A 72,089-nucleotide genomic window follows, 5' to 3' on the forward strand; every position below is an offset into this window, starting at 1 on the left:
TGTTATTACTTTCCCTGTGAACAGACCATAGTTTAGTTTTTCCCTGTGAACAGACCATTGTGTAGTATTTCCCTGTGAACAGACCATTGTGTAGTATTTCCTTGTGAACAGAGAATAGTGTAGTATTTCCCTGTGAGTAACAGAGCATGGCTTCCTCTCCCTGTGAGTAACAGAGCATGGCTTCCTCACCCTTTGAGTAACAGAGCATGGCTTCCTCTCCCTGTGAGTAACAGAGCATGGCTTCCTCTCCCTGTGAGTAACAGAGCATGGCTTCCTCTCCCTGTGAGTAACAGAGCATGGCTGCCTCTCCCTGTGAGTAACAGAGCATGGCTTCCTCTCCCTGTGAGTAACAGAGCATGGCTTCCTCTCCCTGTGAGTAACAGAGCATGGCTTCCTCTCCCTGTGAGTAACAGAGCATGGCTTCCTCTCCCTGTGAGTAACAGAGCATGGCTTCCTCACCCTGTGAGTAACAGAGCATGGCTTCCTCTCCCTGTGAGTAACATAGCATGGCTTCCTCTCCCTGTGAGTAACAGAGCATGGCTTCCTCTCCCTGTGAGTAACAGAGCATGGCTTCCTCTCCCTGTGAGTAACAGAGCATGGCTTCCTCTCCCTGTGAGTAACAGAGCATGGCTTCCTCTCCCTGTGAGTAACAGAGCATGGCTTCCTCTCCCTGTGAGTAACAGAGCATGGCTTCCTCTCCCTGTGAGTAACAGAGCATGGCTTCCTCACCCTTTGAGTAACAGAGCATGGCTTCCTCTCCCTGTGAGTAACAGAGCATGGCTTCCTCTCCCTGTGAGTAACAGAGCATGGCTTCCTCTCCCTGTGAGTAACAGAGCATGGCTTCCTCTCCCTGTGAGTAACAGAGCATGGCTTCCTCTCCCTGTAGCGCTGCTCAAGGCCTAACTTTATTTTTTATTTTAACTAACTTCATCTGATTGTTCCTGCTCCTCTCTTTTTGCTGGCTGAGCACAGAGGGAGGGGTGAGGGGGAACAGAGTGGGAGGAGGGCGAGACCAGGAGGGAGGAGGGGGGCATCAAAGTGGGACTCCCGGCGCTGTGCCTCAGGTCTCCATCTGTCTGCATGGGGGGAGGTCCCCTCCAACCCTTCCCCTCCCCTCCCCCCTTCACCCGCTCCCCTCATCCCCTCCCCTCACCCCCTCACCCGCTCCCCTCATCCCCTCCCCTCACCCCCTCCAGCCCAGCTCTTTATAGAGGGATAAAGAGGGTTAAGAAGGTGGGAGGGAGGAGAGGGGTGACAAGCGGATGGGGAGATCCCGGGTGGGTTGGTGGGACAGGGGTCTAGTTTTTCCCTGTGAACAGACCATAGTTTAGTATTTCCCTGTGAACAGACCATAGTTTAGTTTTTCCCTGTGAACAGGTTTAGTTAAGACTGATCTGGAGCTAGGTTTAGTTAAGACTGATCTGGAGCCAGGTTTAGTTAAGGCTGATATGGAGCCAGGTTTAATTAAGACTGATCTGGAGCCAGGTTTAATTACAGTCTGATCTGGAGCCAGGTTTAATTACAGTCTGATGTGGAGCCAGGTTTAATCACAGTCTGATTATGGCAATAGATAGGGAAAGAGTAAGAGACAACAGATGCTAGGACAGTGTTTGAGTCACAAATGTCACTCCATTCCCTATGTAGTGCACTACTTTTGACCATGGGCCCATAGGGGTCTGAATAGGGTGCCATTCAGTAAGAACACTGTGTCTACAGGCAGGTTACTAGGCAGAGCCTTCATTCCCCAATGTCTACAACAGACTCACGTGTTCAACTGAATACAAGACAAAACCCCTCCGAGCTCTATCACAAAGAATACACCATGATCTGATCTGAAACCAGTCTAAAATAACAGTTGAGGAGGATGGGGCTGTTGCACATCATACGGAGCCCTTGTTGTTTCGTGACAGCAGTACACACACACACACACACTGACATGACACACACACACAGACGTAGACACACACACACCACACACCACACACACACACACACACACATATGTAGTGTTCAGTTACAGGATGGACGCAGGCAACAGTGTGTGTGTGTGTGTGTGTGTGTGTGTGTGTGTGTGTGTGTGTGTGTGTGTGTGTGTGTGTGTGTGTGTGTGTGTGTGTGTGTGTGTGTGTGTGTGTGTGTGTGTAATCCTGATACCAATCTGGGACAAAGGATTGAATGTATTGTATCATATCTGGGATCAAGGATTGAATTAAGATGACAATATTCAGGATAGAGATTCTGACAACACACTGATCACATTTCCAAATTTAGTTTATGCCTAAAATCAAGTTGATCCTCTGGACGGACTGATGTTCCTCTGTCCATCCTGTGCTGAAATAGGCCTATATTGCTTCATGTCATGATCAACTTGTGAATACCTTTTAGGCCAATTGCAGATGAGGGTCATATGTTGGTGGTTCCTGGAAAATGCACGGCAGTCTACAGACAGGTAAAAACAACTATAACAGACTCTACAAGTTTGAACTGTGATTTATTGTTGATGCTTGTTCCCATGCACAATGATGCAAAATCGCGCCGCCTGCTGGTGAAACCCGTGAACTACACAACCTACACAGTACAGCAGAGATGAACAGATCATAACCACTCTGGAACAAGCTGATTCTCTGAGTCCCCGACCCCATCACCATTTATTGTAGTGTAGAGTCACCTGCTGGTGAAACACGTGTCTGTTTGTCCATAAGAGTGTATTTTTAGAAACGACAAGGCTGTGGTCTAAAAGTGACATAAGGGCTCAGTTCTAGGCCCTCTCCCTCCTATTCTCCCTATTCTCCCTATACACCAAGTCACTTGGCTCTGTCATATCCTCACATGGCCTCTCCTATCATTGCTACGCTGACGATACACAACTAATCTTCTCCTTTCCCCCTTCTGATAACCAGGTGGCGAATCGCATCTCTGCATGTCTGGCTGACATATCAGTATGGATGACGGATCACCACCTCAAGCTGAACCCTGGCAAGACGGAGCTGCTCTTCCTCCCGGGGAAGGACTGCCCGTTCCATGATCTCGCCATCACGGTTGACAACTCCGTTGTGTCCTCCTCCCAGAGTGCGAAGAGCCTTGGCGTGACCCTGGACAACACCCTGTCGTTCTCCGCTAACATCAAGGCGGTGACCCGATCCTGCAGGTTCATGCTCTACAACATTCGGAGAGTACGACCCTGCCTTACACAGGAAGCGGCACAGGTCCTAATCCAGGCACTTGTCATCTCCCGTCTGGATTACTGCAACTCGCTGTTGGCTGGCCTCCCTGCCTGTGCCATTAAACCCCTACAACTCATCCAGAATGCCGCAGCCCGTCTGATGTTCAACCTTCCCAAGTTCTCTCACGTCACCCCCCTCCTCCGCACACTCCACTGGCTTCCAGTTGAAGCTCGCATCCGTTACAAGACCATGGTGCTTGCCTATGGAGCAGTGAGGGGAACGGCACCTCCGTACCTTCAGGCTCTGATCAGTCCCTACACCCAAACGAGGGCATTGCGTTCATCCACCTCTGGCCTGCTGGCTCCCCTTCCTCTGCGGAAGCATAGCTCCCGCTCAGCCCAGTCAAAACTGTTCGCTGCTCTGGCACCCCAATGGTGGAACAAGCTCCCTCACGACGCCAGGACAGCGGAGTCACTCACCACCTTCCGGAGACATTTGAAACCCCACCTCTTTAAGGAATACCTGGGATAGGATAAAGTAATCCTTCTACCCCCCTATGCAGACGCTCAAATGTAATTCGTTTTTGCTTTTCATTACAAATCAGACAAAAACTAAGCCACCTAAACATGGAAAGATATCTACGCCTCCCGTTTTCTGATCACAGCACTTTGTTGTTCTCTCTCTGAGTTCGATCACAGCAATGTAAAATGTAATCTACACCTAGATTAGGCTGATAAAAATCCTCATTATTTAGTTGAATGATTTTAAATTTGGTCGTCATAATTTCTATATAGCCTACACTTTCTCGTTCTGAACTTCTAACGCGAGTGGGATGGGAATGGCTTCGTGACAATGAACACAAGAGCAGCTTCTCCTGGATTTGACAGCTTCAACGCAGTTACACACTTCAGACACCACCAAAATATCAGCTATGCAGGTTAATGTTTTTGTATCAATTAAGGATTCTAGCTTTGAACGGGTTAGAGAGCTTTTATACTTCAGGCTTCAAATGATTTAATTATTGCCATCATTAGAAATGCAGAATATGCATTAGATATTTAAATCCATATTAGTCCCGTTTTAGGAATGTGCATAATGTCAACCACATAATGTCATTATCATAATGTCAACATCATAATGTCTTTATCATAATGTCTTTTATCATAATGCCTTTATCATAATATCAACATCATAATGCCTTTATCATAATATCAACATCATAATGTCTTTATCACAATGCCTTTATCATAATGTATTTATCACAATGCCTTTATCATAACGCCTATATTTAACAATGACATGTATTCATTAGTTACTCTCATTACAATAAACATATTATAGAAGGCTTTGTATAAAATAAATTGCATATGCAGTCTTTCCAAAAGATTCACAGATATTAAACTTTGTCAATTTGGAAACACCCATGTGTAATATCAGAACATACAACAAGAATGTGGTTCAGGCTTTTGTCTTGTAATAGTAACTTTATAGACGTCCTTACCTTTGCCTGTTGTGTTGGGTATCTAGACTCGTATGTCTACAAGTGGAGATGCAGCTGACGCTTTACATAGATTTATAGTGGGGTGTAGTTGCACTTCATGAAGTGATTGGTCATCCTCATCTTGCAGAACAAAACAAGATTTCACCTAATGGGACAAACACCCCATTGAAACCCTGCATTCAGATTTCTGTAAGATTCTCCTACATGTCCAGAGGAAAACTACAAACAATGCATGCAGGGCAGAATTAGGCCAATACCCACTAATAATAAAAACTCAAAAAATAGTAATTAAGTTTTGGAAACATCTAAAATACAGTGACTCCCTGTCATATCATTACCAAGCCCTGCAATGCCAAGAGCTGAGCAAAGAAAATAGTCCCCTCATCCAGCTGGTCCTGGGGCTGAGTTCACAAACATGTTCTACTAACACACAGAAGCCTCAGGACCAGAACATCCAATCAATCAGAATAAACCAAATTACAACACAGTCAAAACAAAACTACATTACCTATTGGGAAATACAAGCACAAAACAAAATGCAGTGCTATCTGGTCCTAAATCGACAGTACACCATGGACACTGATCAAAACCTTAGAAAAACATTGACAAAGTACAGACTCCAATGCTTCCCACAGTTGTGTGAAGTTGGCTGGATGTCCTTTGGGTGGTGTAACATTCTTGATACATACGGGAAACTGTTGAGCGTGAAAAACCCAGCAGCGTTGCAGTTCTTGACACATTCAAACCGGTGCGCCTGGCACCTACTACCATACCTCATTCAAAGGCACAATCCATGTCTCAATTGTCTCAAGGCTTAAAAATCCTTCTTTAACCTGTCTCCTCCCCTTCAACTACACTGATTGAAGTGGATTTGTTTTTACACCGCTGCTACTCACTATTTATTATATACGCAGTCACTTTACCCCTACCTACATGTACAAATTACCTCAACTAACCTGTACCCCTGCACATTGACTTGGTACTGGTACCCCCTGTATATAGCCTCGTTATTGTTAATTTATTGTATTATATTTTATTTTATTTTATTTAGTAAATCTATTTATTGAACTGCATTGTTGGTTAAGGGCTTGTAAGTAAGCATTTCACAGTAAGGTCTACACCTGTTGTATTCGGCGCATGTGACAAATTAAATTTGATTCGATTTAACAAGTGACATCAATAAGGGATCATAGCTTTAACCTGGTTTCACCATGTCAGTCTATGTCATGGAAAGAGCTGGTGTTCTTAATGTTTTGTACACTCAGTGTATATAAGTAGTGCCTTGTATAGGGCATTTAGTGGACTAGGATAAATGGTGTTAGTGGACGAGAACAAAAGAGAAAGTAAGAAGTTGTTTGTCAGGAGCATAAATCCTGCTTTTTAAATGTTTACCAAAAATAGTGGTGGGGATGACCGCACTTTGTTATTGTATGAATACCAGATTACCTCTTTAAACTCTGATTCTCCATATTGTTTACAGGTATATATTGGATGACAGAACAACCAAATAACATGCATGACAAGTGGGCTTATGTTGAGATCTCACAGACGGCATAAGACCCATTAAAGAGTTGGAAGGATGGACCATGTGTTAAACACTGGGTCTGTGAGAAAGTACAGTAATTATAATAGCTACTGTAAGCCTCCATCTCAGGGGTTCACTGTCTTTATTCACACAACCTCAAATTGACACTAGAAAATTATATTCCCTACAGTAGTTAATGCTTTGTGTTCATATTCACTCAATGTTAGGTACTGCAGGTTGTCCCAACACATAATAATGGCGTGAAAACATCTTATAGTGCAAAATGACCTTAGTTGACACTAAAAGGTTGCATTCTATACCCACAGATTCTCAGGGGACCCATTTCAATTTTAGGGGATCCCACATGGGGTCCCGACCCCAGGTTTTGGAACCACTGAACTATCTTATGGAGTTGCACTGGATGTGATGTCACTCCATGTGAGAGTTGAGCTGTTGTTGTTTCTATTTGTAACTAAATTCAAATATGTATTTGATGTATTTAAAGCAGGATTCGTCAACTAGTTTTGTCCTCGGGCCTTATTCTTTCTGAGCTAATAGTCGGCAGCCCAGAACATAATTAGTATATTATATTAGCACAATGAATTGGCCCACACTTCAAATTGAACAGTATTTTTAACACATCCGATTAGTACATAATACATTCAGTGACAATAACATAATAATTTCGATCTGATTAGGCTCATAAAATCACCATGTCTCTATTCAAATATATATTTCTCTGTAAGTTGATTGGTGGGGAGAAACAGGTCTACGTAGCCAACTGTTGGCTACACTACCTTTTTTAACGTCAACATTTGTTCAGAACAATTAGCTTGATAGCAAGAGAAGATGTCGCTCTCAAAAAGTATCAAAAGAAAGGTGGATAATGAAAATCGAAGTTTCAAGGAAGAATGTACAGAGCGATATGCGTTAATCTTACCATCTTTTCCCAATGCCAAGCCAGTGTGTCTTATTTGCAATGAAAATGTCGCTGTTTGCAAATAATTCAATCTCAGACGTCATTATGAATCCAAGCATGGAACTTTCGAAGTGGCCTTCCTGCCCCAGACAGAGGACAGACGCAGAAACGTTGAAGCGTTGACTGCAAGCTACACACAAGGCTTTTCTGACTGACATATTCTGTCACATAAACGGGTTAAATCTCCAGCTACAAGGAAGAGGGAAAAATGTCGTGGACATGGTGGAAAAACTTGAGGCCTTTACTAGGAAGCTTGAGTTGTTCGATTTGGACACTGAAGAAACGACAGGCAGAGGGACCAGGCTGCAGCATTGTCACAGAGGTGATGGAAGATTTCATCAAGCAGCTGAGGCACAACTTCTCCACCAGATTTGAAGACTACAGCATGTCCAAGGATATCATTGCGTTTGTACGTGATCCTCTCACAGTCAGCCCAGGTGGATAATTCTCCTCCCTTGCTAAGAAAACGATACCCTCGCAGGATTATGCCGCAATTCAAACTGAGCTGATTGAATTCCAGACATCGAGCCAAATCAGGAATGCGCTCAGGAGTGCTGAATCCTTTTGTGTGTTTTTGGTTACATGCTCAGAGGAATACGGCACAATAAAGAAATGTGCACTTTATGTGCTAACAATGTTTGGATCGACTTACACCTGCACGTCCTCATTTTCCTCTATGAACGCAATATAGACTCACGACAGCAACTGGCTTTCACATAAGTCAATCGAGGACTGCCTGCGCATCAAAATCACACCCACCTTAAGCGACATCCACCAGATCGTGTAAATCGTAGATCGTGGGAAATGCAACTTTTCCCATTGAGTAAGTCACTTAGTGGCCTATATGACTGTATTTAGTAAATACTAACATTATTGTGAGTGCTTATCCAGGGATCCGAGATTTTTTTATTATAATAGTTTTTTAAAATCAAATAAATATTCATAATTAATTTTGGGGGCTTTGGGGGGCCAAATAATATTGCTTGCGGGCCAAGCCAGTTGGGGAACCCTGCTTTAAGGAGACCAGAGCTATGTAGAGTTTGTCTACCGTTCATGAGGCCCAGGGGAGTGGAACTGTGGTCTACATTTACATTTTACATTTTAGTCATTTAGCAGACGCTCATATCCAGAGCGACTTACAGTTAGCACATACATTATTTTATCGAACCCACAACCCTGGCGTTGCAAACGCCATGCTCTACCAACTGAGCTACAATAGGCTCTAACTGTGGCCTAACTAGACTAACTGTGGTCTAACTGGGCTCTAACTGTGGTCTAACTAGGCTCTAACTGTGGTCTATATAGACTAACTGTGGTCTAACTAGGCTCTAACTGTGGTCTATATAGACTAACTGTGGTCTAACTAGGCTCTAACTGTGGTCTAAACAGACTAACTGTGGTCTAACTAGGCTCTAACTGTGGTCTAATAGGCTCTAACTGTGGTCTATCTGGGCTTTAACTGTGGTCTAACTAGGCTATAACTGTGGTCTAATAGGCTCTAACTGTGGTCTATCTAGGCTTTAACTGTGGTCTAACTAGGCTTTAACTGTGGTCTAACTAAACTAACTGTGGTCTAACAAGACTAACTGTGGTCTAACTAGACTCTAACTGTGGTTTAACTAGACTAACTGTGGTCTAACTAGGCTTTAACTGTGGTCTAACTAGACTAACTGTGGTCTATCTAGACTCTAACTGTGGACTTTTGTAAGTCGCTCTGGATAAGAGCGTCTGCTAAATGATGTAAATGTAAATGTAAATGTCTAACTAGACTCTAAATGTGGTCTAACTAGACTAACTGTGGTCTAACTAGACTAACTGTGGTCTATATTTGTTACATTATATTGTGCATATAAAGGTAAACAGTGATGTTAAACAGTTAAGTTTTTACAGCTATCAAGACATATTAAATGACAGCAGTTTTCTATTTTTGCTTCCATTCTGTTCCATATGTACCATGTGTTCATTCTACTGATTAAATACATCTATATACTGTGATCTAGGTATGTCATTTACTTGTCAGGTACACTGTATTACTAAGTGTTATAATGTACTAATAGTAACTCCACTGTTTTCCTTCTAAATGGTGTCAGTTATTAGTTGACATAGCACAGTAAAAAAAAAAAAAACTCTTTAGGTAATAGATAGAAAATAGTCCTTATCATTAAAGGTATAGCAGTACCAGAATTGACCACTAGATGGGTTACGTAATCTATGGAAAGTGGCCGATTCCGATTCAGGAATTTTTGCCTTTTCCTAAGACTTCTCATTATTTAGTATTCACACTGACCTTATTCAGTCGCCGAATGTGCTCTGCAGGTGTGGCTTCCTTGTGTGTTCTGAATGCATTTCATTCAACCACTGAAAATCCTCCCATTTGCTGGCTAACCGTTTTTCTCGTGGAGTTTTCATTCAATAGGGTTTTCAGCACATTTATCTTAAGACATCCCTTTAAATACGCTGTAACTTTTAGTTAGAAATTTGTCGAGACTCACTAGAATATATAGAGAGAACGGGTTCAGAATATTAGGGATCAATGAAAGAAAGCTGTCTAAATGTATGCATATTTGTCTCCGTTTCAGCACCAATTAATAGATTTAAAAATACTGATTTTGTAGATTATTTAGGTTTCGGAAAGTATTTAGGAATCATAAAAATAAAAATAAAACTGGTTTGAAGAGCCTTTACGCACGAAAGAAAGAAAACGGTGGTTTGAATCATTCTGAAAATTGTCACATTCAGTTCTTCAACCCATGGTAATGTTGGAAGATTAGTGTACATATAATTATAATAGGGAGAACAGTGTACAATAGTAGGCTATACCCTCATCTGTTGCCATATTAACCATGGAACTGTGTGATGACACGGCCAAGTATTGTGCCATGCGTCAGGTTCACACTGTTACAGCTTTGTCTGTTCTCCGCTCCATAACGAGTGACAGTTCATATAAGGAAATCAGTCAATTGAAATGAATTCATTAGGCCCTAATCTATGGATTTCACATGACTGGGCAGGGGCGCAGCCATGGGTGGGCATGGGAGGGCACAGGCCCGCCCACCTGGGAGCCTGGCCAACCCAGTGGGGAGCCAGGCCCAGCCAATCAGAATGAGTTTTTTCCCCACAAAACGGCTTTATTACAGATGTCTCCAGCGATCATAAAAGGTAAAATGGATCCAAAACAAATGTCATTTATATTTACAATTCTCAAACGGATTACTCATTTAGCTCTTATCAAGTTGTACAGTGCATGGAGAATGGTGTTATTTCTATCAGAAAATAATAAAGTAGATGCTTCTTCCACTTGGAACCGGTAGGTTTGCTAGACCTTATTCATGGTTTCCTTGGGCGTAAAGGTGGTGGAATTAAGTCAAGGTCAGAATATTGTGTATCTGTAGACACACCTCTGCCACACCTTCATTTATTCAAGCTCCACCGCAAAGGAATAGTGGGTGAATAGCATGCTATTCTCATGCTTAAGTTCAAGGTAAGAATACGCATAGAGAGAAGTGCATTAAAAGGGAATTACGTTCCATTAACAAGCTCTTAACTCAGGTCAGAATCATTAAACCTATGTAGATTAAAATACATCTCTGTTTTATACTTGATCTAATATTAACATGGAATCTAGAAGGACAAGACAAGTCTCTGTTTTATACTTGATCTAATATTAACATGGAATCTATGTCACGATCGTCGAATACAGAGGACCAAGGCGCAGCGTGGAATGTGAACATACTTTTATTTTTAATGATCACACGAACAAAACAACAAACGATACGAAACGTGAAGTCCTACGGTTACACAAACCAAACGGAACAAGATCCCACAAACACTGTGGAAAACAGGCTGCCTAAGTATGGTTCCCAATCAGAGACAACAAGCAACAGCTGATTCACGTTGCCTCTGAGAACCACACTGGCCAACATAGAAACAAATGAGCTAGATAAACAACCTAGAATACAAAACACATAGAAACAACACACCCTGGCTCAACATAACAGAGTCCCAGAGCCAGGGCATGACAGTACCCCCACCCCAAAGGCGCGGACTGCGACCGCTCCAAACATACACCGAACAGGGGAGGGCCGGGTGGGCATTCCTCCTCGGAAGCGGTTCCGGCTCCGGGCTTGACGCCCACCCTCCAACAAACCCCCCCATAGCGCCCCTGGTCCGCTCTGGCCCTGCTGGCTAGATCTGGACTGGACATCGGTGGAGCGGATCGCTCAGGCTCCGATGTGGAGCAGCTAACCGGTACCTGACCAGGCACCGGTGACCCAGGCACGGGCTGTGCCGGACTGACGATGCGCACCACAGGCTTGGTGCGGGGAGCAGGAACGGGCCGGACTGGGCTGACGATGCGCACCACAGGCTTGGTGCGGGGAGCAGGAACAGGCCGAGCCGGGCTTGCGACGCGCACCCTAGGCTTGGTGCGGGGAGCAGGAACAGGCCGGCCCAGGCTGACGACGCGCACCCCTGGCTTGGTGCGGGGAGCAGGAACGGGCCGGACCAGGCTGACGACGCGCACAACAGGCTTGGTGCGGGAAGCAGGAACGGGCCGGACTGGGCTGACGATGCGCACAACAGGCTTGGTGCGGGGAGCAGGAACAGGCCAAGCCTGGCTGGCGACGCGCATCACAGGCTTGGTGCGAGGGACAGGAACAGGCCGGACCGCACTGGGAACACACACCACTGGCCTTACATGGGGATCAGGAACGGGCCGGACCGGACTGGCTACACGCCTCAGTACCTCTCGCCGTGCCTCTACATCTTCCTTCCCTCTACTCGCCAATGGCTCCCGTAACTCGGTGGCCTTCTCACCTCGTCCACTGACTCGCCCCTTATCTGCCTCCAGCAGCCCCGTCGTCCACGGTGTGAGCCCCCCCCTAAAAATTTTCTGGCCGTCTCTCCTCCCCGTGGGCCAGGCCTCCATGGCTCTCGCCAGACTCTCGCTCCTCTGCTCCCAAGTCCAACTTCTCTCCTCCTCCCGCGGCTTGACCCAGTCGAGGTTGATATCCTTTAGAGCCCTCTCTGGCGTTGGCTTCTGGACACGCTGCTTGACCCAGTCGATGTTGATATCCTTTAGAGCCTTCTCTGGCGTTGGCTCCTGGACACGCTGCTTGGTCCAGTTATGGTGGGATCTTCTGTCACGATCGTCGAATACAGAGGACCAAGGCGCAGCGTGGAATGCGAACATACTTTTATTTTTAATGATCACACGAACAAAACAACAAACGATACGACACGTGAAGTCCTACGGTTACACAAACCAAACGGAACAAGATCCCACAAACACTGTGGAAAACAGGCTGCCTAAGTATGGTTCCCAATCAGAGACAACAAGCAACAGCTGATTCACGTTGCCTCTGATTGAGAACCACACTGGCCAACATAGAAACAAATGAGCTGGATAAACAACCTAGAATACAAAACACATAGAAACAACACACCCTGGCTCAACATAACAGAGTCCCAGAGCCAGGGCGTGACAATCTAGAAGGACAAGACAACTCTCTGTTTTATACTTGATCTAATATTAATATGGAATCTAGAAGGACAAGACACCTCTCTGTTTTATACTTGATCTAATATTAACATGGAATCTAGAAGGACAAGACACCTCTCTGGTGACAAAATCACAATGTATGAAAAGCAAAACAAAAAGACTTGCCAAACAAAAGGGATTCAAACAAACTGGTTGGGAGGCTACTTTCATATAGCTTCTCTGATCAATAATCACCTGTCAATCATCCACACATTACATTACATTTAAGTCATTTAGCAGACGCTCTTATCCAGAGCGACTTACAGTTAGCACATACATTATTTTATCGAACCCACAACCATGGCGTTGCAAACACCATGCTCTACCAACTGAGCTACATCCCCTGCCGGCCATTCCCTCCCCTACCCTGGACAACGCTGTGCCAATTGTGCGCCGCCCCATGGGTCTCCCGGTCGCGGCCGGCTATGACAGAGCCTGGATTCGAACCAGGATCTCTAGTGGCACAGCTAGCACTGCGATGCAGTGCCTTAGACCACTGCGCCACTCAGGAGACAACAGGGTTGGGGCAACAGGGTTGGGGCAACAGGGTTGGGGTCATTTCCATTTCAAAAAATAAACTGAAATTCCAACTCAACAATGTTGCTCTCAGGCTGTTTATCTGGCAGCTCAATTCTGATTTTTAGCCTAATGGCGAAGGTACACAAAGATGGAGGAATTCAGATATGACGTCATTGTTTGAGAACTATCCACAGACTACTGCGCGCGGCATGGTTCAATGTGCCTATAAAGCAGCACAATCTACTTTTTTGTTTTTCAAATTGCCGCTGTCTTGGACCTAGAAGTGGGATCATGTATACTGTGCTAATGCCAATACAAAAAAAGAGCAATGGAGAGCACTGTACAATACGGCAAACTTAGCAAGTTAGGCGTTTGTGGTAAGTACATGAGGGCTGCCATCTTCATGCACCTTCGCCATTATTGGCAAAAGAGCTGATCTGATTGGTCCAAAGACCAATTATGAAAAAAAAGAATTAGAATTGAGAAAAATTTGATTTTCAGTTTGTTCCCTGAATTGACTTCTAAATCTCTATTGCTTGCTGTTTGGGGTTTTAGGCTGGGTTTCTGTATAAGCACTTTGTGACATCTGCTGATGTAGAAAGGGCTTTATAAATAAATTTGATTTGATTTTGATTTGACATAATGGAATTGACCCCAACCCTGGTGAGAAATCACTCTTCCTTAAAGGCCCAGTCCTCCAAGAACCTGGCCCTGCCTGCTGCTGCCCCCTGGTGGTAGGATGTGGATACCTGGCCCTGCCTGCTGCTGCGCCCTGGTGGTAGGATGTAGATACCTGGCCCTGCCTGCTGCTGCCCCCTGGTGGTAGGATGTAGATACCTGGCCCTGCCTGCTGCTGCCCACTGGTGGTAGGATGTAGATACCTGTCCCTGCCTGCTGCTGCCCCCTGGTGGTAGGATGTAGATACCTGTCCCTGCCTGCTGCTGCCCCCTAGTGGTAGGATGTGGATACCTGTCCCTGCCTGCTGCTGCTCCCTAGTGGTAGGATGTGGATACCTGGCCCTGCCTGCTGCTGCCCCCTAGTGGTAGGTTGTGAGTAGTGGAAATAGACTGGTTTTGTCTCCATAATCTCTCCCTCCTGAAGTGTGGACTTCTTCACTACTCTCCTCAAATGTAAAAGCATTGGGTTGGTGTAGGCATGGAGGGAGTTTCTATATACCCGTCATTTCCTTTCAAATCCATGAAGGGAAGTGAACAAGTGCACATTACAGGAGAAAGGAGATATTATTTGGATGCAACCTGTTTCCCTGGCATAATCCACTTATCTACCTTCCTAACATCATATCACTGTATCCCAAAATGATTTGGATAGAACGTGATTGGATGTGGCAGGAAAAAATTGTTTGAAGGTAGTTCTGTTTTGAACGTTGTTCATTAAATGTGTGATATTTTCCTTGTCCCAAATGACAGGTATTTATCCATGGCTTGAGCAGGGAAGTCTGGATAGAACTTCATGACAGCCATACAAAGGAAGTTTGTTAGTGGGTTGATGGGACACCTTACTATTTCATGACAGATATACAGAGGGAGTTTGTGAGTGGGATGATGGGAGACCCCGTACTACTTCATGATAGATATACAGAGGGAGTTTCTGAGTGGGATGATGGGAGACCTCACTACTTCATGACAGATATACAGAGTGAGTTTCTGAGTGGGATGATGGGAGACCCCGTACTACTTCATGATAGATATACAGAGGGAGTTTGTTAGTGGCATGATGGGACACCTCACTACTTCATGATAGATATACAGAGGGAGTTTGTGAGTGGGTTGATGGGACACCTCACTACTTCATGATAGATATACAGAGGGAGTTTGGGAGTGGGTTGATGGGACACCTCACTACTTCATGATAGATATACAGAGGGAGTTTGTTAGTGGGTTGATGGGACACCTCACTACTTCATGATAGATATACAGAGGGAGTTTGGGAGTGGGTTGATGGGACACCTCACTACTTCATGATAGATATACAGAGGGAGTTTGTTAGTGGGTTGATGGGACACCTCACTACTTCATGATAGATATACAGAGGGAGTTTGGGAGTGGGTTGATGGGACACCCCTTACTACTCTATCTTATTGAGTTGTGTTGGATATCCATATAAAGTTTGAAGCAGTTTTAGTTTTTATTTGTAATTAAACTGACATTATATCAGACATTATTATGGAGTCCAGTGAACTAAATATACAGTAGAAGTTATCAGGTCTTATATTAGCAGTGAAGAATACATACCATTATGTAATGTATTGTAGTGAATTTGGGGGCTAACCCCTCATCCAGCGACTGTCAACCCAAGAGATATGAAACCTGCTAGGTTGCTAGGTGTTGGGTTAAGGTCACTACAGTATTACCTCAGTATAGACCAGGTTATGAGGTTGCTAGGTGTTGAGTTAAGGTCACTACAGTATTACCTCAGTATAGACCAGGGTATGGTGTTGCTAGGTGTTGGGTTAAGGTCACTACAGTATTACCTCAGTATAGACCAGGTTATGAGGTTTCTAGGTGTTGGGTTAAGGTCACTACAGTATAAACTCAGTATAGACCAGGTTATGATGTTGCTAGGTGTTGGGTTAAGGTCACTACAGTATAAACTCAGTATAGACCAGGTTATGATGTTGCTAGGTGTTGGGTTAAGGTCACTACAGTATTACCTCAGTATAGACCAGGTTATGATGTTGCTAGGTGTTGGGTTAAGGTCACTACAGTATAAACTCAGTATAGACCAGGTTATGAGGTTGCTAGGTGTTGGGTTAAGGTCACTACAGTATAAACTCAGTATAGACCAGGTTATGGTGTTGCTAGGTGTTGGGTTAAGGTCACTACAGTATAAACTCAGTATAGACCAGGTTATGCTGTTGCTAGGTGTTGGGTTAAGGTCACTACAGTATAAACTCAGTATAGACCAGGTTATGAGGTTGCTAGGTGTTGAGTTAAGGTCACTACAGTATAAACTCAGTATAGACCAGGTTATGAGGTTGCTAGGTGTTGGGTTAAGGTCACTACAGTATAAACTTAGTATAGACCAGGTTATGATGTTGCTAGGTGTTGGGTTAAGGTCACTACAGTATAAACTCAGTATAGACCAGGTTATGATGTTGCTAGGTGTTGGGTTAAGGTCACTACAGTATTAACTCAGTATAGACCAGGTTATGATGTTGCTAGGTGTTGGGTTAAGGTCACTACAGTATAAACTCAGTATAGACCAGGTTATGATGTTGCTAGGTGTTGGGTTAAGGTCACTACAGTATAAACTCAGTATAGACCAGGTTATGGTGTTGCTAGGTGTTGGGTTAAGGTCACTACAGTATAAACTCAGTATAGACCAGGTTATGATGTTGCTAGGTGTTGGGTTAAGGTCACTACAGTATAAACTCAGTATAGACCAGGTTATGGTGTTGCTAGGTGTTGGGTTAAGGTCACTACAGTATAAACTCAGTATAGACCAGGTTATGATGTTGCTAGGTGTTGTGTTTAGGTCACAATCTGATCAATGTTTAATTAAACCGGTCTTGCTGTCTGTGTAACATGTCTATGGCAAAATACGGAACAGAACACTAGAGTGTGATTCAGGAAGGATTCTGGAATGTTAAAAGATTCAATCATTTTGAATGTTATATCGTATTCGTGTATCTCTGAGCAATTTTCACCAGATAACTGACCTGTTATAAATGAGTAGTGTAGATGTCAGAACACTATACCATCACCAGATAACTGACCTGTTATAGTAGTGTAGATGACAGAACACTATACCATCACCAGATAACTGACCTGTTATAGTAGTGTAGATGTCAGAACACTATACCATCACCAGATAACTGACCTGTTATAGTAGTGTAGATGTCAGAACACTATACTATCACCAGATAACTGACATGTTATAGTAGTGTAGATGTCAGAACACTATACTATCACCAGATAACTGACCTGTTATAGTAGTGTAGATGTCAGAACACTATACTATCACCAGATTACTGACCTGTTATAGTAGTGTAGATGTCAGAACACTATACTATCACCAGATAACTGACCTGTTATAGTAGTGTAGATGTCAGAACACTATACTATCATCAGATAACTGACCTGTTATAGTAGTGATGTCAGAACACTATGCCATCACAAGATAACTGACCTGTTATAGTTGTGTAGATGTCAGAACACTATACTATCACCAGATAACTGACCTGTTATAGTAGTGTAGATGTCAGAACACTATACTATCACCAGATAACTGACCTGTTATAGTAGTGTAGATGTCAGAACACTATACCATCACCAGATAACTGACCTGTTATAGTAGTATAGATGTTAGAAGAACTGGAGAACAAGGATGGTGTTGAACCTAGTTATCTGTGTGATCACCAGACATATGATGCTCTCTGGTGTTGTGATGAAACAAAGGTGTGGGTGAATTTATTCTGCCACTGTCTTCTTATTGTCTCGTCTTTAGTCCTATATATCATGGTGTCAAGGCATATGAACTAACAGGTTATAGAGCAAACAACGCAATTATCACAACACATAGGTTTTAATATGGCTTTTTTCTGACTTCCCCAGTGTTTTTACCCACACACCTCTACTGGTGTGATGACTAGTTGTGATTATTAAAGATAATTAAACTAGTAAACAAGTGGTGCAGATGCTGTTTGGTTGTTTTTCAATAATCCCAAATTAAATTGAAGATTAAATATTGAATTGTGATGAGACAACTCAAAGAATCTATGACAGGTTCTCCAGGTCCAATTTTATTTTAATACACCATGGTGGAAGGGTTGCACTTCAACAAACACCTTGAAAATGTCTACATGTCTTTTATGTTGCCAACTCACACACAATTGGTAACCCCAAAACCCCCCATACATTTGATTGGTTGACATGGGGAGGTTCCTCGGCCATCACTACAACCGATAATTAGAGTTGACAGGTGAAAACCACTTATCCAAATATGGCATAAACATTTATATCAGACAGATAACATGGTACTAAGAGTGCTGACATGGTACTTAAAAATACATGGTTCGATCTGGTCAACAACTCAACTTTCAGAATGTCTTGGTCAGTGTATTCACTGGTCTAGAATGAGCAGCTAAAGGAATTTCTCTGTCAGCTTGGCTGCGGCCGTTTTAAGTGTGGTTTCTGATTTCTGAACAGGAGTGAGGATTCCAATACAGTATAAACATTCTAACGATTCACACAGTGTATGCATATAATATATAGAATATACTGGATAAATATATTGGATATATATTGGATTAGAATAATTGAGAATATATATAGGTTCAAATGTTGGTCTTCAAAACTATAGAACCAAGGACTACTTATTTTATTCAACACACAACACTACCCTTATACACTTTGGCTCTTTCTCAGTTGTCTGAAAAACGGTTCTCTCCTTGACTTATCTGCCAATCAGATCAGATTCAGGGGAGGAGACAAGGAGTGAAGGGATTTTTAAGCAATTGGTCTGTTTACATTTCCACAGATTACATACCAACACCACCATCTAGTGGTCAATTCTGTTTTTTTATTAACAGGGGCTGAACGTATCAAGCGTCTCAGAGCAAGAGCGCTAATTTAGGATATGTTTAGCCTTTTAGATCACATTGAATGAGACTACGTGGACAGGGTTTGCCTGGTCCTAGATCAGCACTTCACTCTTAGATACTTGATACACACATTGTGTGCCTTTAGTTGTCTCCAGCTGATTAAAATGGTATACAACAGATTCCAAGTGAACCAAATAATGATTTTCAATCAAATAATGTTTTGTTAATTGTATTCATCATTTGCATTATTTCACAATATGTCTGTAAACTATGTGTTCAGTGCAGAAAAAAATATAACAATATCAACTATTGGCTGAAAAGTAATTCCCTCAATCTCACATTATTATCACCACACTTGTTGTCATGAACTACAAAAATGTAATCATCAATAGCAAAAATGTAATCATCTTTAACAACAAAAATGCAATTATCATCAACAAAAAGAAAATCATCATCATCAACAACAACAAACATAAAATCATCATAAAATCATTGTTATCAACATCATTAAAAATAAAATCATCATTGAATAGATTGACGCTGGGAAATACCTTCAAAACTGGCCACGTCATTGGACAAATCACTATTAAGGTGTGGTCCAAAAAAAACATTTTAAATCTACTTAGTAAGTAATCATTTTTGATTAAGTAAATTGTTGAAAGTATAATCAATGTGAAACAAGAAATGCATTTTGTTCACAATTAAAATAAAAACAAAAAACAACTGTTTCCCACTGAACCATGCAGTCCCTTCTAAATCATTAAACTGTGATTAAGGCATATGAAACCATAGGTTAGATGGTAATTAAATGACAGAAATATATTTTTTATAATTGAAACTAAATGAACAATGTCAGACTAGCTCCTTATTTACCTGTGTATTGTGTTTATTTATGGACATTATCAAGTAAAACACTGAATCTGTTAGTTAACATGTTGGTGTTCACCTTTACTTTTCTTATTTGTAGGATTTCTGAATTTGCTTACATCTACATCTATTAGAAAATGTTATTCCTTTCGCATCAAATTCAAAGTGTTAGCTATGTATTTCATTATGGAACATCAGATCTGTAAATTGCTAAGACGTCAAATATTTATGAATGCATATAGATTAAATATGTTTTTCCAAGCTGCATTTGTTCTTTTTCAAAATTGCATTGGGTATTGGCAGAACTGCACATTATTTCAAAAACTTTATTGAGACAACTGGCTCTACATATGTTGATTCTGTGATATGTAATTCCTGGTTGTTAAGTCTATGAAAAGTCAATCATGTTTTTGGTCAACAAGTCATTATATAGGACTTTATTTCATGTTGAATGACATTTTTAAGCTTCTCATTGCATCATCAGGTGTTAATTCCTTCCAGTCCCCTGGGATATCAGCAGGAAGTGCATTTACTTCTTTAGCGATTCTCTCATGGAATGTGGCCATCACATACTTCCAGTAGTCTGACGCCTCCACGCTGGCATCACCAGTTAGGGTCCAGTCAGGGTAATATGTCTGGTAGTCCTTGTAGGGGTGAACCTTTTCTCCAGTCTCAGTGTTGGAGAATGTTGCTTTGCAACTAACCACAAGAGATGAACATATCTCAATTACTAGTTTCTGTGAATAAGTATCCCTATAACCACAGATACCTTGTGAACGGTGAATGGAGGAATGGTGTTTGTTGTGCTCTATCCCCCCTGCTTCACAAGGTACACCACAGAAGGGACATTGCTTCCCACAGCCAAAAAGACTGGTGAACATCTCGTCGTGAGGCTTGAATGGAAGAGATCTGAGTCTCTCTTTGATGTCTTCTCCTATGTCATACGTAGCTGTCAGTGACTGCTCCATTTCTCTCACACACTCTGTGAGGTAGACAGCAAACTGTTTTGTGTCTGCGGTGTTCAGAATCAAGATGGAATCCAGAGCGTCCTTGAGGACCAGCTTCTCTTCAAGGGCGCTGCAGATGTTCTGAATGAATGTCTTGACATCATTTACATGTTTTATGCCAGTAGTTTCACTGATGTTAGAGATTGTGTAAGTGATCATCTTGACCATCTCTGAAAGATGTTTCTTCTCCAATTTCTCCAGACCGCGGTCCTTTGACTGTTGTTGGACAATCTGGTCAAACAGCCAGTCCTTCACAAACCTTTCATAATGACTAATGTACTCTTTATATTTCTCATATTTTCCATCAGCCAGGAGCTGTTTCAAAATGGAGAACTGGAAGGCCGTCCGTGTGCTGTAATCCTCTGACCCTTTACCGATCTTCACTTCATCAACTACATCAGGACCAATCATTTTGGTCACATAGTCCTGTACAGCTGGCTGCAAACAGAGCTTTGTGAAGTCCTCAGCTTTCTTTTGGCACTGGTCTCGGTTATGAAATACGTCTCTGAACTCAGTAAGGTACTTGTTCTTAGACGGTTCCAGACACTTCTTTGGGTCATTTTTATTTTTATTTTTTTCATTGACTTCAATGAAATTATCATGCATCTTCTGAAACTCTCCGGCTGCTCTGCCACAGATGTGTAGCTTCAGAGAAACCTCACATTCCTCATTGATTTTTACATTCTTGTGTTGTTGCAACATTTCATCAATCTTGTTCAGCAGCTCTTTGATATAAGTATCATGGTAATCTGTTTTGCTTTCCACCTTCTGGGTTATCAAGTCCTGACAGTGTGTTATGATGTTACCACACAACTTTTTGAGTTTCTTCCTGTAATGGTCGCTATCCCAGTGCATAACTAAGCCCCCAATTTTCTTCCCTAAACCCCCAGATTCCACAGCAAATTCCTTTTTACCACAATCCACCAGATTGTTTCGAACCACCATTCTATTGACATGCCCACTAATTGTTGATAGATTTCCTCTTAACATAAGGAAGGCATCTTGAGCCACATCTCGTTGTGGGAGTCCTTTGAAGTGTATCTCAGAAAGAGTTTTCTTCCACATGATTTCAAACTCTTTCCTGAGGGCCTCATCTGATAGACCAGATTTTTCCTGTCTACAAATCTGAAGCAATTCTAGTACCTTTTGCTCCATTGTACTTGCCTGAGAGCGCTTGATGTTGTTCAGTTCTGTCATTCCCTCTTTGATTTCAACAGCTCCTTGCAGTTTGTTCTTCACTGTGTTTTCTGTCTCTCGTCTCAGTGTTTTAGCACTACACACAAAATCCTCCTTGTATTTTTCCACCAGATTGACATGGCCATCTTCCTTTTCAAAGTATTTTACTAGATTGTCTTGGATTTTATTTTCTCCCTCTGCAAGCTTCTCAGATGCTTCTCTCAACAAGTCATTTAGCACATCTTTTAAGGACCTCTGGGGATATTGATCTGTCATGACAATATTGGATATTTTAGTTTCAGCACTCACTATCCAGGAATACATCTCCTTCTGGAAGGCCCATTCCCAACCATTGTATGCAGAGCATAATCTGAAGTATGTATCTGCAACCAAGCTGTTTCTGAAACTAAAGATGAATTTCTCAAATTTCACTGCCTTCCACAAGCTTTGTGTCCATTTCAGGAAATGTGTCAAATCATCATTTCTCTGACAGATTCTAAAATCTTTCATCAAGGTCTTCTTGAAGTTGTACACCGCCTCACTGTAGCCAGCATTGACTGGAGCCATAGGGGGAGTCCCATGCCAGAGTCCTGGGATGTAGCAGCTGCTTGTGTCTGGATCATAGTCCATCACGTCAGTGAACTTGGTGATATTCTCCTTCTTCTCCATTATGGTTGCTGCCAGGGTCATTTCATTCAACTGTTCCAACAACTTCTTCCTGTCCCTCATGTTGTTGTCATGAGCAGACATGTCTGACACATTCTGATGCACAAAATGACATACTGGCTTCTTCCCCACTTCCTTCATCCTGATAAAAGCATGAACAACAATCTGTAGAATGTCTTTCATCTCTGTGGAGTTCTCCATGGCAATGTTGATAATCGTGACATCACTGAGTCCTATTACTAGTGTCGCCAATTCATTGTCATGTTCATAGCTATCATCAAGTTGAGCAAGCTCTGGTGATTTCAACCCCTCTGTGTCGATGACCATGATGAAGTCACATTTCAGCTCCTCCTTGAGTTCTTTGTTGACTTTAATCAGTAGCATGAAAGCCCCTCTGGTGCATCTTCCACTGCTGACAGCAAACTGGACCCCAAACATGGTGTTGAGGAGAGTGGACTTCCCAGTGCTTTGGACCCCTAAAACTGTGACCACCCGGATCTTGCTGTTGGATTGGACAAGAGTATGAAGCTGAGTCAGTACAGCTGATATCCATTTCAGAGGGATATTTGATGCATCTCCATCCACAAGCTCAATGGGGAAACCATCCAACAGCATCTGAGCACACAATCCAGGTAGATGCTCCATCTGTTTCCTTTGTAGGCTACTTTCAGGGAGGGAGCAGGAAGCTTCATATAACTGGCCCAACTCACGAAGAAAGTGTTCAAGACCTAATGAACAGTCAGATAATTGCTTATCCAAATGTTTAATGTCGTCTTTTTTCTCCGGAGAATATTGGCAAAGATCTTTGTACTGGTCCCGCAAACCAGACAGGTTCTGACGTGACAGATTGTCCAGATTTATGCGCATCCATTTGAGGAAATAGGATCGCTCAGGTCCTGATCTTGACATTCCTAACATAAAGTTTGCCATTGCATCTGACATGTCAAATGTATGTTGTTTCTCTCTCAGCTCTTCCTCCTTTCTTTTCAGAGAGCTCTTGTAGTGTTCAATGTTTTGATCCCCTTGTTTTCTCAGCCTACATCTCTCTTTCTCCAACTGGGAAAGCTCTTTCCAGATTTGCCCTTGTAAGGGTAGCTGTTTGTCTTTGAATTTAATTGTGTCTTTGATGTTAATGGTGATTTCATCTGCCATCTTCCTGGCACTCTGACACTCATTACTGTCTTCATCAACCAGAATCTTACTCTGACGAGCCACGTCAGCCATGTTTTCAATTGTCAATCGGTTTGTACTTTTTTCCACGATGTCACCCACCGAGGACTGAAGGGTCTTGACAAATTCTTCATCATTCTGCTTCTTCTTCACAATCACGTTTCTGTCTTTGATCCTGCAGTTTGTGATCATTTTTTTCAATGTGTCTACTCTGAATGTTTTTCTTTGAGAGTTGACGACCAGAAATAACTCTGCCTTTGTGTCTTTGGTTTTCAACAACTTGAGATCTGTCTTTAAATCATCAGTGAAAATGTAAACTGCAGCTGATGTTTGACACAGAAAGGAGAACTGTTTTTCAAAGGACCTGATGTCTCCTCTGAGATTGGCAACAGCCACAGGCTTAGTGAACATGTCTATGTTTCTGTTCCCACATGGAAAGTACCAGCTGATTTCAACTAGACCATCTGAGATTTGCCGAGAGACATCACCACATTCCATATCATGATGAACAAATGTATCATGGTACTGTTGAGGGTTACTAAGCAACTTGTTCAAAATCTGAGACTTGGACAAGCTGCTCTCTCCTAGCCTAACAAAAGACACCATGGGAATATCAGAGAGAACTATTCTCTCTTCCACGAAAGCATTTGTGGCCGTTTGGGAAGAGGGTCTAAACTTCCTCACGATGTCCCTCAAGGCCCACAGCATCAAAGTGCTTTGTTCTGTGTCACAGTTTGGCAGCAGGAGAGGAACAGCAAACTGACACATGGACATTTTCTGGACCATCTCCTGCTGCAGGAAACTATCTGAGCACAGAAACAGGGCTGTAATCAGGTCCAGTGGATTAATGACATTGCTGGTATCAGAGTCAGTGTCCAGGTTGTCTACTCCATAATATGGAACTTCCTGGTCAGTGGACATACATTTGACACTCCTAGCATTTACATTTGCCATCATTAATTTCTTAAGGAAGGCCCCTGGAAGTGACTGCATAGTGGTAAGTGGTTCATCTGATGTAGTATTATCATTTATCTCAAGGACAGTACTTAACGTCAGCTTGTTTTCATAATGATCTTCTAGTCCAACCTTTGACAACAGCTCCATGAAACAAGATCCTGTTTAATAGAAATAAAAAAGCTGCCATGATTACAAATACCCTTTTCCACAGCGATTAGCAGAATAGTACACCAACAGGTGTTTTACACAGTATTTAGAGCAGGGATGGGCAACTTTAGGTGGGGGCCACAAAAAAATCACAACTCATCATGAGGGGTCACAGTTGCTCGTAGGTTGCCCATCCCTGATTTAGAGTAAAGTTCAGTAAAGTAAGCCGAGTCAGACCAACACCTTGACACAATGAGTCACAGGAATTCAGGCATGTATGTAACACAGAATTAATTTAAGGGAGGTATAGTGAGATAAGATATGGTAAGGCAATTGCCTGTGGGGCGGCAGGTGGGGCGGCAGGTAGCTTAGTGGTTAAGAGCGTTGTGCCAGTAACCGAACGGTCGCTGGTTCTAATCCCCAAGCCGACTAGGTGAAAAATCTGTCGATGTGCCCTTGAGCAAGGCACTTAACCCTACTTGCTCCTGTAAGTCGCTCTGGATAAGAGCGTCTGCTAAATGACAAAAAAAAAAATTTGCAATCTGATGCTCTGGTAAAATGTCTACTGCAATGCAAATGAGAGATCCAATCAATGGAGAAATGGTAAGCTAAAGAGCAACAGTCAGAGCATTACTATAATTATTACACTATCCACCTTATACAGCCTGGCAACAAGAATGCATCCAATTTGTTACGGTTGTCTTCCAACTTCAGGCGCAATGACACTCAGCTGGTGATGTCGATAAATATAAATGATTAAATAATGAGGTGTAAGGGAGATGGTATGAAGAGCTTTTAAACAGGAGACAATACCTTTGCTTGTTTCCCTGTTTTTTCCTGAAGAACCATCCTTCTCTGGTTTTGACTTATTGGCTTTTGGTAAAAGCTGTTGGACCTTTTCTGATTTCTGTCAAAAAAGTTAGATGTGTGTTAACTCATTTAAATTTAAGATGACATTGAATCTACAATTCCAGGTATTTTTTTAGAATAAAGCACTATAGTTTCCATGTAGTACTCTGAATGGGGTTTTGGGTAAATAATAGATCAAAACATTAATGATTTCACTAGATCCACACAGTTACAATGAACCCTTCATTGATATTCGCTTTGCATAGCGTATGTTCAATATATTTACTTTACATAGCGCATGTTCAATATATTTACTTTACATAGCGCATGTTCAATATATTTACTTTACATAGCAAATGTTCAATATATTTACTTTACGAAGTGCATGTTCAATATATTTACTTTACATAGCGCATGTTCAATATATGTACTTTACATAGCGCTTGTTCAATATATTTACTTTACATTGCGCATGTTCAATATATTTACTTTACATAGCGCATGTTCAAAATATTTACTTTACATAGCAAATGTTCAATATATTTACTTTACATAGCGCATGTTCAATATATTTACTTTACATAGTGCATGTTCAATATATTTACTTTACATAGCGCATGTTCAATATATTTACTTTACATAGCGCATGTTCAATATATTTACTTTACATAGCGCATGTTCAATATATTTACTTTACATAGCGCATGTTCAATATATTTACTTTACATAGCGCATGTTCAATATTTTTACTTTACATAGCGTATGTTCAATATATTTACTTTACATAGCGTATGTTCAATATATTTACTTTACATAGCGTATGTTCAATATATTTACTTTACATAGCGTATGTTCAATATATTTACTTTACATAGCGTATGTTCAATATATTTACTTTACATAGCGTATGTTCAAAATGTATATTTCACAAGTGACTGACTCGTTCTACACCATATACTACCATTCTGCCTAATATTTATTTTAATATTATTATCAGCATGTTAATCATTATAGGTATCAGCATGTCTTATCAATTACTATCATACCCTAATTATGAGTACCTTTTTAATCACGTCTGCTGTTTGACATTTACAATGATGGACATTCACTTGGTTCTTTCCATTCTCACGTGTGAATTCAATTGAATTGCATGAATTTGTCGCTTTTTATACATGGTGTGTTGTGCTTCCGCATATTGGCACGGACTAAATTACTGTGGGGAAAACTGTTGCCAATCCCTACCACCTCTTCACTCCCTGAACTAATTACAAAACATGCCCCAGAACTATTAAGAAAAGGGAACGTGAACTTGCCTTGGACAAGCCTCTCCACCCGGCATTTCTCCACGGAGGGACCTCTGCCTTGCTGCTTCTCCCCACTGCTAGCCTGCTGCTGCGGGGAAAAACACCATGACAACGCTTGCTACAGCACTACTAAAGGAAAGCATTTATTCCTAACGTGTGAGTGAGGCTCCCATTGTTGATCAGTATACACACTACTAGTATGAATTAAAGCCACAGCACAGCTGAGAAGCTACCCAACACTACAACTCAGCCGGCATAGAGTGAGGGACCACCCTGCAGACAGCCAACGACTACCGAGAGAGAGAGAGGACTGGCAGAACACTCACAAAGGCACTATCTAAACAAAGGAATGTGCTTGTTCCGGTGTATGAGTGAGTCTCTACATCATTGATCAGTACAGCCTCTCATTGTGCTTTTTGTGTTCCCAATCCCTTCACAATTTTTTTTTTTTTATCAGCATATGCCAGCACAAACATACAGTGAGGGAAAAAAGTATTTGATCCCCTGCTGATTTTGTACGTTTGCCCACTGACAAATAAATTATCAGTCTATAATTTTAATGGTAGGTTTATTTGAACAGTGAGAGACAGAATAACAACAACAAAAAACCTGAAAAACGCATGTCAAACATGTTAGAAATTGATTTGCATTTCAATGAGGGAAATAAGTATTTGACCCCCTCTCAATCAGAAAGATTTCTGGCTCCCAGGTGTCTTTTATACAGGTAACGATCTGAGATTAGGAGTACACTCTTAAAGGGAGTGCTCCTAATCTCAGATTGTTACCTGTATAAAAGACAGCTGTCCACAGAAGCAATCAATCAATCAGATGCCAAACTCTCCACCATGGCCAAGACCAAAGAGCTCTCCAAGGATGTCAGGGACAAGATTGTAGACCTACACAAGGCTGGAATGGGCTACAAGACCATCGCCAAGCAGCTTGGTGAGAAGTTGACAACAGTTGGTGCGATTATTCGCAAATAGAAGAAACACAAAATAACTGTCAATTTCCCTCGGCCTGGGGCTCCATGCAAGATCTCACCTCGTGGAGTTGCAATGATCATGAGAGCGGTGAGGAATCAACCCAGAACTACACGGGATGATCTTGTCAATGATCTCAAGGCAGCTGGGACCATAATCACCAAGAAAACAATTGGTAACACACTACGCCGTGAAGGACTGAAATCCTGCAGCGTCTGCAAGGTCCCCCTCCTCAAGAAAGTTCATATACTGGCCCATCTGAAGTTTGCCAATGAACATCTGAATGATTCAGAGGAGAACTAGGTGAAAGTGTTATGGTCAGATGAGACCAAAATGGAGCTCTTTGGCATCAACTCAACTCGCCGTGTTTGGAGGAGGAGGAATTCTGCCAATGACCCCAAGAACACCATCCCCACCGTCAAACATGGAGGTGGAAACATTATGCTTTGGGGGTGTTTTTCTGCTAAGGGGACAGGACAACTTCACCGCATCAAAGGGACGATGGACGGGGCCATGTACCGTCAAATCTTAGGTGAGAACCTCCTTCCCTCAGCCAGGGCATTGAAAATGGGTCGTGGATAGGTATTCCAGCATGACAATGACCCAAAACACACGGCCAAGGCAACAAAGGAGTGGCTCAAGAAGAAGCACATTAAGGTCCTGGAGTGGCCTAGCCAGTCTCCAGACCTTAATCCCATAGAAAATCTGTGGAGGGAGCTGAAGGTTCGAGTTGCCAAACGTCAGCCTCGAAACCTTAATGACTTGGAGAAGATCTGCAAAGAGGAGTGGGACAAAATCCCTCCTGAGATGTGTGCAAACCTGGTGGCCAACTACAAGAAACGTCTGACCTCTGTGATTGCCAACAAGGGTTTTGCCACCAAGTACTATGTAATGTTTTGCAGAGGGGTCAAATACTTATTTCCCTCATTAAAATGCAAATCAATTTATAACATTTTTGACATGCGTTTTTCTGGATTTTTTTGTTGTTATTCTGTCTCTCACTGTTCAAATAAACCTACCATTAAAATTATAGACTGGTCATGTCTTTGTCAGTGGGCAAACGTACAAAATCAGCAGGGGATCAAATACTTTTTTCCCTCACTGTACTTAAAAAACAACAGTGATTTAAACTCAAATTAACTAAACTAACACTAAGAGATTGTCATTTGTTTTTTCTTGAATTTGTAATAAATAACCTTTGTACTGACCTGTGTCTTAAGTTGTGTTCGCTGGGGGATCCTAGAATCTGTAGAGTCAAGACGCTGTTAGTGAATTCTACTTAGGTAACCAGATCGACCTCTTGACATATATACAGTGCCTTCGGAAAGTATTCAGACCCCTTGACTTTTTCCACATTTTGTTAGGTTACAGCCTTATTCTAAAATGGATTAAATTGTTTTTTCCCCTCATCAATCTACACACAATACCCCGTAATGACAAAGTGTGGGGGGGGGGGGGGGGGGGGGGTTCAGTGGCAGGGACTGGGAGACTAGTCAGGATCGAGGGAAAGATGAACGGAGCAAAGTACAGAGAGATCCTTGATGATAACCTGCTGCAGAGCGCTGAGGACCTCAGACTGGGGCGAAGGTTCACCTTCCAACAGGAAAACGACCTTAAGCACACAACCAAGACAACACATGACTGGCTTCGGGACAAGTTTCTGAATGTCCTTGAGTGGCCCAGCCAGAGCCCGGACTTGAACCCGATCGAACATCTCTGGAGAGACCTGAAAATAGCTGTGCAGCAACACGGCGCATCCAACTTGACAGAGCTTGAGAGGACCTGCAGAGAAGAATGGGAGAAACTCCCAAAATACAAGTGAGCCAAACTTGTAGCGTCATACCCAAGAAGACTCAAGGCTGTAATTGCTGCCAAAGGTCCTTCAACAAAGTACTGAGTAAAGGGTCTGAGTACTTATGTAACTGTGGTATTTCTGTTTTTTATTTTTTATAAATTTGTTAAAACATTTGTGATCTTTGTCATTATGGGGCATTGTTTGTAGATTGCTGAGGATTATTTTTTTGTTCATTTGAGAATAAGGCTGTAACGTAGCAAAATGTGGAAAAGGTCAAGGGGTCTGAATACTTTCCGAAGGCACTGTAACTAGAAAACCATGCTGGAACTCACTTTTATATAACCTTAAACAGAGACATTGAGTTTTAAACTTGAAATTAAACATAATTACATTAACATAATCAGCATGACCATTAAGGATGTAACCTATGTAAATGTATCTTATTGTAATTAATTGGTTCTTAAAAACAGTTGTCATTTAAAACTCTGAATTACTTTGCTGTTACAATAAAACATTACATTAACTTAACAGACTCTCTTATACAGTGCGATTTACAGGAGCAATTAGGCTTAGAGCCTTGCTCAAGCGCACATCAGCAGATTGTTTAACATGGTCGGCTCGGGGATTCGAACTCGTGACCTTTCGGTTACTGGCCCAACGCTCTAAACCGCTAGACTACCTGCCACCATCAAAGTTAAATAAATATGATACAATGGGTGGTTTGGAATTCTCATTGTTTGAGCCTATCCTGCCCATGGCATACTAGACAACATACATTTACATTTTTACATTTTAGTCATTTAGCAGACGCTCTTATCCAGAGCGACTTACAGTTAGTGAATACATATATTTTTTTATACTGGCCCCCCATGGGAATCGAACCCACAACCCTGGCGTTGCAAACGCCATGCTCTATCAACTGAGCCACATCCCTGCCGGCCATTCCCTCCCCTACCCTGGACGAATTGTGCGCCGCCCATGAGTCTCCCGGTCGCGGCCAGCTGCGACAGAGCCTGGATTCGAACCAGGATCTCTAGTGGCACAGTTAGCACTGCGATGCAGTGCCTTAGACCACTGCGCCACTCAGGAGGACATACACATGGCCACGTTCATAAAAAGTGTCATTGTTTACGTCGTTACCTAGCAACGCACTACCACTACCACTACTACAGGAATGCGATCTTTTGAAGAACATTTGGAGTGAGATTTGCTGTGTGAATTTCATTGCCCCCTGCCATAACCCCTAGATGGGAGACTGGGAGTCCTCCCCAAGGAAAATTTTACTTTTTTAAAGCTAATTTTGTGCAATTCTACGTATTTCGACATGGCTATGACCAGGGTGAAAAAATGTAAATAAAATAATACACAGGTCAGGTGTATTCAGGATGATTTTAACATGAAATGAAAACAAAAAAATTCAATGACTAAGCGATTTTGGGTGAACTATCACTTTAAAATAGGAATGACAGAAAATTCTACTTGCTCTCCAGGAGGGTTGGCCACCACTGATCTATGTTTCCCAAGTGCTCGGTGTTTGAAAATGTTCTTATTATACAGTAACAATTAATTTCTCAAAATCAACCAACCTTCAAGACAAATCTAATGAAAATCACTATTCAGGTGGTTTATGTCTACTAGTTGGAGATCCTTGCTATCATCTTACTGTACATAGACAACATGTTATGTGTTTATGAGTTGTGAGTCCCCTAAATTAAAAAAAATTGAATTTGATTGCTGGAGCATGTAATATCCAATGCTTATTTGTGTAACTTATTCAAAAAACTGTCCATGATTGGCTGCAAAAATACATAGCCTCATATCATTAATTTTCAGAAACAAGCAGGCATATCAGATTTCAAATGTGACTACACAAAATTGTTAAGAAGTGGATTAATAAAATAAGTGTGGTGAATAACAGTAGTGTTCTTGCTGACAAGCACACTAATTACCCTATATTTTAGCCCATTGTTAAGAATGAGAATTGTTCCATTGATCAAACTAAATGAAGTATACTGAACAAAAATATAAACGCATCATGCAAAAATGTAAACGATTTTACTGAGTTACAGTTCATAAAAGGAAATCAGTCAATTTCAATAAATTCATTAGGCCCTAATTTCACATGACTGGGCAGGGGCACAGCCATGGGTGGGCCTGGAAGGGCATAGGCCCACCCACTGTGGAGCCAGGCCCAGCCAAAAATAATATGTTTTTCCACACAAAAAAGGGCTTTATTACAGACTTAAATACTCCTCAGTTTCATCAGCTGTCCAGGTGGCTGGTCTCAGATGATCCCGCAGGTGAAGAAGCTGGATGTGGAGGTCCTGGGCTGGCGTGGTTACACGCGGTCTGTGGTTGTGAAGCTGGTTGGACGTACTACTAAATTCTCTAAAACGACGGAGGCAGCTTATGGTAGAGAAATTAACATTCAATTCTCTGGCAACAGCTCTGGTGGACATTCCTGCTGTCAGCATGCCAGTTGCAAGCTCCCTCAAAACTTGAGATGTGTGTCATTGTGTTGTATGACAAAACTGCACATTATAGAGTGGGATTGTATTGTCCCCAGCACAAGGTGCACCTCTGTAATGATCATGCTGTTTAATCATCTTCTTGATATGCCACACCTGTCAGGTAGATGGATTATCTTGGTAAAGGAGAAATGGTCACTAAAAGGGATGTAAACAAATTTCTGCACAAAATTAGAGAAATATATTTTTTGTGCTTATGGAACATTTCTGGGATCTTTTATTTCAGCTCATAAAACATGGGACCAAAATTGTGCATTTATATTTTTGTTCAGAATAAATAGATAATAAAATCTGAATACAAGATGACATAAATCTGCCCCTACACCCTAACCAAATTATATTTTATTTATTGTCCACCCTCTAGAATCAAACTTACACTTTTGGGTTCACAATCTGTAATGCAAAAGTATTTTCATAGTTACAAATCAGGTCACCCTACCAAACTTCCCTGCTAAAACAGACTGTAGGTCTCTGTCTGCTGCCTTTTCGTTGTCACAGCCTAAATGCCCATCACCAAACGAGGGGACTAATGCAAGTGTGGATTAAATCAACTTTAGTACATGCTTTCAAAAGGCTGCATTCTGCAACAGGGACGGGAGTAACAACAACCTAATTTTGTTGACAACATTGTTATTAAAACAGCGCTACCGTGCTGCTCTTTTTAAAGTTTTATAAACGTTCTCTCCCCATTCAGCTCCACTCTACTCTTGAGGGGCGTTTCTTTAAAACATGCATCCAATGCCCATCCGATCCCTTACATAACTAGACCAATGATATGCTTCAATGTGCCACGGTTCACAGTGCTGTGGCAAGACAGGACACTCAGCTTCGCCTGGTGGCTATGTCCACGTCACAGCCATGATCCAAATGTCATAACACACGGCCTCGAGTGTATTATAATTGTTTATGTCATTTCAAAGTGTAAAAGAGATAGTTACTGGATTCCTTAGCCAACACATGAAGCAGCCATCTTGGGCGCCACCCACTGATCCACTTACCCTCTTTGCCTCCTTCTTGTTAACGGGCTCTTCCAATACCTCCCCTGCTGGGCCTAGAATTGAGGTTGAGATACAATACTGTAATGACAGCAGTAATTTAAAGTCATGCAGTGAGATCAGATAAAGTAAAACCCTTTTGATGACAAGCTTACTATTTACAACACAAATTATAAATCCATTAAAAACGTCAAGTTCAGTCTTTTCAACTTAAGACAGATTTCGCAAGCAAATCTGAACCAGAAACAGTCTGGGATCAACATGTTTTTATAGTGTCAGTTTGAACATCAGATCGAGTTGTGAAAAAGTTACATTATGTAGTAGCTGGGTTAAACAGTATTGTTTAAGTGCTTATGCAGTTTGATAGTGGAAAAAAAGGTGTGATAGTCATATACAGTCACGACCAAAATTATTGGCACGCTTGATAAAGCGTAAACTGTCTAAAATAAATAAAAAATACTGAGCTAAAAAATTTAAATGTACACTGCCTGTCAAAAGTTTTAGAACACCTACTCATTCAAAGGTTTTTCTTTATTTTTACTATTTTCTACATTGTAGAATAATAGTGAAGACATCAAAACTATGAAATAACACATATGGAAACATGTATTGACCAAAAAAGTGTTAAACAAATGAAAATATATTTTATATTTGAGATTCTTCAAATAGCCACCCTTTGCCTTGATGATAGCTTTGCACACTCTTGGCATTCTCTCAATCAGATTCATGAGGTAGTCACCTGGAATGTATTTCAATTAACGGGTGTGCCTTCTTAAAAGTTAATTTGTGGAATTTCTTTCCTTCTTAATGCGTTTGAGCCAATCAGTTGGGTTGTGACAAGGTAGGAGGGGTATACAGAAGTCCATATTATGGCAAGAACAGCTCAAATAAGATGCAGAGGATAAGATCATTACAGTCACCAGCCTCAGAAATTGCAGCCCAAATAAATGCTTGACAGAGTTCAAGTAACACACACATCTCTACATCAACTGTTCAGAGGGGACTGTGTGAATCAGGCCTTCATGGTCAAATTGCTGCAAAGAAACCACTACTAAAGGACACCAATAATAAGAAGAAACCTGCTTGGGACAAGAAACACTAGCAATGGACATTAGACCGGTGGAAATTTGTCCTTTGGTCTGGAGTACAAATTGGAGAATTTTGGTTCCAACCATCATGTCTTTGTGAGATCCGGTGTGGGTGAACGGATGATCTCCGTATGTGCAGTTCCCACCGTAAAGCATGGAGGAGGAGGTGTTATGGTGTGGGGGTGCTTTGCTGGTGACACTATCAGTGATTTATTTAGAATTCAAGTCACACTTAACCAGCATGGCTACCACAGCATTCTGCAGCGATACGTCATGCCATCTGGTTTAGGCTTAGTGGGACTATCCTTTGTTTTTCAACAGGACAATGACCCAACACACCCCCAGGCTGTGTAAGGGCTATTTTACCAAGAAAGAGAGTGATGGAGTGCTGCATCAGATGACCTGGCCTCCACAATTCCCCGACCTCAACCCATTTGAGATGGTTTGGGATGAGTCTGACGGCAGAGTGAAGGAAAAGCAGCCAACAAGTGCTCAGCATATGTGGGAACTCCTTCAAAACTGTTGGAAAAGCATTCCAGGTGAAGCTGGTTGAGAGAATTCCAAGAGTGTGCAAAGCTGTCATCATGGCAAAGGGTGGCTATTTGAAGAATCTCAAATATAAAATATATTTTGATTTTTTTAACACTTTTTTCATTACTACATGATTCCATATGTGTTATTTCATAGTGTTGATGTCTTCACTATTATTCTACAATGTAGAAAATAGTAAAAAGAAAGAAAAACCCTTGAATGTGTAGGTGTGTCCAAACCTTTGACTGGTACTGTACATTTTAGTCATTTAGCAGACATGAAGTGTAAGGACAATGACAGGAGCTGGTATGAAGAGCTTTTAAACAGGAAACAATACTTTTGCTTGTTTCCCTGTTTTTTCCTGAAGAACCATCCTTCTCTGGTTTTGACTTATTGGTTTTTGGTAAAAGTTGTTGGACCTTTTCTGATTTCTGTAAAAAAAAAAAAAAGGTTAGATCTGAGTGTTCACTTTTTTTAAAATACAAAATTACATTGAATGTACAATTCCAGGTCCTTTGAGCACTAAATTCTACATTTAGAATTAGGGCACTTGCATGCTTAGTTGGGAATGCCTGGTTTCACACTGTCACGATCGTGTGAAGGAGGAGACCAAAGCGCAGCGTGTTGAGTGAACATAGTATATTTATTTAAACGCTCACACGAGCAAAACAAACAACGAAACCGTGACGTCTGTGGTACAACACGCACACACACGAACAAAATCCCACAACCCGAAAGGAAAACAGATAGATTAAATATGGCTCCCAATCAGAGACAAACAGCCGACAGCTGACACTCGTTTGCCTCTGATTGGGAGTCACACCGGCAAACATAGAAAATAAACCACCTAGAACACCCACCAGAGAAACCGAAAACATAGAATGAACACACCCTGGTTCAACATAATGAGTCCCCGAACCAGGGTGTGACAGTACCCCCCCCCTAAAGGCGCGGACTGTGACCGCGCCTAAATACGCGCAAAACAGGGGAGGGCTGGGTGGGCATTCTTCCTCGGCGGCGGCTCCGGCTCCGGGCCTGATCCCCACTTCCTCTCCAACCCCCCAAAGTACTCCTGGTCCTGTCTAGCCCCGCTGGCCGGAGCCGGACTGACGACACGCGCCCCTGGCTTGGTGCGTAGAGCAGGAATGGACCGGAATGGGCTGGCGACGCACACCACTGACTTGGTGCGGAGAGCAGGGACGAGCCGGACAGGGCTGACGAGACGCACCACAGACTTGGTGCGGGAAGCTTGGATGGGCCGGACTGGGCTGGCGACGCGCACCGTATCCCTGGTGCGAGTGGCCGGAACAGGCCGGGTCGGGCTGGCGACGCGCACCGTATCCCTGGTGCGAGTGGCCGGAACAGGCCGGGTCGGGCTGGCGACGCGCACCGTATCCCTGGTGCGAGTGGCCGGAACAGGCCGGGTCGGGCTGGCGACGCGCACCGTATCCTTGGTGCGAGTGGCCGGAACAGGCCGGGCTGGGCTGGGGACGCGCACCACAGGCTCCATGCGAGGAACAGGAACAGACAGGACCGCACTGAGGACACACACCCCTGGCCCTACACGGGGATCAGGAACGGGCCGGACCGGACTGGTAACACACCCCAGTACCCTTGGCCGTGCCTCTACACCTTCCTTCCCCTTCGTGACCAGTGGCCCCCTTAACCTGGCGGCCCTATCTGCCAACCTCCTGCACTCCTCCAACCCGTACACCTGCTGCCCCGACGTCGTGAGCCCCCCCCTAAAAATTTCCTGGGGGTCTCTCCCCCCCGTGGACCAGGCCTCCATTATTCTCGCCCACTTCTCGCTCCTCTGTTTCCAATTATCGCCCTTCAGCTCCTGTACACGCTGCTTGGTCTGGTCTTGGTGGGATTTTCTGTCACGATCGTGTGAAGGAGGAGACCAAAGCGCAGCGTGTTGAGTGAACATAGTATATTTATTTAAACGCTCACACGAGCAAAACAAACAACGAAACCGTGACGTCTGTGGTACAACACGCACACACACGAACAAAATCCCACAACCCGAAAGGAAAACAGATAGATTAAATATGGCTCCCAATCAGAGACAAACAGCCGACAGCTGACACTCGTTTGCCTCTGATTGGGAGTCACACCGGCAAACATAGAAAATAAACCACCTAGAACACCCACCAGAGAAACCGAAAACATAGAATGAACACACCCTGGTTCAACATAATGAGTCCCCGAACCAGGGTGTGACACACACTAGGGTTACCTTTGCCCCATTGACCTCTGTCATACTGATACTGATGCTGATAACTTTACATAATTAAGTTGAAGGTACAGTATATCTGTGTGGAGACAGCAGCCGTAACATTACCGAATGGTAATAAACTATTATTCAAAATTCCAAGTGTACCTCTATGAAATGTAAGATCTCACAATGCAAGAGAACAACAGTGGATTCTATCTTGCATTTTATGGAGGTACTCAATAATACATCCACAAATGAGTGATCTCACTAGATCAACAGTTACAATGCACTTTTTAAAAAATGCGGGATTCACTTTACATACGGTAGCTCATGATCAAAATGTTAATTACAACAAAATCATGCTGGAACTCAACCTCATATAACATTAGCTTTGACCTTGAAATTAAATCATAACTCATTACAGGAACATGATCAGACTGACCACTGAGGATGTAAAAGTGTCTTACCCTCTCTGCTTCCTCCTTCTTGCCAACGTGTTCACCTAATGCCTCCTCTGATGGGCCTTTCTTGTCAAGGTGTTCACCTAATGCCTCCTCTGATGGGCCTTTCTTGTCAAGGTGTTCACCTAATGCCTCCTCTGCTGGGCCTAGAATGGAGGGTGAGATATAGTATTGCATCGTTTGATCGTTATAAGAGCTGCATCTTTTTGAACTTACCTGGGGACTGAGGAGCTTGTCTTGTCAAAGTGTCTGGGTTATCTGCTGTCCGAGGGGTCACAACACACTGCTGCTTTGTCTTTCCTTTCTGCACCTCCTCCTGTAGCTGGCTGATCTGCTGCTGCTGCTGCATCTGCATCTGTTGCTGCATTGCTTGCATTGACTGTTGCATTGACTGTTGCATTGCCTGTTGCATTGCTTGTTGCATTGCCTGCTGTTGCTGCTGCTGCTGATTCAACATGAAGCCCTGTAGCATTGCTAACATCTCTGGTGTGCTATCAGGAGTGCCAGTACTGTGAACAGATGTGGTGACTCTTCTGTCCCCTTCACCACCCGTTGCACCTGGTGACTCATCATCATCAGGCCTCTCCATCACTATAACCCCACCTGGTGACTCCTCATCATCAGGCCTCTCCACCTCTATAACCCCACCTGGTGACTCCTCATCAGGCCTCTCCATGACTATAACTCCACCTGGTGAGGATTCCCACCACCAAAAGATGGACGGGCTGCAGCAGTCTTCTAAAGTCTGGCAGGGAAAACATAATATGGTTTTTGGAGTTTCTCAAAGGTTAAAAAAACATTATATAAATACTCTCACAAAAAAGTGGATGATCAACCAACACTGAAGACACATGGGCAAAGATACATCAAAATGTATTCTGTTTCAAAGTACAAAATACCTTCCAACAAATTATCAAAATAAATTACAAAATACTAGTGCCAGAAACGGCATTGTATTTTAAAATACTGAAAATATTAAATAGATGTGCAAGTAGCCTCCTTAAATGAGTTATAAAACAACCTGTGACCAAACCCATTCATAGACGCTAACTGCTTTAGTGCCTATTGACGATAGTATCTTTCGGTCAGTAGTTTTGTTAGGGCTAGTGTTCTGACGCGGCCATATCTCCATGTTACAGCGCTTGTTTATGGAAAACAGACGGAAGATATAGGTGGCCACCTTTTAATTAGCTATGTAGCGTGTAAGTGACCCTGACTCTTACTAAAGTAGAGACTGACCCTGACTCTTACTAAACTATAGACTGACCCTGACTCTTACTAAACTAGAGACTGACCCTGACTCTTACTAAACTAGAGACTGACCCTGACTCTTACTAAACTAGAGACTGACTCTGACTCTTAGGAGTTGTTTTATTTATACATTTTTATTTAACCTTTATTTAACTAGGCAAGTCAGTTAAGAACACATTTTTATTTACAATGACGGGGACTGGGATTAAACATAAAAATATAGGACAAAACACACATCATGACAAGAGAGACACCACAACACTACAAAAAGAGAGACCTAAGACAACAACATAGCATGGCAGCACCATATGACAACACAGCGTGGTAGCAACACCACATGACAACAACATGGTAGCAACACAACATGGCAGCAGCACAACATGGTAGCAGCACAAAACATGGTACAAACATTAATGGACACAGACAACAGCACAAAGGCAAGAAGGTAGAGACAACAATACATCATGCAAAGCATCCACAACTGTCAGTAAGAGTGTCCATGATTGAGTCTTTGAATGAAAAGATGGAGATAAAACTGTCCAGTTTGAGTGGTTTTTGCAGCTCGTTCCAGTCGCTAGCTGCAGCGAACTGAAAAGAGGAGCGACCCAGGGATGTGTGTGCTTTGGGGACCTTTAACCGAATGTGACTGGCGGAACGGGTGTTGTATGTGGAGGATGAGGGCTGCAGTAGGTATCTTAGATAGGGGGGAGTGAGGCCTAAGAAGGTTTTATAAATAAGCATCAACCAGTGGGTCTTGTGACGGGTATACAGAGATGACCAGTTTACAGAGGAGTATAGAGTGCAGTGACGTGTCCTATAAGGAGCATTGGTGGCAAATCTGATGGCCGAATGGTAAAGAACATCTAGCCGCTCGAGAGCACCCTTACATGCCGATCTATAAATTATGTCTCCATAATCTAGCATGGGTAGGCTGGTCATCTGAATCAGGGCCTTGGAGTACTCCCTTGGTGACAGGCAGTGGCTGAGACAGCTTGTTCTGACTTTATACACTGCACTCTTCGAGAGAGGTAGTTAGCAAACCAGGCCAAAGACCTCTCAGAGACACCAATACTCCTTAGCCGGCCCAGAAGAATGGAATGGTCTACCGTATCAAAAGCTTTGGCCAAGTCAATAAAAATAGCAGCACAACATTGCTTAGAATCAAGGGCAATGGTGACATCATTTAGGACCTTTAAGGTTGCAGTGACACATCCATAACCAGAACGTGAACGTGTAGCTTGTTGTCAACTAATCATAAGTCATCAAATTGGCACTAGGCTACAGTCAAAGGTAATTCATATCAATAGAAGATGGAATTAAAATAACGGAATTAAAAGGAGAAGGAGAAGGATAGACTACAAAGGCCAACAGGTAGGCTGCTACTTAATATTCTGAATGGAGTTGTTGTTAATTGTAACTGTAGGAAAAGAAAGGCATGCAGCCTAAATTAGCCTAACTAGCTAACTTTAGCTAGTTTAACTAGCTTCTCCCGGTTTGATGCAGTCAAGACAGGTACTACGTAATCATATTGGATGATAAATAACCTAGCTACGGCAGCTATTAGACTAGCGACACTGCCTTCCTCTTCCTTCCTTCTACCTTCTTTCACACGCCGACACCGCCTGAAGACCGACTCTACTGCTCGGGAGGAAGCGCCGAACCATCCTCTAAATATTTAGCGGAACATTGGGTATGTTACAAAGCTGTATTCCAAAGATTCCCTTGACATATCCAACACACAGTTAAAAGCGTAGGAGAGTGTTTATAGTGCAGGCTGAAATTGTTGAATTAATTGCCAGAGATCATTAGAAATGCAGAAGGTTTATTCAATATTTAAGACCATATTAGTCCCGTTTTAGGAATGTGCACAATGCCAACATCATAATGCCTTTATCATAATGTCAACATCATAATGTCATTATCATAATACCTATATTTACAAATTAAATGTATGCATTAGTTACTATCGTAACAATAAACTTATTACAGAAGGCTTTTTACATTAGTGATCTTGTTGTTATTAGTCCCTCCCTTCAGCTCCATTCAACCCCTCCCATCTATCTCTTAACACCATACAGAAGGCTTTGTATAAAATAATTAGCATATAGTCTTTACAAAAGTCGTACTTAATTTTTTATGTCAATTTGTAGAGACAAAACACCCATTTGTTCAGTGGTGGAAAAAGTTCCCATTTGTCATACTTGAGTAAAAGTAAAGATACCTTAATAGAAAATGACTCAAGGAAAAGTGAAAGTCACCCAGTACAATATTACTTGAGTAAAAGTCTAAAGGTGTTGGGTTTTAAAATATACCTAAGTATCAAAAGCAAATGTAATTGCTAAACTATGCTTAAGTATCAATTGTAAAAGTATAAATACTTTAAAATTCCTTATATTAAGCAAACCAGACTGCACCATTTTCATATTTAAAAAAGTAACATGTACAGATAGCCAGGGGCACACTCAGGGGCTGTCACACCCTGGTGTTGGGACTCATTATTGTTTATCCAGGGTGTGTGCAGTCTATGTGTTTGTGTTCTATGTTGGGTGTCTAGGTTGTTGTTTTTCTAGGTTTGTTCAATGACTCCCAATCGGAGGTAACGAGTGTCAGCTGTTCGGCTCGTTATCTCTGATTGGGAGCCATATTTATTTCTGTATGTTTTCCTGTGGGGTTGTGGGTTTTTGTTTCCGTGTTGCTGTCTGTATCAGTAGTGGAACTTCACGTATCGTATTTTGTTGTTTTCTCTGTGGTCACTTTTATTAATAAAGTCATCATGTTTCTCGGAACACGCGCTGCGCGTTGGTCTCATCCTTCAGACGATCGTGACAGAAAAACCCACCTTACCAAGACCAAGCAGCGTGTACAGGAGCAAAGAGACTGGACATGGGTGGAGGCGCCGGGTAAGGAGATCGAGAGGCTGGCGATGGCCCAGGTGGGCAAATCGTGGTCCTGGGAGGACATGCTCGGGGGCAAGGGACCTTGGGGGAAGATCAAGGCCCTGGCAAGAGAGGAGCATCGGCGGCAGCAGGTTTTTCGTCGGAAGGACGAGAGGCAACCCCAAGAAATTTTTTGGGGGGGGCACATGGCTTGGGCAGCTGGGCAGCAGGAGGCTGCCACAGGGAGTATAGGTGAGAGGGCTAACGGAGTACGGGAGCCATTGGCGAGAAGAGGCAGGGATGTGTGTGTGGCACGGCGTGAAGGACTGAGGTGTGTTGCCAGTCCGGTCCGGCCCGTTCCTGATCCTCGGTTGAAGCCAGTGGTGTGTGTTCCCGGTATGGACCGGCCTGTTCCTACTCCACGCACCAGGGATACGGTGCGCTTCGCCAGCCCGGCCCGGCCTGTTCCGGCCACTCGCACCAGGGATACGGTGTGCGTCGCCAGCTCAGCCCTGCCTGTTCCTACTCCACGCACCAGGGATACGGTGCGCTTCGCCAGTCCGGCCCGGCCTGTTCCGGCCACTCGCACCAGGGATACGGTGCGCGTCGCCAGCCCAGCCCGGCCTGTTCCTACTCCACGCACCAGGGATACGGTGCGCTTCGCCAGCCCGGCTCGGCCTGTTCCGGCCACTCGCACCAGGGATACGGTGCGCGTCGCCAGCCCAGCCCGGCCGGTTCCTGCTCCCCGCACCAGGGATACGGTGCGCTTCGCCAGCCCGGCCCGGCCTGTTCCGGCCACCCGCACCAGGGAGACGGTGCGCGTCGCCAGCCCCGCCCGGCCTGTTCCTGCTCTCCGCACTAGGCGGGAGGTGAGTCCCCAGGGTCCAGCATGCCCTGTTCCGGCTTCCCGCACTAGGCGTTATGGGAGTCCCCAGGGTCCAGCATGCCCTGTTCCGACTCCCCGCACTAGCCCTGAGATGCGTGTCCTCAGCCCGGGACCACCAGTTCCGGCACCACGCACTAGGACTTATGTGCGTCCCCAGGGTCCTGCATGCCCTGTTGCTGCTCCCCGCACTAGCCCTGAGATGCGTGTCCTCAGCCCGGGACCACCAGTTCCGGCACCACGCACTAGGACTTATGTGCGTCCCCAGGGTCCTGCATGCCCTGTTGCTTCTCCCCGCACTAGCCCTGAGATGCGTATCCTCAGCCCGGTACCTCCTGTTCCGGCACCACGCACCAGGCCTACGATGCGCCTCAGACGGCCAGAGTCTGCCGTCTGCCCAACGGGGCCTGAACTGTCCGTCTGCCCAACGCCGTCTGAACTGCCCGTCTGCCCAACGGCGTCTGAACTGCCCGTCTGCCCAACGCCGTCTGAACTGCCCGTCGGTACTGAGCCTGCAAAGCCGCCCGTCTGCCATGAGCCTTCAGAGCCGTCCGCCAGACCGGAGCCGCTAGAGCTCTCCGCCAGACAGGAGCAGCCAGAGCCTTCCGCCAGACAGGATCAGCCAGAGCCTTCCGCCAGACAGGATCAGCCAGAGCCTTCCGCCAGACAGGATCAGCCAGAGCCTTCCGCCAGACAGGATCAGCCAGAGCCTTCCGCCAGACAGGATCAGCCAGAGCCTTCCGCCAGACAGGATCAGCCAGAGCCTTCTGCCAGACAGGATCAGCCAGAGCCTTCTGCCAGCCAGGATCCGCCATTCAGTCCGGTGCTGCCCCTCAGTCAGGTACTGCCTCTTAGTCTGGTGCTGCCCCTGAAACCGGTGGGGGTCATTTGGAGGAGGCTACATAAGCGGGAAGTGACTATGGTGGGGTGGTGGTCTAGGCCGGAGCCAGAACCGCCACCGAGGAGGTATGCCCGCCCAGCCCTCCCCTGTTTGGGGGTTTTGAGGCGCGGTCGCAGTCCGCGCCTTTAGGGGGGGGTACTGTCACACCCTGGTGTTGGGACTCATTATTGTTTATCCAGGGTGTGTGCAGTCTATGTGTTTGTGTTCTATGTTGGGTGTCTAGGTTGTTGTTTTTCTAGGTTTGTTCAATGACTCCCAATCGGAGGTAACGAGTGTCAGCTGTTCGGCTCGTTATCTCTGATTGGGAGCCATATTTATTTCTGTATGTTTTCCTGTGGGGTTGTGGGTTTTTGTTTCCGTGTTGCTGTCTGTATCAGTAGTGGAACTTCACGTATCGTATTTTGTTGTTTTCTCTGTGGTCACTTTTATTAATAAAGTCATCATGTTTCTCGGAACACGCGCTGCGCGTTGGTCTCATCCTTCAGACGATCGTGACAGGGGCACACTCAGGGGCACACTCAGGGGCACACTCAGGGGCACACTCAGGGGCACACTCCAACACTCAGACATCATTTACCAACCAATACAGTAGAGATGGCCAGGGACGTTCTCTTAATAAGTGTGTGAATTAGACTATTTTCCTGTCATGTTAAGCATTCAAAATGTAATGAGTACTTATGGGTGTCAGGGGAAAAAAGTACATTAAAAAGTACATTATTTCCTTTAGGAATGTAGTGAAGTAAAAGTTGTCCAAAAGTATAAATAGTAAAGTAAAGTACAGATACCCCCAAAAAACTACTTAAGTAGTACATTAAAGTATTTTTACTTAAGTACTTTACACTACTGCATTTGTTGTATCAAAACATCTAACAAGACTGTGGTTCAGGCTTGTGTCTTGAAATAGTAACTTTATAGACGCCCTTACCTGCCTGTTGAGTTGGGGATCTAGAATCGTATGTCTACTTTACAGCAATGTGGGTTGTAGTTGTACTTCCTGAAGTGATAGGTCACCCTTCTCGTGAAAGTGTTCCCTTTCTAGTCAGTCAGGTGATTTCTTGTAAATCATGGAAGTCATTCCAGTCTGTCTAGCTCAGTTGCAGAACCAGTTGCCCCTCCCTCGCATGCCGCCTGCCTCACCTGGGACAACATTAGATATTGCTGTTTCTCTACAGTCAAAACACTACAAAAGCCACAAGGCTGTAGACAACCAAGCCAACCATGACTGCAGTTGTTTAACATAGCAGACATGATTGAACATTCTGTTTAAAGTAATAACGTTTTTTTTTTCTTCCATTTCTACTTCAAATGGAGCACACTTTTTTAACATGTATTAAATCATTCAAATAAGTTGACTCACCCACATACAGTGGAATTATTGGATCCCTTGATCAAGATGAGCAAAAAATACCTGTATAAAATAAAGTATACAAATACTATTAATACTAATAATAAATATATATTGATATTGATAAATACTGAGCGATACTGTATGCTCATGTTTTTATTTAACAAGTAAAAATGGGTCAAAATGATTGGATGCTCTGTTTTCAATACTCCAACACCATCCCCTTGTGATGAAACACAGCCTTCTTCTAAAATGTGTTATGAGATTGCAGGGGGATCTCATAAATCATTGGGAGGGATCTTAGACCATTCCTCCATACAGAATCTTTCCTTATCCTTGATATCCTTCATCTGCGCTTATGGACTGCCCTCTTCGAATCAAACCACAGGTTTTCAAATGGGCTTTAAGTCCGGAGACGGAGATGGCATTGCAACATGTTGTGGCCCTACAAACTAATACAAAAGCTGAGACCCTCATCATGAACATGTACTGTACATGTCGGTTGTTTTGCTCTATGACGCCCTCAAGCATCACAAGACTCGTCTGAATGTAACCTGGTATCAGTTTAAAAAATGAATGGAAGTACATTAGTGCTAAAAAATGGGTTAAATATGGGGGGGGAATATTCTACACTGAACAAAAATATGAATACAACATGTAAGGTGTTGGTCCCATGTTTCATGAGCTGAAATAAAAGATCCCAGAAATGTTCCATAAGCACAAAAAGTGTATTACTCAAATGTTGTGCACAAATTTATTTACATCCCTGTTAGAGAGCATTTCTCCTTTGGCAGGATAATCCATCCACCTGACAAGTGTGGCATATCAAGAAGCTGATTAAACCGCATGACCATTACACAGGTGCACCTTGTGCTGGGGACAATAAAAGGGCACTCTAAAATGTGCAGTTCTGTCACACAACACAATGTCACAGATGACTCATGTTTTGCAGGAGTGTGCAATTGGCATGCTGACTCCAGGAATGTCCACCAGAGCTGTTGCCAGAGAAATGAAGGTTATTTTCTCTACCATAAACCGATTCCAATGTCGTTTATTTATTATTATTATTATTATTTTTTTTTTGGGGGGGGGTTAGATCAACTTAATATTGCAGATAGATTGTAACTTCCATCAATGTAATTGTCTGCATCACTTCCAATCCCCCATGTTTTTTATATATATACTCCCCTTTATTACTTTTCAACCCCGCCATCCTTTCCCTACTTGAGGTAAATTAGTGAACAACAATGCCCAGGCCTCTACTTCCAGCCTATACTTACTATCTACACCTTATGGACACAGTCAATTTTACAATAATTATATTTTATTTGTTTTTGCTCCTGAACTTCTTCTACTCTCAACCTCTCCGATCATTTTCATGATGTCCATCTGGTTTGCTTCTATATGCCATATCTTTCTAACTGTGCTCTTTCCCAAAAGCTCCCAACATACAACCTAAATACTTATTATGGACACAGTATGCCTACATCACCAGTTATCTTGTTATTATTTGTTGTTATTTGCTATTAGTCCCATCCTTCAACTCCATTCAACACCTCCCATCTATCTCTTAACACCATCCATATAGGATTTCTATTTGCCATATATATTTCAACCGTACTGTGATGTTTTACAAAAGTTCTGAACCTTTCTATTCTCATTGCTTCTACAGATTGTGAATTGAAAATAAACATTTTTGCTAAAAGTATTATTATATTATTGATCGATTGACTATGACTTTTCAGATCACCCAGAGGTACTTTACACCACGTTTTAAAGAATTTAGCAGTTCGTCAAACTGGCCTCACAACCGCAGACCACATCAGATTTAATTAAAACACAGTATGTATCTTGTTGACATTCATCCAAGGACATATTAACTTACATTACACACCCTCACTGCAGAAAGATTTCTAATGAAATCATGTGACTTATAGTTAGAGAAAAGGATTCCTGTAAATTCACCCTGCTACAAGCAGGAAACAGGTTATTTGCCAAAGCAGAAATCTGACACCTGTTTGATAGTTCACACAGTCACAACCTAGAGTTGCTATCTTATCATCTTTTTGGCTAACCACATTGGAACCTTCTAATATTTTATGACATGAACTGGCAGAACAGGTTGAAGCAAAGTATAGTGTTATTGTTTTCAGGAAGGCGTCTCCATGGTGATAGGAGGGATGGGAGGCAGACAAAGGACAAGGGCAGGGGAGCCACCTGAGGACAATGAGGCTCTGGTCAAATTAAGTGCACTACATAGGGAATATGGTGCCATTTGGGATGCAACCCTTGTCTCTTCCACCTCACAGAGCACAGCACAGTTAGCATTGTCAGACAGACAGTGCATTCGGAAAGTATTCAGACCTCTTGACTTTTTCCACATTTTGTTACATTACAGCCTTATTCTAAAATTGATTCAAACATTTTTTTCTCATCAATCTGCACACAATACCCCATAATGACAAAGCGAAAACAGGTTTTTAGACATTTTTGCAAATGTATTAAAAACAAAAAACGGATAACTTATTTACATAAGTATTTAGACCCTTTGCTATGAGACTCGAAATTGAGCTCAGGTGCATCCTGTTTCCATTGATCATCCTTGAGATGTTTCTACAACTTGTTTGGAGTCCACCTGTGGTAAATTGAATTGATTGGACATGATTTTGAAAGTCCCACACCTGTCTATAAAAGGTCCCACAGTTGACAGTGCATGTCAGAGCAAAAACAACGCCATGAGGTCGAAAAAATTGTCTTTAGAGCTCTGAGACAGGATTGTGTCGAGGCACAGATCTAGGGAAGGGTACCAAAAACTTTCTGCAGCATTGAAGATCCCCAAGAACACAATTGCCTCCATCATTCTTAAATGGAAGAAGTTTGGAACCACCAAGACTTCCTAGAGATGGTCGCCCTGCCAAACTGAGCAATCGCGGAAGAAGGGCCTTGGTCAGGGAGGTGACCAAGAACCCGATGGTCACTCTGACAGAGCTCCAGAGTTCCTCTGTAGAGATGGGAGAAACTTCCAGAAGGACAACCATCTCTGAGGCACTCCACCAATCAGGCATTTATGGTAGAGTGGCCAGACGGAAGCCACTCCTCAGTAAAAGGCACATGACAGCCCACTTGGAGTTTGCCAAAAGGCACCTAAAGGACTCTCAGACCATGAGAAACAAGATTCTCTGGTCTGATGAAACCAAGATTGAACTCTTTGGCCTGAATGCCAAGTGTCACGTCTGGAGGAAACCTGGCACCATCCCTACATTGAATCATGGTGGTGGCAGCATCATGCTGTGGGGATTTTCTTTCAGCGACAGGGACTGGGAGACTAGTCAGGATTGAGGGAAAGATGAACGGAGCAAAGCACCGAGAGATCCTTGATGAAAACCTGCTCCAGAGCGCTCAGGACCTCAGACTGGGGCGGAGGTTCACCTTCCAACAGAACAACGACCCTAAGCACACACGCCAAAATAACACAGGAGTGGCTTCGGGACAAGCCTCTGAATGTCCTTAAGTGGCCCAACCAGAGCCCAGACTTGAACCCGATCGAATATCTCTGGAGAGACCTGAAAATAGCTGTGCAGCAACGCTCCCCATCCAACCTGACAGAGCTTGAGAGGATCTTCAGAGGAGAATGGGAGAAACTCCCCAAATACAAGTGTGCCACGCTTGTAGTGTCATACCCATGAAGACGTGAGGCTGTAATCGCTGCAATGGTGCTTCAGCAAAGTACTGAGTAAATCGTCTGAACTTACTGTATGTAAATGTTATATTTCCGTTTTTAATACATTTGCAAACATTTCTAAAAACCTGTTTTTGCTTTGTCATTATAGGGAATTGTGTGTAGATTGATGAGGGGGAAAAACAATTTAATCAATTTTAGAATAAGGCTGTAACGTAACAAAATGTGGATAAAATCAAGGGGTCTGAGTACTTTCCGAATGCACTGTATTTTCAGGCTCACTGTACTAGAAAAAGTGTTGGTGCCATCCATGATACATTCAGAAAGCATATTACGCCATGTCAAATTAGCATTTTCTGCTATCTCTCGCTCTGTGTGCATTTGTGTGTTCACTCTGTAAGGCTAATTTGCTAAACCTCACAGACACAGGAAACTACTAACCCTGCTCCTGCTCTCCCTCCCTCCCATCTCCCGATGACCTCACAGACACAGGAAACTACTAACCCTGCTACTGCTCCCCTCCCTCCCATCTCCCTCACCTCACAAACACAGGAAACTACTAACCCTGCTACTGCTCTCCCTTCCTCCCATCTCCCTCTGACCTCACAGACACAGGAAACTACTAACCCTGCTACTGCTCTCCCTCCCTCCCATCTCCCTCTGACCTCACAGACACAGGAAACTACTAACCCTGCTACTGCTCTCCCTCCCTCCCGTCTCCCTCTGACCTCACAGACACAGGAAACTACTAACCCTGCTACTGCTCTCCCTCCCTTCCATCTCCCTCTGACCTCATAGATACAAGAAACTACTAACCCTGCTACTGCTCTCCCTCCCTCCCATCTCCCTCTGACCTCACAGATACAGGAAACTACTAACCCTGCTACTGCTCTCCCTCCCTCCCATCTCCCTCTGACCTCACAGACACAGGAAACTACTAACCCTTCTCCTGCTCTCCCTCCCTCCCATCTCCCTCTGACCTCACAGACACAGGAAACTACTAACCCTGCTACTGCTCTCCCTCCCTCCCATCTCCCTCTGACCTCAAAGACACAGGAAACTACTAACCCTGCTACTGCTCTCCCTACCATCTCCCTCTGACCTCACAAATACAGGAAACTACTAACCCTGCTACTGCTCTCCCTCCCTCCCATCTCCCTCTGACCTCACAGACACAGGAAACTACTAACCCTGCTACTGCTCTCCCTCCCTCCCATCTCCCTCTGACCTCACAGACACAGGCAACTACTAACCCTGCTACTGCTCTCCCTCCCTCCCATCTCCCTCTGACCTCACAGATACAGGAAACTACTAAACCTGCTACTGCTCTTCCTCCCATCTCCCTCTGACCTCACAGACACAGGAAACTACTAACCCTGCTACTGCTCTCCCTCCCTCCCATCTCCCTCTGACCTCACAGACACAGGCAACTACTAACCCTGCTACTGCTCCCCCTTCCTCCCATCTCCCTCTGACCTCACAGATACAGGAAACTACTAACCCTGCTACTGCTCTTCCTCCCATCTCCCTCTGACCTCACAGACACAGGAAACTACTAACCCTGCTACTGCTCTCCCTCCCTCCCATCTCCCTCTGACCTCACAGACACAGGCAACTACTAACCCTGCTACTGCTCCCCCTTCCTCCCATCTCCCTCTGACCTCACAAATACAGGAAACTACTAACCCTGCTACTGCTCTCCGTCCCTCCCATCTCCCTCTGACCTCACAGACACAGGAAACTACTAACCCTGCTACTGCTCTCCCTCCCTCCCATCTCCCTCTGACCTCACAGACACAGGCAACTACTAACCCTGCTACTGCTCTCCCTCCCTCCCATCTCCCTCTGACCTCACAGACACAGGAAACTACTAACCCTGCTACTGCTCTTCCTCCCATCTCCCTCTGACAGCCACATCTTCTCTCTCTGGTTAGCCAGCCTACTTGTTACTCTTTGGCCTCAAGTTCATTTCAAAGCCATGTCTAAGTGTTACTGCTCTGTAAAACAATGTCTAATGATTCATTTCAAAGCCATGATTAAGTGTTACTTCTCTGTAAAACGTATGTCTAATTATTAAATTCGAAGTCAATAATAAGTGTTACTGTATATCCTACCTGCATGTAAGTGGAATGACAGTGTTGATCAGATTAGCCACATAGCTTATACAGTGGGGGGAAAAAGTATTTAGTCAGCCATCAATTGTGCAAGTCCTCCCACTTAAAAATATGAGAGAGGCCTGTAATTTTTATCATAGGTACACGTCAACTATGACAGACAAAATGAGAAGAAAAAAATCCATTAAATCACATTGTAGGTTTTTGAATGATTTTATTTGGAAATTATGGTGGAAAAAAGTATTTGGTCAATAACAAAAGTTTCTCAATACTTTGTTATATACCCTTTGTTGGCAATGACACAGGTCAAACGTTTTCTGTAAGTCTTCACAAGGTTTGTTGCTGGTATTTTGGCCCATTCCTCCATGCAGATCTCCTCTAGAGCAGTGATGTTTTGGGGCTGTCGCTGGGCAACACGGACTTTCAACTCCCTCCAAAGATTTTCTATGGGGTTGAGATCTGGAGACTGGCTAGGCCACTCCAGGACCTTGAAATGCTTCTTACGAAGCCACTCCTTCGTTTCCCGGGCGGTGTGTTTGGGATCATTGTCATGCTGAAAGACCCAGCCACGTTTTATCTTCAATGCCCTTGCTGATGGAAGGAGGTTTTCACTCAAAATCTCATGATACATGGCCCCATTTATTCTTTCCTTTACACGGATCAGTCGTCCTGGTCCCTTTGCAGAAAAACAGCCCCAAAGCATGATGTTTCCACCCCCATGCTTCACAGTAGGTATGGTGTTCTTTGGAAGCAACTCAGCATTCTTTGTCCTCCAAACACGACGAGTTGAGTTTTTACCAAAAAGTTATATTTTGGTTTCATCTGACCATATGACATTCTCCTAATCCTCTTCTGGATCATCCAAATGCACTCTAGCAAACTTCAGACGGGCCTGGACATGTACTGGCTTAAGCAGGGGGACACGTCTGGCACTGCAGGATTTGAGTCCCCGGCGGCGTAGTGTGTTACTGATGGTAGGCTTTGTTACTTTGGTCCCAGCTCTCTGCAGATCATTCAATAGGTCCCCCCGTGTGGTTCTGGGATTTTGCTCACCGTTCTTGTGATCATTTTGACCCCACGGGGTGAGATATTGCGTGGAGCCCCAGATCGAGGGAGATTATCAGTGGTCTTGTATGTCTTCCATTTCCTAATAATTGCTCCCACAGTTGATTTCTTCAAACCAAGCTGCTTACCTATTGCAGATTCAGTCTTCCCAGCCTGGTGCAGGTCTACAATTTTGTTTCTGGTGTCCTTTGACAGCTCTTTGGTCTTGGCCAGAGTTTGGAGAGTGACTGTTTGAGGTTGTGGACAGGTGTCTTTTATACTGATAACAAGTTCAAACAGGTGCCATTAATACAGGTAACAAGTGGAGGACAGAGGAGCCTCTTAAAGAAGGAGTTACAGGTCTGTGAGAGCCAGAAATCTTGCTTGTTTGTAGGTGACCAAATACTTATTTTCCACCATAATTTGCAAATAAATTCATAAAAAATCCTACAATGTGATTTTCTGGATTTTTTTCCCTCAATTTGTCTGTCATAGTTGACGTGTACCTATGATGAAAATTACAGGCCTCTCTCATCTTTTTAAGTGGGAAAACTTGCACAATTGGTGGCTGACTAAATACTTTTTTCCCCCACTGTAGCTTCCTATTTGAGGTGTTAGTTACTAGGGGGTGCTGCTACTGCTTACCATTTTAAACCAATCAGAGAACAACCTGAGAACTAGTGGAGTTGCTTTTAATGAGATAGAAAATTATCTTCTGTAGGTTAATACCAGATTTACACATGTTGGATAAAGAGGACAGGAGATGTAATATATATTCTGGGGGTTTATACCAGATTTACACATGGTGGATCAAGAGGACAGGAGATATATTGCTCAATGCTTTTCTTTATTGGTTTCAACACAAGTTCTAGTGCACATGACAACAAATTTACCATTAGAGTTGTCATGCCCATAGGGGGAACAGGGGCTCGTGCCCCCTCACATTTGTCCTGTTTAAAATCTATATATATAAACCGTTTTTTTTCCTTCTCTAATACTACTAGCCACAATTTATGAAGTTGGCTTTAGCTAGCCCAAATAGGTTCCCAATTTCCCAACCTCATAACTAGCTACCACAAAGCCATTTCAGGCTATCAATAAAGTTAGAGTAGCTAGCTTGTCTAACTATCTTAGCTGGCATGCCTGCTGGCTAGGTTGATAGACTTTAGAAAAGCAAGCAATAACTAAATGTACTGAATAAGACTCACATTCCTTTCAATATTTTACCCAGATTGTAGCAGAAATGCAGAGAAGCATTTATTTATTGTTTTAATACAACCACCAGTCAGGAAGATACAGACAGCTCAAGAGGTATGGTTAGATATGCAGAAAAAAATAGCAGGTTTTTGAAAAATAGAAAATGTTCCAACTTACGGCCTAGCACCGCTACAACACAATATTGATGGGGTGGGAGGGAATCCGTAACATAATGGGGAATATAAAACAAATCAAATCACATTTTATTTGTCACATGCGCTGAATACAACAGCTGTAGACCTTACAGTGAAATGCTTACTTACAAGCCCTTAACCAACAATGCAGTTTTAAGAAAAATACGTGTTAAATAAAAAATAGATAAGTAAAAATAAAAAACAAAGAAACATAGAAAAATTATTAAAGAGCAGCAGTAAAATAACAGTAGCGAGGCTATATACAGGGGATACCGGTACAGAGTCAATGTGCGGGGGCACAAGTTAGTCGAGGTAATTGAGGTAATATGTACATGTGGGTAGAGGTAAAGTGACTATGGATAGATAATAAACAGAGAGTAGCAGCAGCGTAAAAAGAGGGGGTTGGGGGGGACAATGCAAATAGTCCGGGTAGCCATTTGATTAGCTGCTCAGGAGTCTTATGGCTTGGGGGTAGAAGCTGTTAAGAAGCCTTTTGGACCTAGACTTGATGCTGCGGTACCGCTTGCTGTGCGGTAGCAGAGAAAACAGTCTATGACTAGGGTGGCTGGAGTCTTTGGCAATTTTTAGGGCCTTCCTCTGACACCGCCTGGTATAGAGGTCCTGGATGGCAGGAAACTTGGCCACAGTGATATACTGGGTCGTACGCACTACGTTGCAGTCGGAGGCTGAGCAGTTGCCATACCAGGCGGTGATGCAACCAGTCAGAATGATCTCGATGGTGCAGCTGTAAAACTTTTTGAGGATCTGAGGACCCATGCCAAATATTTTCAGTCTCCTGAGGGGGAATAGGCTTTGTTGTGCCCTCTTCATGACTGTCTTGGTGTGTTTGGACCATAATAGTTTGTTGGTGATGTGGACACCAAGGAACTTGAAGTTTTCAACCTGCTCCACTACAGCCCGTCGATGAGAATGGGGGCATGCTCGGTCCTCCTTTTCCTGTTGTCAACAATCATCTCCTTTGTCTTGATCACGTTGAGGGAGAGGTTGTTATCCTGGCACCACACGGCCAGGTCTCTGACCTCCTCCCTATAGGCTATCTCATCAGGCCTACCACTGTTGTGTCATCGGCAAACGTAATGATGGTGTTTGAGTCGTGCTTGGCCATGCAGTCAATGGTGAACAGGGAGTACAGGAGGGGACTGAGCACGCACCCCTGAGGGGCCCCCGTGTTGAGGATCAGCGTGACAGATGTGTTGTTACCTACCCTTACCACCTGGGGGCGGCCCTTCAGAAAGTCCAGGATCCAGTTGCAGAGGGAGGTGTTTAGTCCCAGGGTCCTTAGCGTAGTGATGAGCTTTGAGGGCACTATGGTGTTGAACGCTGAGCTGTAGTCAATGAATAGCATTCTCACATAGGTGTTCCTTTTGTCCAGGTGGGAAAGGGCAGTGTGGAGTGCAATAGAGATCATCTGTGGATCTGTCGGGCAGAAAGCAAATTGGAGTGGGTCTACAGGTTCTGGGATAATGGTGTTGATGTGAGCCATGACCAGCCTTTGAAAGCACTTCATGGCTACAGACGTGAGTGCTACGGGTCGGTAGTCATTTAGGCAGGTTACTTTAGTGTTCTTGGGCACAGGGACTATGGTGGTCTGCTTGAAACATGTTGGTATTACAGACACAGTCAGGGACAGGTTGAAAATGTCAGTGAAGACACTTGCCAGTTGGTCAGCGCATGCTCAGAGTACACGTCCTGGTAATCCGTCTGGCCCTGCGGCCTTGTGAATGTTGACCTTTTTAAAGGTCTTACACACATCGGCTACGGAGAGCCGTCCGGAACAGCTGATGCTCTCATGCATGCATGCTTCAGTGTTGCTTGCCTCGAAGTGAGCACAGAAGTAATTTAGCTAATCTGGTAGCCTCGTGTCACTGGGCAGCTCGCGGCTGTGCTTCCCTTTGTAGTCCGTAATAGTTTTCAAGCGCTGCCACATCCGATGAGCGTCGGAGCCGGTGTAGTACGATTCAATCTTAGTCCTGTATTGACACTTTGCCTTTTAGATGGTTCGTCGGAGGGCATAGCACGATTTCTTATAAGCGTCCGGGTTAGAGTCCCGCTCCTTGAAAGCGGTAGCTCTACCCTTTAGCTCAGTGCGGTTGTTGCCTGTAATCCATGGCTTCTGGTTGGGGTATGTACGTACGGTCACCGTGGGGATGACGTCATCGATGCACTTATTGATGAAGCCGATGACTGATGTGGTGTACTCCTCAATGCCATCGGAAGAATCCCGGACAATATTCCAGTCTGTGCTAGCAAAACAGTCCTATAGCTTAGCATCTGTGTCATCTGACCACTTCTGTATTGAGCGAGTCACTGGTACTTCCTGCTTTAGTTTTTGCTTGTAAGCAAAAGGATAGAATGGTCAGATTTGCCAAATGGAGGGCGTGGGAGAGCTTTGTACGCGTCTCTGTGTGTGGAGTAAAGGTGGTCTACAGTTTTTTTCCTCTAGTTGCACATTTAATATGCTGGTAGAAATTAGGTAAAACGGATTTAAGTTTCCCTGCATTAAAGTCCCCGGCCACCAGCAGCGCCGCCTCTGGATGAGCATTTTCTTCTTTGCTTATGGCCTTATACAGCTCATTAAGTGTGGTCTTAGTGCCAGCATTGGTTTGGGGTGGTAATTAGACAGCTACGAAAAATACATAAAATAAATATTGGTAAATAGTGTGGTCTACAGCTTATCATGAGATACCTCAGGCGAGCAAAACCTCAAGACTTCCTTAATATTAGATTTCAAGCACCAGCTGTTATTTACAAATATACACAGACCGCCATCCCTTGTCTTAGCGGAGGCAGCTGTTCTATCTTGCCGATGCACCAAAAACCCTGCCAGCTGTATGTTGTCCATGTCGTCGTTCAGCCACGACTTGTGAAACATAAGATATTACAGTTTTTAATGTCCCGTTGGTGGAATATTCTTTATCGGAGCTCATCCATTTTGTTATCCAATGATTGTACGTTGGCTAATAGGACTGATGGTAGAGGCAGATTAGCCACTCACCGTCGGATCCTTACAAGGCACCCCAACCTATGTCCCCGATATCTCCGTCTCTTCTTCATGCGAATGGCGGTGATTTGGGCCTTGTCGGGTGCCTGAAGTAAATCCTTCGCGTCCGAATCATTAACGAAAAATCTTTGTCCAGTACGAGGTGAGTAATCGCTGTCCTGATATCCAGAAGCTCTTTTTGGTCATAAGAGACGGTGGCAGAAACATTATGTACAAAATAAGTTACAAGTAATGCGAAAAAACACACACAATAGCACAGTTGGTTAGGAGCCCGTAAAACTGCAGCCATCTCCTCCGGCGCCATTATCCACCCCACAATATTGATGGGGTGGAGGGAATCAGTAACATAATGGTGAATATAAACACGATATTGATGGGGTGGAGGGAATCAGTAACATAATGGTGAACATTAACACTATATTGATGGGGTTGAGGGAATCAGTAACGTAATGGTGAATATTAACACTATATTGATGGGGTGGAGGGAATCAGTAACATAATGGTGAATATAAACAGTATATTGATGGGGTGGAGGGAATCAGTAACGTAATGGTGAATATTAACACTATATTGATGGGGTGGAGGGAATCAGTAACATAATGGTGAATATTAACACTATATTGATGGGGTGGAGGGAACCAGTAACATAATGGTGAATATTAACACTATATTGATGGGGTGGAGGGAATCAGTAACATAATGGTGAATATTAACACTATATTGATGGGGTGGAGGGAATCAGTAACATAATGGTGAATATAAACACTATATTGATGGGGTGGAGGGAATCAGTAACGTAATGGTGAATATTAACACTATATTGATGGGGTGGAGGGAATCAGTAACATAATGGTGAATATTAACACTATATTGATGGGGTGGAGGGAATCAGTAACATAATGGTGAATATTAACACAATATTGATGGGTTGGAGGGAATCAGTAACATAATGGTGAATAACATAAACAGAGCACATGCTAACAAATGTCAACAAATTACTATACAATATCCAGAAATATATTATCTGAATCTGAGCAAGCAATGCAAGTTAAACAGTTTTTTTTTTAAAGCATGAGCTGGCACACACCCAGCATTGTTTTCTGTCTAGTGTTGACTTACGGGGAATAAACTGTAGGCTATAAAAATAAAGAGTCACACACTATAAACAAGCTCCCAGTCATTGATTGGGTAAACCACCAACGTTTGAGCACCACTGTGCCTTCTTCACAGCTGAATTAAGATTTTCCTCTCTTCAGGAAGCCGAGAGTAATATGATATGTCAACGCCAAAACATGTGTAGATCTCAAAGCAGGGCCTCACTCCAAATGAATCTTGGCCTATTTCCCTGCCTAGAGTGCTCGAGGTGAAGGTGCTGAAACTGATATTTTTGTTGACACTCTAAGGCAGGTGATCCTACATGTTTGGCTTCGTTTGAGATTCGTCTGAATGGCATCAGATATATATAAGTGCATGGAATGATACTGGAATGATCTTCCATACCTATATCTTCCTACCTAAACTGCTTTGATGAATTCTAGGTAGTTGGATTCAGATAGAGGTTGGGGTTTGTTATACTATATGTGTGCAAATACATAGCTATGGAATGCACTTTTTGCAGACCATCTTTTGGAATGGGATGCATGTTTCTCTGCTATGTCCCAGGATCTTCTGAAGTTAGTGGTGGTGTTTTTCTCATGTGGGGGGTAGTACTGTAGCTACCCATCCATTTAAAACCCCATAGAGTGGATATCCGGCCCCACATTAAAGGTGTTCTCCGTTTTACTCTAGGAAAGTCACGGGACTCGTCTGAAGTCGGTACCGCCGATCTGCCAACTTCTGTCTGTAGCGTCCGAACAGTTTGGGCTACACACTAATATGGAAATGGTGAGACCCTCACAAACACGTACATGTCGGTTCTTTTGCTCTAAGACGCCTGTAAGCCTCACAAGACTCCTCTGAAGGTCCCCCGGTACCAGTTGAAAAAATGAATGGAAGTATACAGTACCAGTCAAAAGTTTGGACACACCTACTCATTCAAGGGTTTTTCTTTATTTTTACTATTTTCTACATTGTAGAATAATAGTGAAGACATCAAAACTATGAAATGAAACATATGGAATCATGTAGTAACCAAAAACGTGTAAAAACAAATAATTCTTCAAATTAGCCACCCTTTGCCTAGATGACAGCTTTGCACAGTCTTGGCATTCTCTCAACCAGATTCATGAGGTAGTCACCTGGAATGCGTTTCAATTATCAGGTGTGCCTTGTTAAAAGTTAATTTGTGGAATTTCTTTCCTCAATGCGTTTGAGCCAATCAGTTGCTTTGTGAAAAGGTAGGGGTGGCATACAGAAGATAGCCCTATTTGGTAACATTTCAAGTCCGTATTATGGCAAGAACAGCTCAAATAAGCAAAGAGAAACGACAGTCCATCATTACTTTAAGACATGAAGGTCAGTCAATCCGGAAAATGTCAAGAACTTTGTCAGTAAAATATATTAAAGCTCTTGATTCAACAACAGCTCCAGTGATAAGCCTGTACCAAAGACGGTAATTGAAAAGAGAGAAGCACTGACCTGTATTAAATTGAGAAGTCCTTTGGATCTCTACAATCAAACTCTTTGGATCTCTCTGTTATATTAGTCAATCATTACCATGTTTTATGACTGTGGTAAGGAAGTTCTAAACCGTCCCATACGGTGACGTTGAGGTCTTGACTGAAAGAGAACCTTAAAGTTACTTTATTTTCATCTTCAACACATCTTAAAATAAATAGGACAATAAATACTGCTCAATGATTTTTCTTTATTGGTTTTAACAAAAAATGTGGTGCACATGCTAACAAATGCCAATTCACTGGCAGAGGATTATTAAATCCAAGTAAACAATATTTGTAACAACATGTCAGAAATTACACATAACTAAATCCATTTCATCTCAAGAAATTACACGACAGTATCAGGAACAGAAGAACCCCCCCCCCCCCCCAGAAAATCTTAACAGCAATAATTGTGGGTTAAACATGATCATTACAATTTAGAGCTGGGACCATTAGATTTTTTGTATAATTTATCATTCATTGTACATTGGTGGAGGTTGGGGAATGATCAGTTCTATACAGTGAATATTAACATAATGTTGAGCATTATGTAGCCTGTATCTGATGTTCTGCTGAATGCAAAAAAGCTGCTTCTCAGATTTTATTTTGCTCCATTTAGGTCATGAACGTTATGGTCCTCTGTAGCTCAGCTGGTAGAGCACGGCGCTTGTAACGCCAAGGTAGTGGGTTTGATCCCCGGGACCACCCATACACAAAAAAAAATGTATGCACGCATGACTGTAAGTCGCTTTGGATAAAAGCGTCTGCTAAATGGCATATTATTATCATTTAGAGAGTGAATGTTATTTCTAATAAGAGCTACATGGAGAAAGCACTCTCTGTAATGAAAATGGATGGTCCTCCCTTCAGCAAAATATATTTAACCTAAACCCTCCCTGAAAGCTTGAAAAAAACAAAAAACAAGTGACCCTCCTCTATACCCAAAATAATTAAATTTATAAAGTGGATAGCAGAGACCTTTCTTACCGTTTACCCTCACTTCTTGGACAGACCAGAGCCTTAGATATGTCGTTTTAGAAACTGTTCTTCGTCCTGTCAGCATTACATTGCAATGCAGGAATTTTGATAGTGCACACGGCTGCAGGCCAGAAGGTTGTGTGTGGAAAGATCTCCTTTATGGTAAAAGCATTGCATGAATCTAACATCGTATTTGCAGGTCCATCAAAAAAAAATTATGCAATTCCACGTCATTTTACATATTAGCAGAATATTTTTTAATGCCGCACAAAGTACCAAAATTACAGACTAAGAATGGACAGATGCCAAATCAGTGTCTTGTTTGCAACGAAACTGGCCCTGTTTGCAAATAATGAAATCTGACGTGTCAGTCTTAGCATGGTACTTTCAAATGTTAGGCCTGCTTTTCCACTAGGCCTGCCGACACAGAAAATGTCAGCATTAACTTACAATCCATGTATATAGCAGCCGATAGCCTCATTTTGTTTGTCAATAGGAAGAAGACATAGTCTCCAACACAGAGCCCTGCTGTTGTTAAAGTCTAACTAAAATGAAGACTCTTTGCCTACTTTCAGCACAATGAGCTGAATAATTGTTGGACTCTCCTCCTGAACAGCCACTGTAGGTCTACACAGAACAGCGTTGGTTAGGCAGCACACAATAAGGTTTTGATCAGCAAGAGCAGAGCCGCCCGGGGCTAGTTTTATTTACACCATAAATAAAAACCAGAAAATGCACTTCGTAGTCTATAGGCTATGGATCATGTGATTGAGACCACACTAAATAGCCTATAGGCGCACTTGATATTGCGCACCCAGCAGCGAATCGGCACACAATCGGCTGCATCGGCACATATCTATATACCGTATAGCCTAATAAGCGACTAATTCTAAAACAGGAAGCAATATTGAAATTTCAACAATTACAAATTAAAAGTACTAAACCCTCCCCCTGACTGAAATTGAAAAAGAACATAACTACCTCCATCACACTGACTGCAGAGAGAAAATAACTACCTCCATCACACTAACTGTAGAGAGAGAACATAACTACCTCCATCAGACTGACTATAGAGAGAGAATATAACTACCTCCATCACACTGACTAAAGAGAAAGAACATAACTACCTCCATCACACTGACTGTAGAGAGAACATAACTACCTCCATCACACTGACTGTAGAGAGAGAGAACATAACTACCTCCATCACACTGACTGTAGAGAGAGAGAACATAACTACCTCCATCACACTGACTGTAGAGAGAGAACATAACTACCTCCATCACACTGACTGTAGAGAGAGAACATAACTACCTCCATCACACTGAGTGTAGAGAGAGAACATAACTACCTCCATCACACTGACTGTAGAGAGAACATAACTACCTCCATCACACTGACTGTAGAGAGAGAACATAACTACCTCCATCACACTGACTGTAGAGAGAGAACATAACTACCTCCATCACACTGACTATAGAGAGAGAGAACATAACTACCTCCATCACACTGACTGTAGAGAGAACATAACTACCTCCATCACACTGACTGTAGAGAGAGAAAATATAACTACCTCCATCACACTGACTGTAAAGAGAGAACATAACTACCTCCATCACACTGACTGTAGAGAGAGAACATAACTACCTCCATCACACTGACTGTAGAGAGAACATAACTACCTCTATCACACTGACTATAGAGAGAGAACATAACTACCTCATCACACTGACTGTAGAGAGAACAAAACTACATCCATAACACTGACTGTAGAGAGAACATAACTACTCCCATCACACTGACTGTAGAGAGAGAACATAACTACCTCCATCACACTGACTGTAGAGAGAGAACATAACTAGCTCCATCACACTGACTATAGAGAGAGAACATAACTACCTCATCACACTGACTGTAGAGAGAACATAACTACCTCCATCACACTAACTGTAGAGAGAGAGAACATAACTACGTCCATCACACTGACTGTAGAGAGAGAACATAACTACCTCATCACACTGACTGTAGAGAGAACATAAATACCTCCATCACACTGACTGTAGAGAAAGAACATAACTACGTCCATCACACTGACTAAAGAGAGAGAACATAACTACCTCCATCACACTAACTGTAGAGAGAGAACATAACTACCTCCATCACACTGACTGTAGAGAGAGAACATAACTACCTCCATCACACTGACTGTAGAGAGAGAACATAACTACCTCCATCACACTGACTGTAGAGAGAACATAACAACCTCCATCACACTGACTGTAGAGAGAGAACATAACTACCTCCATCACACTGACTATAGAGAGAGAACTACCTCCATCACACTGACTGTAGAGAGAGAACATAACTACCTCCATCACACTGACTGTAGAGAGAACAAAACTACATCCATAACACTGACTGTAGAGAGAGAACATAACTACCTCCATCACACTGACTGTAGAGAGAGAACATAACTACCTCCATCACACTGACTGTAGAGAGAGAACATAACTACCTCCATCACACTAACTGTAGAGAGAGAACATAACTACCTCCATCACACTAACTGTAGAGAGAGAACATAACTACCTCCATCACACTGACTATAGAGAGAGAATATAACTACCTCCATCACACTGACTAAAGAGAAAGAACATAACTACCTCCATCACACTGACTGTAGAGAGAGAGAACATAACTACCTCCATCACACTGACTGTAGAGAGAGAGAACATAACTACCTCCATCACACTGACTGTAGAGAGAGAGAACATAACTACCTCCATCACACTGACTGTAGAGAGAGAGAACATAACTACCTCCATCACACTGACTGTAGAGAGAGAACATAACTACCTCCATCACACTGACTGTAGAGAGGGAACATAACTACCTCCATCACACTGACTGTAGAGAGAGAACATAACTACCTCCATCACTCTGAGTGTAGAGAGAGAACATATCTACCTCCATCACACTGACTGTAGAGAGAACATAACTACCTCCATCACACTGACTGTAGAGAGAGAACATAACTACCTCCATCACACTGACTGTAGAGAGAGAACATAACTACCTCCATCACACTGACTATAGAGAGAGAGAACATAACTACCTCCATCACACTGACTGTAGAGAGAACATAACTACCTCCATCACACTGACTGTAGAGAGAGAAAATATAACTACCTCCATCACACTGACTGTAAAGAGAGAACATAACTACCTCCATCACACTGACTGTAGAGAGAGAACATAACTACTTCCATCACACTGACTGTAGAGAGAACATAACTACCTCTATCACACTGACTATAGAAAGAGAACATAACTACCTCATCACACTGACTGTAGAGAGAACAAAACTACATCCATAACACTGACTGTAGAGAGAACATAACTACTCCCATCACACTGACTGTAGAGAGAGAACATAACTACCTCCATCACACTGACTGTAGAGAGAGAACATAACTAGCTCCATCACACTGACTATAGAGAGAGAACATAACTACCTCATCACACTGACTGTAGAGAGAACATAACTACCTCCATCACACTGACTATAGAGAGAGAACATAACTACCTCATCACACTGACTGTAGAGAGAACATAACTACCTCCATCACACTAACTGTAGAGAGAGAGAACATAACTACGTCCATCACACTGACTGTAGAGAGAGAACATAACTACCTCATCACACTGACTGTAGAGAGAACATAAATACCTCCATCACACTGACTGTAGAGAAAGAACATAACTACGTCCATCACACTGACTAAAGAGAGAGAACATAACTACCTCCATCACACTAACTGTAGAGAGAGAACATAACTACCTCCATCACACTGACTGTAGAGAGAGAACATAACTACCTCCATCACACTGACTGTAGAGAGAGAACATAACTACCTCCATCACACTGACTGTAGAGAGAACATAACTACCTCCATCACACTGACTGTAGAGAGAGAACATAACTACCTCCATCACACTGACTATAGAGAGAGAACTACCTCCATCACACTGACTGTAGAGAGAGAACATAACTACCTCCATCACACTGACTGTAGAGAGAACAAAACTACATCCATAACACTGACTGTAGAGAGAGAACATAACTACCTCCATCACACTGACTGTAGAGAGAGAACATAACTACCTCCATCACACTGACTGTAGAGAGAGAACATAACTACCTCCATCACACTAACTGTAGAGAGAGAACATAACTACCTCCATCACACTAACTGTAGAGAGAGAACATAACTACCTCCATCACACTGACTATAGAGAGAGAATATAACTACCTCCATCACACTGACTAAAGAGAAAGAACATAACTACCTCCATCACACTGACTGTAGAGAGAACATAACTACCTCCATCACACTGACTGTAGAGAGAGAGAACATAACTACCTCCATCACACTGACTGTAGAGAGAGAGAACATAACTACCTCCATCACACTGACTGTAGAGAGAGAGAACATAACTACCTCCATCACACTGACTGTAGAGAGAGAACATAACTACCTCCATCACACTGACTGTAGAGAGAGAACATAACTACCTCCATCACACTGACTGTAGAGAGAGAACATAACTACCTCCATCACTCTGAGTGTAGAGAGAGAACATATCTACCTCCATCACACTGACTGTAGAGAGAACACTACTACCTCCATCACACTGACTGTAGAGAGAGAACATAACTACCTCCATCACACTGACTGTAGAGAGAGAACATAACTACCTCCATCACACTGACTATAGAGAGAGAGAACATAACTACCTCCATCACACTGACTGTAGAGAGAACATAACTACCTCCATCACACTGACTGTAGAGAGAGAAAATATAACTACCTCCATCACACTGACTGTAAAGAGAGAACATAACTACCTCCATCACACTGACTGTAGAGAGAGAACATAACTACCTCCATCACACTGACTGTAGAGAGAACATAACTACCTCTATCACACTGACTATAGAGAGAGAACATAACTACCTCATCACACTGACTGTAGAGAGAACAAAACTACATCCATAACACTGACTGTAGAGAGAACATAACTACTCCCATCACACTGACTGTAGAGAGAGAACATAACTACCTCCATCACACTGACTGTAGAGAGAGAACATAACTAGCTCCATCACACTGACTATAGAGAGAGAACATAACTACCTCATCACACTGACTATAGAGAGAGAACATAACTACCTCATCACACTGACTGTAGAGAGAACATAACTACCTCCATCACACTAACTGTAGAGAGAGAGAACATAACTACGTCCATCACACTGACTGTAGAGAGAGAACATAACTACCTCATCACACTGACTGTAGAGAGAACATAAATACCTCCATCACACTGACTGTAGAGAAAGAACATAACTACGTCCATCACACTGACTAAAGAGAGAGAACATAACTACCTCCATCACACTAACTGTAGAGAGAGAACATAACTACCTCCATCACACTGACTGTAGAGAGAGAACATAACTACCTCCATCACACTGACTGTAGAGAGAGAACATAACTACCTCCATCACACTGACTGTAGAGAGAACATAACTACCTCCATCACACTGACTGTAGAGAGAGAACATAACTACCTCCATCACACTGACTATAGAGAGAGAACTACCTCCATCACACTGACTGTAGAGAGAGAACATAACTACCTCCATCACACTGACTGTAGAGAGAACAAAACTACATCCATAACACTGACTGTAGAGAGAGAACATAACTACCTCCATCACACTGACTGTAGAGAGAGAACATAACTACCTCCATCACACTGACTGTAGAGAGAGAACATAACTACCTCCATCACACTAACTGTAGAGAGAGAACATAACTACCTCCATCACACTAACTGTAGAGAGAGAACATAACTACCTCCATCACACTGACTATAGAGAGAGAACATAACTATCTCCATCACACTGACTGTAGAGAGAACATAACTACCTCCATCACACTGACTGTAGAGAGAGAACATAACTATCTCCATCACACTGACTGTAGAGAGAACATAACAACCTCCATCACACTGACTGTAGAGAGAGAACATAACTACCTCCATCACACTGACTGTAGAGAGAACATAACTACCTCCATCACACTGACTATAGAGAGAGAACATAACTACCTCCATCACACTGACTGTAGAGAGAGAACATAACTACCTCCATCACACTGACTGTAGAGAGAGAACATAACTACCTCATTCACACTGACTGTAGAGAGAACATAACAACCTCCATCACACTGACTATAGAGAGAGAACTACCTCCATCACACTGACTGTAGAGAGAGAACATAACTACCTCCATCACACTGACTGTAGAGAGAACAAAACTACATCCATAACACTGACTGTAGAGAGAGAACATAACTACCTCCATCACACTAACTGTAGAGAGAGAACATAACTACCTCCATCACACTAACTGTAGAGAGAGAACATAACTACCTCCATCACACTGACTATAGAGAGAGAACATAACTATCTCCATCACACTGACTGTAGAGAGAACATAACTACCTCCATCACACTGACTGTAGAGAGAGAACATAACTATCTCCATCACACTGACTGTAGAGAGAACATAACTACCTCCATCACACTGACTGTAGAGAGAGAACATAACTACCTCCATCACACTGACTGTAGAGAGAACATAACTACCTCCATCACACTGACTATAGAGAGAGAACATAACTACCTCCATCACACTGACTGTAGAGAGAGAACATAACTACCTCCATCACACTGACTGTAGAGAGAGAACATAACTACCTCATTCACACTGACTGTAGAGAGAGAACATAATTACCTCCATCACACTGACTGTATAAGGCCATTGATGAGATATACATAACACACACACACACACACACACACACACATGAGGGGTGATAAAGGCCATAAATGAACCAAAGGGGTTGACCTAATCAAGATATATTAGTGTTTTATTTTATTTTATTTTTTAAATAAATGTTTAAAAAAATTATTCTACTTCGACATTACAGAGTAAATCCATTTGAATCCCACCTTGTAACAAAATGTGAAAAAAGTCCAGGGGTGTTTGACGAACTGAATTGCTATTACGGTGCCATGTTGAAAGTCACTGAGCTCTTCAGTAAGGCCAATGTTTGTCTATGGAGATTGCATGGCTGTTTGCTCGACATTACACACCTATCAGCAACGGGTCAGGCTGAAATAGCCAAGACCACTATTTTGAAGGGGTGTCTACATACTTTTGTATATATAGTGTACAGTGCATTCAGAAAGTATTAAGACCCCTTCACTTTATCCACATTTTTTCCTCATCATTCTACACACAATACCCCATAATGACAAAGCAAAAACAGGTTTTTAGAAATGTTTGCAAATGTATTCAAAATAAAAAACTTTAATATAACATTTACTTAAGTATTCAGACCCTTTACTCAGTACTTTGTTGAGGCACCTTTGGCAGTGATTATAGCCTTGAGTCTTCTTGAGTATGACGCTACAAGCTTGGCACACCTGTATTTGGGGAGTTTCTCCCATTCTTCTCTGCAGATCCTCTCAAGCTCTGTCAGGTTGGATGGAGAGTGTCGTTGCACAGCTATTTTCAGGTCTCTCCAGAGATGTTCGATCGGGTTCAAGTCCGGGCTCTGGCTGGGCCACTCAAGGACATTTAAAGACTTGTCCCGAAGCCACTCCTGCATTATCTTGGCTGTGTGCTTAGGGTCGCTGTCCTGTTGGAAGGTGAACCTTCGCCCCAGTCTGAGATCCTGAGCGCTCTGGAGCAGGTTTTCATCAATGATCTCTCTGTACTTTGCTCCGTTCATCTTTGCCTCGATTCTGACTAGTCTCCCAGTCCCTGCCACTGAAAAACACAGCCACAGCATGATGCTGCCACCACCATGCTTCACTGTAGGAACGGTGCCAGGTTTCCTCCAGAAGTGATTCTTGGCATTCAGGCCAAAGAGTTCAATCTTGGTTTCAATAGACCAGAGAATCTTGTTTCTCGTCGTCTGAGAGTCTTTAGGTGCCTTTGGCAAACTCCAAGCGGGCTGTCATGTGCCTTTTACTGAGGAGTGGCTTCCGTCTGGCCACTCTACCATAAAGGCCTGATTGGTGGAGTGCTGCAGAGATGGTTGTCCTTCTAGAAGGTTCTCCAATCTCCACAGAGGAACTCTAGAGCTCTGTCAGAGTGAGCATCGGGTTCTTGGTCTCCTCCCTGACCAAGGCCCTTCTCACCCGATTGCTCAGTTTGGCAGGGCGGCCAGCTCTAGTAAGAGTCTTGGTAGTTCCAAACTTCTTCCATTTAAGAATGATGGAGGCCACTGTGTTGTTGGGGACCGTCAATGCTGCAGAAATATTTTGGTACCCTTCCCCAGATCTGTACCTCGACACAATCCTGTCTCAGAGCTCTACGGACAATTCCTTCGACCTTATGGCTTGGTTTTTGCTCTGAAATGCACTGTCAACTGTTGTAGAAACATCTCAAGGATGATCAATGGAAACAGGATGAACCTGAGCTCAATTTCGAGTCTCATAGTAAAGGGTCTGAATACTTATGTAAATAAGATTTTTTACTTTTTATTGTTTTATACATTTGCAAAAATGTCTAAAAACCTGTTTTCACTATGTCATTATGGGGTATTGTTTGTAGATTGATTAGGGAAAAAACAAGTTAATCCATTTTAGAATAAGGCTGTAACGTAACAAAATGTGGAAAAAGTCAAGGGGTCTGAATACTTTCAGAAGGCATTGTATGTGTAGGATCTTAATTTGAGCCAGTTTGCTACAGCAGGAAAATAATCCTGCAGCAGCAGGAAATGTACATTATTATGTGGATTATAATTAATGGAAAAAATGTTTTAGGGGTTAATACATTTTTCGTTAGGGCAAATTAAGTATGACAAGTGAAATTACAAACTTTAGAAGCCTTTTTAAACATTGAATGGACTACACTAACTCGAATACACTACATGTTTGGATTTCCTGCTGAACTGGAAATTTCTCAGCAACAAAAGAGTGATCAAATTAAGATTCTACATCTGTATCAGTAGCTATATTAGGCTCAATTTAGTCCCCTTTTCACCCCTCATAAACACACAGCCACACACACACACACAAACAAAATATACATTTAACTCAGCTTACCATCGCTATGGCCACACCAGAGGTCAATAGAAGAAATGTCCACACTGCAATGATTGCCATCTTCATTAAAATCAACTTCAGACATAAAGGGGGAAAGAGAAAACACATTATTGATGACTGTGTTAAACAGGAAATTGTCCTCCTGAAGAGCTACAGTATTGTGTGTGCAGGGTTTTACTCCAGCCCTGCTTCAACACATCCAATTCAACTATTCTGCAGGTAGCTTAGCGGTTAAGAGGGTTGGGCCAGTAACTGAAAGGTTGCTGCTTTGAATCCCAGAGCCGACTGGGTGAAAAATATGTCTGTGCCCTTGAGCAAGGCGCTTAACCCTAATGGCTCTGGATAAGAGTGTCAGCTAAATTATTAAAATGTAAATCAGGATGTTGTCACTGTATGTTGAATCAGGTGTGTTGGAGCAGGGATGGAACACAGTAGCTTTCCAAGAGGAGGGTTGTCCACCTCTGGACTTAAAGGTTACAAACAAACGTGTCTGTGGGGGAGCAATGTAAACCCTGTGTCCAGAGACACATATGGAACAGAACATGCCTTTGTGTTCAGTTGAGGCTTCTTTAAGATGCTGTATCTTATACTAGTATTGTCACGGTAGTTTCACAACTCCTCCTCTGTCCTTCTGAGAAATAACACTTACATAGTGTACCCCTCAAACCTCAAACTCAGAAGCACACCACACACACACAGGCAGGAAACAGCACATGGCTACTGTGAAATGTCACTTATTTCATACTGAGCTATGTGTGAACATGACTAAGAACAGCAACACCACTGCTGATACGGAGAAAAGGTTCCCCATTGTAACAGTATATCATAATGATCAATATCTTTCATCTAATCAGGGACTGTATACATACAGTACACTAATGTAAAACTGCAAAAAAAATGGAAGTCTGAGGGTAGTTTTGTGCCCAGAAAAACAAGGGGTTAAATGTTTAAAATAAAAAGAATCTATCTCTATATATACAGTTCATTCTGAAAATATTCAGACCCCTTTACTTTTTCCACATTGTGTTACATTACAACCTTATTCTAAAATTGAGTAAATGTTTTTTTTTCCCTAATCAATCGACAAACAATACCCCATAACGACAAAGCGAAAACAGGTCTTTAGAATTGTTAGCTAATTTACAAATAATACAAAACTGAAATACCTTATTTACATAAGTATTCAGACCCTTGCAATGAGACTCAAAATTGAGCTCAGGTGCATCCTGTTTCCATTGATCATGCTGAGATGTTTCTACAACTTGATTGGAGTCCACCTGTGGTACATTCAATTGATTGGACATGATTTGGAAAGGCACACCTGTCTATATAAGGTCCCACAGTTGACAGTGCATGTCACAGCGAAAACCAAGCCATGAGGTCTAAGGAATTTTCCGTAGAGCTCCGAGACAGGATTGTGTTGAGGCACAGATCTGGGGTTGGGTTCCAAAAAATGTCTACTGCATTGAAGGCCCCCAAGAACACAGTGGCCTCCATCATTCTTAAATGGAAGCAGTTTGGAACCACCAAGACTCTTCCTAGAGCTGGCCGCCCGGCCAAACTGAGCAATCCGGGGGAGAAGGGCCTTGGTCAGGGAGGTGACCAAGAACCCAATGGTCACTCTGACAGAGCTCCAGAGTTCATCTGTGGAGATAGGAGAACCTTCCAGAAGGACAACCATCTCTGCAGCACTCCACCAATCAGGCCTTTATGGTAGAATGGCCAGATGGAAGCCACTCCTAGGTAAAAGGCACATGACAGCCCGCTTGGGGATTGCCAAAAGGCACCTAAAGGACTCTCAGACCATGAGAAACAAGTTTCTCTGGTCTGATGAGACCAAGATTGAACTCTTTGGCCTGAATGCCAAGCGTCAGGTCTGGAGGAAACCTGACACCATCCCTACAGGGAAGCATGGTGCTGGCAGCCTCATGCTGTGGGAATGTTTTTCAGCGGGTGGGACTGGGACACTGGTCATGATTGAGGCAAAGATGAATGGAGTACAGATAGATCTTTGATGAAAAACCTGCTCCAGAGAACTCAGGACCTCAGACTGGGGTGAAGGTTCACCTTCCAACAGGACAACGACCCTAAGCACACAGCCAAGACAATGCAGGAGCGGCTTCGGGACACGTCTCGGAATGTCCTTGAGTGAACCAGCCAGAGCCCAGACTTGAAACCCGATCGAACATCTCTGGAGAGACCTGAAAATAGCTGTGCAGCGACACTCCCCATCCAACCTGAGAGAGCTTGAGAGCATCTGCAGAGAAGAATGTGAGAAACTCCCCAAATACAGGTGTGCCAAGCTGGTAATGTCATACCCAAGAAGACTCGAGGCTGTAATCACTGCCAAAGGTTTCTCAACAAAGTACTGAGTAAAGGGTCTCAATACTTATGTAAATGTAATATTTTTTTATACTTTTTTTTTTATACATTTGCAAACATTTCTAAAAACCTGTTTTGTCATAATGGGGATATTGTGTGTAGATCGATAAAAACGAACAACAATTAGAATAATAACAAAATGTGGAAAAAGTCAATGGGTCTGAATACTTTCTGAATGCACTGTATTTAGCAGATGTTATCGCGGGTGTAGCGAAATGCTTATGTTCTGAGCTCCAACTGTGCAGTAATAACAATACAGAAATATACATGAAAATCCAAAAAATAAAACAAAGGAATTAAGAAATACTGTATAGAAATATTAGAACTAACAATGTCAGGGTCAGGAATATAAATATATGTATATATATATATGATGTGATGCATAGACATTATGGACAGTATATTGATAGAAGATATGTGTACATGTCACGCCCTGACTCTGGGGACTCTGTTATGTTGAGCCAGGGTGTGTAGAGTCTATGTTTTGTGTTTCTATGTTCATTATCTAGTTCATGTGTTTCTGTGTTGGCCGGGGTGGTTCTCAATCAGAGGCAACGAGAATCAGCTGTTGCTTGTTGTCTCTGATTGGGAACCATACTTAGGCAGCCTGTTTGCCACAGTGTATTGTGGGATCTTGTTCCGTGTATGGTTTGTGTTTGGTTACCAAGGACTTCACGTATCGTTTTGTTGTTTTGTTCGTGTGGTGATTTAAAATATAATAAAGTATGTTCGCATTCCACGCTGCGCATTGGTCTACTCCTTTCAACGATCGTGACAGTACAGAAGAAGTTAAATAGGATAGGTATTGACTAGAATACAGTATATACGTATGAAGTGGGTATAACTTTATCTAAACATTATTCGATTGATTTATGTTCAATGACAATGTATATAGGGCAACAGTC

At 42.9% G+C, this 72,089-nt stretch overlaps 1 protein-coding gene across 1 annotated transcript; it reads right to left on the reverse strand.

Annotated features, from left to right (window-relative positions):
* Positions 1–20,094: 20,094 nt before the first annotated feature.
* LOC311122460 (interferon-induced very large GTPase 1-like) lies at positions 20,095–38,118 on the reverse strand (the record flags this gene model as incomplete). Its single annotated transcript, XM_084196813.1, has 2 exons — positions 20,095–24,791; positions 37,746–38,118. 2 exons carry the CDS (start codon positions 38,116–38,118, stop codon positions 20,095–20,097), a joined length of 5,070 nt encoding a protein of 1,689 aa, XP_084052939.1.
* Positions 38,119–72,089: the final 33,971 nt, after the last annotated feature.

This window comes from Coregonus lavaretus (genome assembly GCF_964263955.1).
Source record: "Coregonus lavaretus genome assembly, contig: HAP1_SCAFFOLD_2266, whole genome shotgun sequence".
NCBI classification, from domain to species: Eukaryota; Metazoa; Chordata; class Actinopteri; order Salmoniformes; family Salmonidae; genus Coregonus; species Coregonus lavaretus.